Raw genomic sequence first — 72,089 nt, forward strand, 5'->3', positions numbered from 1 at the left:
CAGTTCAATAAAGAGTAAATAGTAGCAGTGTTTATTAAACACTAAGTGGAAAATGAAAGTATGGTCTACAAGTCTGTTTGTTTGGCATCCAGGAGTCCAACCAAAATTTTGTGGATGCAGATCCCTCAGATACAGAGTGTTGAGAGTACTATGTCATTTTATGTAGGGGACTTGAGCATCTGTGGATTTTGATACTAAGGGAAGACTATACTATTTTGTCCCTGAATTGAGAGAATGTGATTTTGTCAAGGAGGGAAAGAATACCATTGTGTTCTTTCTTCTGAGAAGTCGAGTAATATGGCTGAGAAATTTCTGCTATGCATAGGAATTTTACTTTATTGTTAGATTAATAAGTTTTCATTTGGGAAAAGTTGATGCTAGTCATTGAGTAGATTTGTTTGAGAGGTTAGTGAAGATGAGGAAATGGAGACGGCCAGTATAGAAAATTCTCTTAGTAAGTGTGACTATATTTTTATATTCCACATGAACAAAATCATACTGTATTTGCCTTTCTCCGTAGGACTTACTTTTTGGCATAATATGCTCAAGTTCCATCAATGTTGTCACAAATGACAAGATTTCATCTTTTTAAAAAAATGAGTAATATTTCATTTATATGTGTATCTATTTCATTATTTATATATGTATGTGTATATAAATATATGTTTATTGCACATGTATATTTATAATGTATATACATATATATATACTGTTATATACGTGTGTGTGTGTGTGTGTGTGTGTGTGTGTGTGTGTGTATGTCACATCTTTATCTGTTTATCTGTTGGTAGGTACTTGGAATGTTTCCATATCTTGGCTATTATAATGCTGTGATGAATATAAAAATAAAACAAACAAAAGTAAAAGCAAACAAATGAATAAACCAAATCAAATAAACACAAATTTACAAAAAAATGGAATACTTGTTAACAGAGTCTTAGAGGTTGGAAAGAAAAGAATAACTATATGGTGACAAATGGAAACTAAATTTTTGGTGGTGAGCATGCTGTGGTGTTTATAGAAGAAGAAATATAATGCTGTACATGTTAACCAGTGAGTTAAGGATCTGGTGTTGTCATGAGCTATGCTCTAGGTCACAGATGTGGCTTGGATCCTGCATTGCTATGGCTGTGGTATAGGAAAAAAAAAAAAAAAATGGATGCTTTAAACAATAAGCATAACTTCGGCCTTAAACTTCTCAATATTTTTAAGTAAGACATCAATATCACAGAAAAAGTAATATTATTTAATAGATATCTACAAATTTTTAGTGTTTTTAAAATACACGATTGTTTTTTCACTAAAACATTAAATATTTTAAATATTTAGTTAAAATAGTATTTTAATATTTTAACTAAATATTAAAAAGTATTCTACAATTTATTGGGTAAGCATATGGAATTTCTTCTTAAGCCTGACAAAATCTGCAGTGATGATATTTATGGCATGGATTTTAGACTCAGGCAGACTGGATTTAATTCCTCATGGTGCTTAGTAGCTGCATGACCTTGAGGTCTTTGTCTGTGTCTGGTACCATTGAGACTGAACACTTCATTATGAAAGTATTTACTTATTGTTTACCCATGCTCTTTGCCCAATTTTATGTTGTTGTTTTATTATTCTTATCTCCTTGATTAAAAAAAAAATCTGTATTACAGTTTCCCTATCATATTCTACCAGATAGTATTGCATTGTAATTATTTTGTTTGATAACTATAGTAACTTAAGATATTTTAATATATATGTACATTATTCATTATAATTTCTTTGCCTAATTTGGTTCTTATAAAAACTTCCTCATTCAGGTGAATTTATATTTTCTTGAAATATAATTACATTTATTAATTATATATTTTTAATATAAATATATATATAATTTATTTATATTTATTGTTTATATTTATATATTCTTGAAATAAACAGTGACAATTATTCTGACACTGATCTCATGATTAATTTTGCCAGGTATTTGCGATGTGAAAACTCAGGTATTTTTTTAACCTAGAAAAAAATGTTAATTGACTTTGTTCTTGATCCATGTATTTCTGCACATTTTAAAAATTAAAAGGATAATCATAGAATATAGGTAAGGGATAAAGAATGAAAATATAGAGTGCACAGAATGCATGCACAGTACTCAAAATCCAGCTCAAACAAAAACATTTCCATCCTTTATGTCCTTATGTGCCCCTTTTAAATACTATTAAAATCTACTCTTAAAAGTATTTGCTTTCTGCAATTTTGTTTGTAAAATTCACTTGTTGCTCTTGAGAGGTTTATTATGTGAGTTCAAATCCTAAATAAGTGTACTTTTGCATGCTTTTGAATTTTTCAGTTGGCCTTTGTTTTTTATAGATCATATTACTAAAATTCAATTATGTAACTGCATGTAACTACAATTAACTTTTACCAGTATAATATACTGCATTATGACTTTTTTGCATTATGACTGTAGTATAGTTATCCATTGATTATAAAGAAAAATTGGTAGAAATTTGAGCTGTACTTTTTTTCCTCTCTTTCTTGCACACAATTCATGTTTTACATTTGCTTTTACATGCTTATGGGTAAACATGTGTTAGGTATGATAGAAGATATATATCTAGGAATTAATTACTGTATTAGAATTTTCAAATTTATTAGATAAATAAATCCATGTTTCCCCAAAGTTGTGCCCTTTTATATTTTCATCTGAAGGGCTTAACAATGGAAATATAAAGGCAGGTCTTTCAAGAAGTTTTTCTGTTAAAAAAAAAATGGAGCAAAAATTGGGGGGACAAATTGGGAGTTCGGGATTAACATATACACATTATTATACATATTATTATACATGAAATAATCAACTAGGGACTACTGTGTAGTACAGTGAACTCTACTCAATATTCTGTAATAATGTATATAGGAAAAGAATCTGAAAAATAATGACTATATGCATATATATAACTGAATCACTTTGTGTACAATATAAAATAAAAATTAAATTTAAAAAATAAAGTTATGCAAACTTTTATTTTTTTTGTATGTGTGATAGAAGAAATAATGCCAAATACATAAGCTAATTTAACCCTTCCACCCCCATAGAATTTTAAACATGATGATAGAGGAGTAAAGGTAGAAAATTTTCTGGCTATTTTCCTTCTGTAGATGAAAGGGCTATTGTTTCATGACTATCTGCTAGGACTAGCTCTAGATATGGGGTATGGACACCCAGTGTAGTAGGCTGGACAGCAGAGTGTGTGGATTTGGATTCTGGTTATGTGGGCAGAAATCATGGGAGAGGTCTGTAGGATTCAAATGGTTCCTTCTCCTTGGCCCAGTAGGTAGTAAGAAAGATCATTAGCTGAAATTTTACAGATCTCTTTTGTTTAAGTTGTAAAAGAGTACTATTGATTAACCTCCCTAACTTTTAATTTAGCTGTTATTAATTGTATCCCCAAATCTCAGATCCATTTTATTTTTCCAGAGATAATTACAAATGAGTGGTTTTTTTCTTATCATCTAGCAACCATTTTTTTAAGAAAAGTACAAATATGGAAGAATGTATGAATGGGTCTCTCCATATAATATTTTATATACACATTAAAATATTTATAATTGAGATTCTGTAAAATTCTTCTATTTATTAGTGTCGTACAACTGTGTGCAGCTGTGTGTGTGTGAGTGTGTAAACATGTTACTAAGTCCAAGCTCACAGTTCTTGACATGCAACAGGCCAATTAAATGAGAGACAAGTCACTGGGGCAAGAAACAGTGACTTCATTCAGAAAGCCAGCAGAAGGTGGCGGACTAGTATTCCAATAAACCATCTTACCTGGGTTAGAATTGAGCCCTCCTTTATACTGAAATGAGATGGGGTGTGGCTGATTGTTGCAAACTTCTTGGTAGGAAAATCCCTTTGTTCTTGCAGCTGTCAGTGTCTGGTCACAATGTTCCCATAAAACTCTAACAAGATCATTGTTATTTTCTGTTTTGCAACTTTTATTATACCTTTAAAGGTCAAGCCTGAGAGACAGAGGCTTGAGAATGGGCTGTCTTGTGTATTTCAGGCTTTAGGCCACATTGTCTTACAAAGGTGCAGAACCAGCATAGTTAAACACAGACAACAGAGCACAAGAGTTAGAGCTAAGAGAATAGATCCAATATGGAGTAAGGTTCATTCTTCTGTATTACAAAATGGCATAATTGTTGAGAGCAATTAAGATCCAGACTACATGAGTTTGGATTTCACCTCCAAATTTTACTAGTTCTGTGACCCTGAACATACCTCATATACTTTCTCTGATGAAGTTATCTTTAAGTGAGGTTAACTCACAAGATTATCAACATTAAGTTAATCTTTGTAAAGAACTTAGAACAGCGCCTAATAAATATTAAACAGTATTTAAGTAATGGTTAAAAAATATATAAATTATAAATACTGCTGAATGTAATTCCTGGTTATTGATTTTAACCAGAAATTACATTTAGTTGCAATATAGTATTCCATCATAAGTGTGTATTTAATCTTCCCATTTGACCACTATTCTAGTAATTTCTAATCATATTCCTCTGCAAACAAGTGTATGTAAAAATTCCTACATTTGTCCCTTTATGTGCTACTTTTTATTTAGAGTGAATATCAGGAATTGGAACTGCCAAAGCAACAGTATTGTATGAATATTTCTAGTTTTAACAAATATTTGGCCTCAGTATACTTGGTTTAATATATATATTTTCTTGAAGCATGAACACTTTTCATGACACACTCAATAATATTTGATGTGGCCAAGCTTAAATTTTTTTAAATTTTGCCATTTTATGTCAGCACAATTAATAAAATATGTTCTTATCATAACTTACATTCTCCTGATTACCACTTGAACAGATTACTTTATTTAACGAATATCTATGTAGTCTATAATACATGCCAAACATTATTCTAGGTACTATGGTAAAAGAAGTGACAGAACTTCCTCTGAATATTTAGGGGTCAATTTTTACATCTGTTGGTAGTGGTAAGGAGTTGATATTAGCAGTTATCTTATTAGTTTATGGATAACTATTTTATATAGGTATTACCCATTATTTCCTCCTACATGAATTATCTAATTTTGTAATTTACCATTACTACTACTGATTTATTTTTTCTTGTGGATATGTGTGGTTTTATTACTATTATTTTTAAATCTGTAAATTGTGTGCCAATGTCTTTTGCTCATTTTGATTAAATGGTTCTCATTTTGTTGTTTTACTCATTTTCACTTGTACTTTCGCTTTGTTTGTCAGGCTTTTTAAATTTTTTTGTTTTGAGATAGTTGTAGATTCACAAAAAGTTGTAAAATGTAGAGGATATCTTATGTCACCTTCACCTAGTTTCCTCCAAAATTAACAGTGTAGATAACCGTATTTCAGAAAAGTAATATTGATATCATCCAATCATATTCACATACTGCAGGTTTTCTCTCAACTCAGTTGTTTGTATGAGTGTATGTTTAGTTTGGTAAGAATGTTACCACAGTGCACAGTCATGAAGTTACCACTGTAGTGAAAATGCAGAATTGTGCATTTCAGGGATCCATTATGCTGCCATCAGCTGCCTCCCTCCCCTCTTCTCTAATCTCAGTCCACAACTAATCTATTCTCTATCTTTATAATTATGTAATTTCAAAATGTTGCATAAATATAACCATAAGCTATATAAACTTTTGAGATTTTTTTTAACCAATACACTGTCTTACAGATTTTCCCCTTGTTTTTCTTTATAATTGCATTGATTTAAAAATATATATATATATCATTTTTTCCATCTACTTTCCTTACTTTTTTTTTGTTATTCTTCCTTTTATTGTTTTCTGAGGTTGGAAGTTAAATTTGTAATTTGAGAACATTCCTCTTCAGATGTAAGAGTTTAATACTATTGATATCCTCAGCATTACTTTAAGGGTATATCACACATACTTTTGATATATTACATTTTCTTCTTCATTCAAGTTATGAATATTTTGTTTCTTTTCAAACTTTATCTTTGATTCATGGATTACTTAGAAGTGTGGCTTTTAATTACCATATATTTAGGGATTTTGCTCTCTTTCAGTTATTGATTTCTAATTTGATTTCATTAGGAATAAAAAGCACTTTGTGATTTCATTTATTTTTAATTTGTTAAGATTTATATTTTTTCTATGATATGAAGCATTTTAAAAAGTGTTTTATTTTTGTAAAAATTATTCTCTTGTTGGAGAGATTGTCCTATATATGTTAATAAAATCCTATTGGTTGACTGAGATGTTCAGATCTTCTATACCTTTGTTGATTTTCTCATTGCCAAGAGTAGGATATGCAAGTCTACAAATACAATTGTGAATTTGTCTATTTTTTTTTTAAACTCTATCCATTTTCACTTTATATTTTGAGGCTCTGTGTTTTGCTGCTTACCCATTTCAGTTATGTATTCCTGGTGGGTTGATCCTTTAATGATAATGTAATGTCCCTTTTTGCTTATAGCAATTTTCTTTGCTTTGAAGCCTACTTTATCTGATATTAATACAGTCACTTGTGTTTTCCTTTGCAATCAATGTTTTCCTGGTTTATCATTTTCCATCCTTTTGTATTACACCATACATATATTGCTAAATTTGAAGTGATCTTCTCAGTGACAAGATAATATGGGTTTATTGAGCTCCACCAAACAGGCCTGCAAGGCTTGCCCTTACCCAGCTTTAAGACTGAAGAAAGAGACTAGAGTCATCTACAAAGACATCAATGGTTTAATGATGGGGAAGTTTACACATCTGGAGCAAATTTCTGAAGAGACATCTATTGTGTGTGGTGTTTAGTGGGCAGGACATAGTAGAAATCTTCACTCCAGGGTGGAGTGGGGTGGATGAGAGTATTGCTGGTCAGATTGGCTTATTAGTTACCAACTGGGAAATCAACAGAGGGAACACCCACTAATACCCTTTTTAATAAGAGCAATCACTGACTGGGGCCTGGATCCAGTATGTAGGATGGTCAGTCAGGTGAATACAGTATAGGTGAAGCAGGCATATTCAAGCAGGAGATGCACAGAAAGCAAGAGAACAGCTGTCTTGAGTGGCCTGATCATACAGTGTTTTATGTTTGTTCATGTTTTTAAGCCATTCTGTCAGTCTCTGCATTTTAATAGCTATTTGATCCATTTATATTCAGTATAATTTTTAATATGTTAGGACTTCTTATGGATTATTTGGACATTTTAAAGAATCCATCTTGATAAATTTATAGTGTTTTTGAATGTATTTCTTTGTGTAATTTTCTTAATGGTACTTTCATGTCTTAGAATATACACATATGACCTATGGCAGTCTCCTGGAATTAAGATTTTATCATGCTGTGTAAAGCATGGGAACCTTAATTTCATTTAAGTCCCTTTAATTTCCCAAGTTTTTAAATATTATTTTGTGTGACATACAGTGTTATAGTGGCTACTTCAATTATCACCATTTATTTTTAAAAATTATGAGGACAAAGACAGTCCATTGGGGTATCTTAACTACTAGTCCTGTCAGGCTACTCAATAGCTCTAAATGGATGAGAGGATTCTATGGTCCATGAGAATAAGGAACATTTCCCTGGAATGGCCCCTTGTTGTAGTAGATTTCCTCTATTACTTTATTGAAGCTGCCCAACTTCTTTATCTCTAGTTGGAAAAAAAAAAAATGGCTGTTGACTTACAAAGAAGAGCACTTCCTAGCCAGGCACTTATGGTGGTGTGATTTCCCTTGCTGGTGTTTCCTGGTCATCACCATCTGCTTATCTGGGTGGTAGAGTATGTTCGTGGCTTCTTTTTGTCAGCTGGGCTTTTGACTGATACTTCTTAGTGGCACCCCTAAGCTTATGAGAACATCTATTCCACCTGATGGTGGAATGAGTCTAACTAGGCCAACATCAGTTTCTAGGTTTGGAGTCAGGAGACACTGGTCCATCTGCATTTGAATGATTTCTAATATCATTCTCTGATGAAAGGAAACAAGGAGATTATGGCTGATTCTAGGACTGGGTAGCAAATATACAAGATGTGCCTAGAACATCTTGTTCTGGGAAGTAAGGATATGCTCAAATGCAAAAAGATAAGATAATGTTAAATAATGCAGGAGCCAATGTTAGATCTCCCAAAGGCCAAAACTTGAAGTAATTTGAGAACCAAAGTAAATAACATTATATTTTATAACTTAATTATACTACAAATATAAAAACCCACACTAATATAAGTAAATTAATAATTTAATAGAGGTGAAGACACAAATCTTTTGTACAGAAATCCCAATAATTTATGTAGATACTTCCCCAAAAGTTTCTTTCAGGTAAAATAGTGTTTAAAAGATGTTCTGAATTGAAAAGTGGGGTGTAGAGTCATTTTATTCCTCATAAGAAGTCATTGGATATATGGTAGCAACCCCACACTGGGCATGACCTTAGGGAAGGCAGCTCCTAATGAAAGACGGGAATTCTCAGGAAGAGATGTAGCTAGAAGCCATATTCAGACAACATTCTTAGAGTCACACCAAGATAGATTTTTGTTTTCCTGTTTACAGCTATAGGTATCGTCCCTGAATTAGAATTGTAGATGAATATTTAGCTTTTGTCAGAGATTTTGAAGATCCTTATTTCATTCTTTTCCTAGTCAATTATTCATATACATGTGTATATGAATATATGCATGAATATATACACCCATTCATGTATCTTCATATAAACAGGGCCACAATATTGTAAAGTAGTATATATATATATATTCTTGGTAAAATAATACAAATACTACAGCTTCATTTTGTTAGGTTGTGTTTCCAAGTAGTTCATTAAAGTAAGGTATACTTTAAGGAAATCTTAGTCATCTGCAGGGAAGTTCATTGATTTTAGACAATTTTATTTTAAAAGTTCCACTTGTGGATTCTGGTTAGTTAATTTATTAAATCTCTTCTTAGGCTTAAATTTTCCCCTCTGCAAATTCCCTGGCTTATTCATAACCTTTTTGCTTTTTTTTGTCTGTTTTCAGTCAGATCTTGTATTTTTGGCTCCAAAGAAAAAAGGAAATATTTGACAATTCACTCTACACTCCTTTAAAACCCCAAATTGTGACAAGTATGTTTTCCACTGTTCAGCAAAAAGCATGTGTTACATGTCCCTTCTATAGTTGAAGTTTTCTTTTTGAGATGACTTATGAGAAAGCACACTTCTAAGTGTCCATTGCTCTTCCTGAAGTCAATCATAACTCCCGATGCCCTGAGCATCAAAGATTTACATAGCCATCAGGAGAGCAGGAAATATGTTATCAAGTCAATCTCCATATTCTTGTTTCCACCTATAGACCATGCAGTATAAATCATTTGTGCCCAATTACTGATAGGTTTTGCCCTCCACATTTATAATTCATAAGCTATTTCAGAGATTTTAGATAGAAAGAAATATCTTGAAATGAGACAAGACTCAGTATACAGACCAGTGGAAGAGAATAGAGAACCCAGACACCTATGGTCTATTAATCTTTGACAAAGGAGGCAAGAACATAAAATGGGAAAAAGACAGTCTTTTCAGCAAGTATTTCTGGGAAACCTGAACAGCTGCATGCATATCAATGAAAGTAGAACACACCCTTATGCCATGTACAAAAATAAACTCAAAATGGCTTAAAGATTAAACCTACGACAAGACACCATCAAACTCCTAGAAGAGAACCTAGGCAAAACATTCTCTGACATCAACCTTGCAAATGTTTTCTTAGGTCAGTCTCCCAAGGCAACAGAAATAAAAGAAAAAATAAACCAGTGGAACCTAATGAAACTGACAAGCTTTTGCATAGCAAACTAAACCATAAAAAAAAGATAACCTACAGAATGAGATAAAATAGTTTCAAATGGTGCAACTGACAGGGCTTAATATCTAAAATATACAAAAAACTCATACAACTCAACGGCATAAAAACCAACAATGCATTTGAAAAATGGGCAAAAGACCCGTATAGATATTTCTCCAAAGAAGATATACAAATGGCCAACCACAACATTAAAAACTGCTGAACACCACTAATTATTAGAGAAAGGCAAATCAAAACTACTATGAAGTGCTACCTCACATTTGTCAGAATGGCATTTGTTAATAAGCCCACAAATAACAAACGCTGGGGAGGGTGTGGAGAAAAGGGAACCTTCCTACATTGTTGGTGGGAATATAAATTTCTACAACTACTATGGAAAACAGAATGGAAGTACCTCAGAAAACTAAATATAGAACTAACATATTACCCAGAAATCCCACTTTTGGTCATATATCTGGAAAAAAATTTCCTTAAAAATGATACATGCACTCATATGTTCATTGCAGCACTATTCACAATAGCTTAGATATGGCAACAACCTAAATGTACATTGACATATGAATGGATTTTAAAAAATGGGCATAGAGGGAAGCTACCTCAACATAATAAAGGCCATATATGACAAACCCACAGCTAACATCATTCCCAATGGTGAAAACCTGAAAGACTTCCCACTGAGATCAGGAATAAGACAAACAAGGATGTCTGCCCTCTCACTACTCTTCAACATAGTTTTGGAAGTCCTAGCCATAGCAATCAGAGAATGAAAAAATAAATAAATAAAAGGAATCCAAATTGGAAAGGAAGAAGTAAAACTATCACTATTTGAAGAAGACATGATACTATACCTAAAGAATCCTAAAGACCCTACCAGAAAACTGTTAGAGCTCTTCCATGAACTTGGAAAAATGGCAGGATACAAAATTAATACACATAAATCAACTGCATTTCTATATACTAACACAAAAGATCAGAAAGAGAAATTAGGGAAGCCATCCTATTTACCATTGCATCCAAAAGAATAAAATACCTAGGAGTAAACCTACCCAAAGAGACAAAAGACCTGTGCTCTGAAAGCTATAAGACACTGATGAAAGAAATCAAAGATGACACAAACAGATGGAAAGATCTACCATGCTCGTGGATTGGAAGAGTTAATATTATCACAATGACTATACTACCCAAGGCAATATACAGAGTCAACGCAATCCCTATCAAATTACCAGGGATATTTTTTACAGCACTCAAACAAAATATTTTAAAGTTTGTTTGGAAGCACAAAAGACCCAGAATAGCCAAGGACATCCTGAAAAAGAAAAATGGAGCTGGAAGAATCAGGCTCACAGACTTCAGACTATACTACAAAGCAACAGTCATTTAAACCATATAGTACTGGCACAAATACAGAAATATAGTTCAGTGGAACAGGATAGAAAGCCCCGAATTCAACCCAGGCACCTACAGCCAACTCATCTATGACAAAGGAGGCAAGAATATACAATGGAGAAAAGACAGCTTGTTCAATAAGTGGTGCTGGGAAAACTGGACAGCCACATGGAAAAGAATGAAATTAGAACACTCCCTAACACCATACACACAAATAAACTCCAAATGGCTTAAAGACCTAGATATAAGACCAGACACTATCAAACTCTTAGAGGAAAACATAGGCCAAACACTCTGTGACATAAATGACAGCAACATCTTCTCAGATCCACCTCTTAGAGTAATGACACTAAAAACAAAAATAAACAAGTGGGACCTAATCAAACTTTAAAGTTTCTGCACAGAAAAGGAAACCCCAAACAAAACGAAAAGACAACACACAGAATGGGAAAAAATATTTGCAAATGAATCAACTGACAAGGGATTAATCTACAAAATTGATAAACGGCTCCTACAGCTTAATACCAAAAATAACAAACAACCCCATCAAAAAATGGGCAGAAGATCTAAAGAGACAATTCTCCAAATAAGACATACAGATGGCCAAAAAACACTTGAAAAGATGTTCAACATCACTCATTATTAGAGAAACGCAAATCAAAACCACTCTGAGGTACCACCACACACCAGCCAGAATGGCCATCATCAAAAAGTCTACAACCAATACGTGCTGAAGAGGGTGTGGAGAAAAAGGAACCCTAGTACACTGTTGGTGGGATTGGTGCAACCACTGTGGAAAACAGTATGGAGATTCCTCAGAAAACTAAAAATAGAACTACAATTGGATTCAGCAATCCCATTCCTGGGCATCTATCCAGAGAAAACCATGAGTCATAAAGATACATGTGCTCCGATGTTCACTGCAGCACTATTTTCAGCAGCCAAGGCATGGAAACAACCTAAATGTCCATTGACAGAGGGGTGGATCCAGATGTGGTACATATACACAAATGAATATTACTCAGCCATTAAAAGGAATGAAATAATGGCATTTTTAGCACCATGAATGGACCTAGAAATTATCATGCTAAGTGAAGTCAGTCAGACAATGAGACACCTACATCAAATTCTTTCACTGACATGTGGAATCTGAAAAAAGGATACAGTGAACTTTGCAGAATGGATACTGACTCTCAGATTTTGAAAAAATTATGATTTCCAAAGGAGTTAGTTCTGGGGTTGGAGGAATGTGTTGGGGATGTGGGAAGGAAATCCTATAAAATTGGATTGTGATGATCATTGTACAACTATAAATGTAATAGATTCATTGAGTAATAAAAAATGAAAAGAAGATGTGGTATGTATACACAATGGAATACTATTAAGCCATAACAAAGAACAAAATAATGACATTTGCAGCAACATGGATGGAATTAGAGACTCTCATACTAAGCCAAGTACGTCAGAAATAGGAAGACAAATACCTTACGATATCACTTATGTCTGGAATCTAATATATGGCACAAATGACCTTTCCACAGAAAAGAAAATCATGGACATGGAGAATAGACTTTTTGTGGCCAAGGGGTAGGGGTTGGGAGAGAGATGGACCATGAATCTGGGGTTAATAAATGCAAACTATTGAATGTGGAATGGATAAGCAATGAGATACTGCTGTATAATACTGGAAAGAATATCTAGTCAATTGTGTTGGAGCATGATGGAGGATAATATGAGAAAAAGCAAATATATATATATGTGTGACTGGGTCAGTTTGCCGTGCAATAGAAAATCGACAGAACAGTATGAACCATTTATAAAGGAAAAAAAAATCATTAAAAAACCACGATGTTTTAAATATATGGTATGTCCCAAATGAACACCTTTTGAAATTACATTTAACAGATTACATTAGCAAAATGCATAATTTTCAGTATTGAAAATAGCTGCCATCAATTGATACTCAAAAGATTTTTGAAACAATTTTCCTTGATTGATGATATTTGGTTTTTTAAGACTTACTTGAACTAGTTAAACATGGCATGTATCTTATAAAAAGAAATTCAGTTTAGTTGTAGTCATTATTAAGGTTTCAGCTATTTTAAGTTTGAGACTTTGGTTTAGTCTGCAAGTAATAGAATATACAACTTGAATTTACAGTGTGCTATTAAGGTATAAAAAAATCAAATAAACTTTATGAGGAGCCGCAGGGATTTACAATTTGAGACAAAAGAATGGATTTATAAATGTACTTTTAAGAAAAAAAAAGAAAACAATTCTACATAACTGCCTAATGGATTAAAAGGATTTTTAAAATTACTGGAAAATAATCTTGTAAGATTGAGTCATAAAACCTAGTCCTTTAGGATTGGTAAATACTATCCTGTAGGATTTATAAAAGAAGTTAGATTAAAAGCTTTCAAATTATAAGTTCTGACCCATTAGCAATTTACATGACTTTTTTTAGCATCTCCCTAAAATTCATGAAAATTAAAATGATAAATGTTCATCTGGATTTCATTTTAGGACATAAAAATTCTCCCTTATTTAAATGATAAAACTCTCCCTTATTCTCCCTTACTTAAATGACAAAACAAGGAAGTTATAGGACTTACATAAGTATGCATCAGTTTCTATATTAATATGATTACATGTAATAAATTATGCACTCCCATTTATAATAATCTTTATTTCTTAAGATGGAAGCTTAATATAGAAAAACATGCTTAGTAACTATTAAATTTAATACCTACGATTTAAACACTATTTTAATGTGTGATATATTTCACAATATTAAATATTAAAAAGATAAGTAAATGACAAGAATGCAGGAGCATTATAGTGCTTCTTCTACTCCTCTAGTTATTGTTAGAAACATAACGTTTGGTCGAAGTCATTACACTTAGAGTGAATCTGCAATCCTAACGGTGGCGTGGAAGCGTTCAATATTCCTGAGGCTGCACATGGGTTTATTTGTATATCTTCATATTACATAGCTTATCTTTTAACAAAATCTTTGTTCTTCATATTTTTGCTAATATCCTTTACATATGTGATAGGAACTTAACTTCTTGTCATGTTTGGGTAATTTAGGATATTCAAAATTAAAGACTTGGAATTCTCATCGTGGTTCAGCAGAAAGGAACTCGACTAATATCCATGAGGATGTAGGTTCAAACCCTGGCCTCACTCAGTGGGTTAAGGATCCAGCATTGCTGTGAGCTGTGGTGTAGGCTGCACACACAGTTCAGATCTGGTGTATGCTGTGGCTGTAATTGTGGCCAGCAGCTACAGCTCCTATTCGACCCCTAACCTTGGAATATGCTGTGAGTGCAGCCCTAAAAAATAGACAAAAAAATAAAAAATAAAGATTTGGTCATGGTGCCAATAAATACTGTTTTGTTTGTTTGTTTGCTTGTTTTTGAGAGCTGCACATATGGCATATGGAAGTTCTCAGGCTAGAGGTCAAATCAGAGCTAGAGCTGCTTGTCTATGCCATAGCCACAGCAACACAGGAGCTGAGCTGCATCTGTGGCCTACACCACAGCTCACAGCAATGGCTCCAGATCCTTCACCCACTCAGCAAGGCCAGGGATCAAACCTACATCCTCATGAATACTAGCTGGGTTCTTTATCTGCTGTGTGACAAGGGGAACACCAAGAAATATTAAGATTTTTTGATCATAATGACAAAGACATCCAAAAAAATATTAAAATGCCAAACCTTCTTTTCTGCTCCTTGATGTGCATGAAGAGATTGGTTAATGGTAATTTTAAAGTCTAAAATATAACATTTATCATTAAATAATGTTGGATGTATTATTAGCTGCTCTGTTTCAGCCCTTATCTTAAAGTTACTACTGACCAGCTAGGGGTACAGAGATCTCCATTTCTTGGAGGAGGTGAGTAATAACAGTGAGTATAAGATAATATAACAGAGTAATAAGCACAGGTATTATATTGCATAAATATTATATTTTTGAAATGTATATATTTGACAAATACATGGTAGGAGGTGTTTCTCCTACATGGGAGAAAATGTTTCTCTTATAACTCCAAGTCAAATGTTTCTATTTTTGCTCTTACTGGGAACTAATTTTTTCATTCTGTGTTAGAGATTTGAAATCCACATAGTTTTATTTATATATTAAGCAGAATTGTTCAATAGCAGTATACCTTCTGGAAAAATCAGATAATCGCATTTGTTTTCCAATGTTACTTTCCAGGAAGTAACACTGCATCACTTATTTATTGAATGCCAAATTTAGTTTCAAAATTATACATTTAAAATAATTTAGGAGGAAAAGATCAGGCTTAAATATTTATGACAAAAACACATTTTAAAACATGATGAAACAATAGTTCTAAATTCTTGGAAAGGCTCTCCACATTTTATAGTTCATTTCATTCCAATAGTTTTAGAAAATATTATTTTCCTTATAAACAGATAAAATGGTAGAAGTGGTGGCAATTATATTCTATAAAATTACTATGTAACAGGGAGTATGGAATTAGTAATGTTATAAGGGAATAGGCTTGGTTATATCAGGTAGTGAGAGATTTTTAGTGTCTTCAAAATGCTGACAGAAGAAAACATCTTGTCTCTGACCTTCTTTACTCAAGCAGAACAATTAATTGCATTTCTGCATGATAGACTCTTACATTCTCTTTATTTATCTAAACATGAATTTCCTTATAGTTCATTTGACTTTGAAATGTTTTTGACACTTGTATACTGAAAATTTAGTGTCATACTGGTACTTCATTATCAGTCTCAGAGACATAATTAGAACAACAATAGGCAAGATGGAAAGCTTGAATACCTTAGAGGATGAGCTCATTTGCATCAACATATTCAAGACAGATTTTCTGCTTTTTGCTTTTTACATTATCATGTTATTATAGTGTGTGTGTGAGAGAGAGAATGAGAGAAAGAGAGAGAGAGAAACCAAGAGAGTCAGGGACAAAAAGATCAGGAGAGAGGTTTGGGTAGGAAGAGAGTCTATGGGGAAAAGGTAGGAAGAATTTTACTTTTAATTTAGATGTATATAATTTTTTTGGTTCTTGCTTGAACAAATGTTATAACATTTTCTAATGCTCTCTTTAGACTGATGTAATGATGTGATATTTGGTAGAAATTTGGTGCTATATATATATACATATATATATGAAATACTAATACATCATTAATGGGGTATTCCTATTCTGAGAATGCCAACTAAAAATTGTCACTTACCATTTGCCTCTATAAGGATTGTCATTAATCCTGACCTTTGAAACACCCTGAAAGGAATTAATGGATCAGTTCAGGGATGAGGCATTGTGTACTCTGGGAAAAACTAGCAGAATTGGACTTCAGATAGATTTTTTCTAGGAAAAGATTTTATGAGCCCAAATTCTTGCATCTTCTCATATCTAGAAAAGCACTACAATCATTTTACAGTGATATCTACTCCTCCTGACTGGCAGCAAGCCTCTGCCAAAATATGTGCTTAACTGCACATACCTCTCCTTCACTAAAATCATATACAATAATGACCTCTCTCCCTGCTTCAGCACAGGTACCTCAAAGCTATTTGAGATACTGTCACTCAGGCTATAGTCCACGTATTGCCTCAAAAAATGCTTAACTTGCAACTCTCAAATTGCATTTTTTTTTCAGTTGACAAGAGCAATAAACAATAAGAATGGATTTTTTCCCTAAATTTTAGTGAAAAAAATCAGTAGATGTCAATGATAAAAATGTCAGCTAAAGTGGTCAAACACAACAGTTTTCCAATAATTCACTTTAAGACCTAACCAATAAAGTAGAATGCTTAAAATAACAATTTACCTCCAGAAAATATTCTGAAGAAAAATGAGAGTAAAGAGAAAGTTTTAAATTTTTTTACACTAGAGTAAGCTTTGCAAGCTTTCACATTTTAACATTCTCTGGATTTATCCTTGCCTAAATGATAGGTTGCCAGAATCTCCAAATATTTATTAATTTTTAAAAAGAGAGAGAAAGCACTATCGCATATATTTATATAATATATTTGTATTCTCCACATTTTCCTGTAAAGTTTATTTATATTCTTTCACAAAAAAAATTGTTTCAAACTGATTTAGTGGCGAGAGAAAATGTGAAGATAGTTTCTAGAGTGGATGGGATTTCATATCATTTTTCAACAGCATCGAATAAAGTTTCAAGCTTTATATATAACTGTATATATATATGGAAAATATTTCTCAAATTTGTTCTGAAATTTTTTCCTTGAAATGTTTAGAACTTAATTGTTCAAGAATGCCATGTTGCTTTTGTTAAAAAGAAAAGTGGATTTGTAGCTCTACAGTCACAGATGTGTCATCAATTTGCATTTAAAAGATAGTAACAGTGCCTTCAAAAATCTTTGAATACATAATATGTTTTATGCAATGTAAGCTAATCACTGTACATGCCTTCTGTCATTTAGTCCTCTCAACTATTACATGTGAGGAAGCTGAAGTGTCAGAGTTAAGTAATTTAATGGAAGTGTCACAGCTAGCAAATGGTTTATTTGAAAACTGAAACTGATTTATCTGAAATTGAAGTTCATGTTCTTAATTGCTCTGTTTAACAGTTACCCAGCTCTAACTATCTGTTAACAAAAGAAGTATAAAATCACTTCAGGGGGAGTTCAAATAAAGAAAATAATATGTGTTTTGAATAAATGACTTTGCATTAAAAATGCACATCCCTTTGTTTTTCAAAGATACAATTCTGAGCATTATATAAGCACAAATATTTTAATGGGAATGATGTTACATATACTCCAAAATGTGGCAATAAGCGCCTTCTCCTATAAACTATCAACTATCTACATTTTATTTTCAAAGATTATATAATAGCTTTGTTTAAAAGCAGGATAAAAAGCATGTGATACTTTATTTGTAGATGATAAACTTGGGAAATATTGGAAAAAATAAAGTTCATGGAGTACCAAGTAAAAAATGGGGGTATGGGGTGGCTCAGCAAATATCAAATGCATTTTTGCTTGTGGCTTTTTTTATGCAAAAAATACATATCATTCAAATCACTGCAAAAATGCTTTTAAAAGAGCTTCCTGAAGAGTAAGTTGAACAATTTTTAAAACATTTTTCCTGACAATAGCTCAGTGGATGGAAAAGTTGCATTATTTTCAATTATAACCTGTGAACAATTAACTTACTTAGAAATGCCTCTTTTCTTTCTATTTACTTGAGGTCCAAAAGACAAGAACAATCATTTATGGAAGAGGAATGAGGATCAGAAGGAGTAGCTGAAGGTCCATCCAAGAACCCTGGCAACTGGGAGCTCTTTAAAGATCTTTGACAAGTGAGAATTTTAAGTAGCCTTTTTCCCCTCTTGAGATTCTACAAGGCTGGGGCATGAGAGCAATATTTTTTGTTAACAGTGTTATAGAGATTAAATGCACAATGAAAAAATGTTTTATGGGGAGACTATCTGTTAAAAAACAAATTATTCTCCAGTAATTGGATTGTCGGATTTGTGTTTTCTTCTTTCTCTCCATTTCTTTCTCTCTATATTTTCCCCTCTAATTCTTTCACTTCCTTCCTTGCCTCTTTCTCACTCTAATATTGTCTTCATACCTGGCTTTTATAAAAAATATTCACATTTTTAATTTTATGGATTGTGTTCATTTCTGGTCTAGAGAGATTAGACATGAGTGTAAAGTAAGTGTGTTTATGTCAGATGCTCAAAATAATATCAAGATTGCCTCCATTTGAGCAAAAGTTTATCACAGATTTTTTTTTTTTTTTTTTTTTTTTTTTTTGCTTTTAAGAGTTGGACCCATGGCATATGGAAGTTCCCAGGCCAGGGGTTGAATCAGAGCTACAACTACAGACCTACAGCCACAGCAACAGTAACTCAGGATCCGAGCCACATCGGTGACCTATGCCACAGCAATGCAGGAAACCCAACTCATTGTGTGAGGCTAAGGATCAAATCCAAATCTTCATGGATACTGGTTGGATTCTTTTCTGCTGAGCCACAGGGGGAACTCCGTATTATAGATTTGTTTTTTAACATAGTGGACATCACTGAGTTCAATTCTTACCTTTATTCTCCAAAGACATATCAATAATACAGACAATGATGATATTATCGTTCAAAAAACAGCAATATAAATATATCTCTAGGCTTATTTAAATACTTTTTTAATCATGATGTAGAATGCTATGATAATTATTAATATGTACAATAAGTATATAGAAATGTTAAATTTTATGGATGACTTTATACAAAGTTTCTGTATATTATGTTATGACCTATAAACTTAAGTTATAATAAATATTTATAAAGATGATTGCAGACTTCTGTCCATGTCCTACTTACAAAAAACAAGGCCTTTATCGATTCTTTCCTCTCTGTAATAGATACATATGATTTTGTTTATATAGATTTTTTCTCAGTATAATTCTTTTTAATAGATATAAGATGAAAACTATATCTCCAACATTAAAAAATAAGATTTTTAATAACACTTTCAAAATGAAGTTTGTTCATAAGTCAGCAAGAGTAACTATTTAGAATAAAGTTACATAGTCTAAAAATAATTAATTTATGCTTATAATAGAATACTAAAAATATAATTGTAAATGTAATTGTTTTAAAACAGCTTTTATTTAGGAGATAGGAATGAATCTTTATCCCACATCTGCAGAATTTCTAGAAAAAAGATATTAATATTCTCTATAAACAAGGAAACAGAAATTTTTCACTTTTTGCTGATGAAGAGGGATAGAACATGTCATCACAAAATATGCCATTTTGGTATAAAGATTATTTTGATTTAAAGCACTTGAAAAACAGAAAATGCAAGAAAAACATGCTAACCTTCTTTCTCTCTCTCTTAAAAGAAAAATGTCCTCCCTATACCAGAAGAAAAGTAACATTCTTATCATCAAGGACCAGAAGTTGAGACAGAGAGAATTTTATGCAAAAAAATGCTATACAAACAGATCCTGTTAAAATAATTCTCAACTTCTTTTAGGCTCCCCACATTAGAGAGTTTAGTTTCCATAATTCTCTCTTTTTGTTCAACTCATTATAAAAGCAAATTGTTTCCACCATTTCTTTGGTTCTTCATCTTTGTGATGGCTCTTAATCATACAAAACTTATCAATTTCCATGCACCATGCATTTCTCCTGTTAATTGTTTTGTGTCAGTTTAATACCCAAGCCCCATTGAAAAATGCTAAGAGGGTAAAGGTAAAATTTTGCCTCCCCTATAATTATACGCTATTATTTTTTAAATATATTTATTCCAGTCATTAGAATTCCTAGTTTCTTTAAAAATCTTTTAGTATTAATGAAAATGATATTTAAGTGAAATTTACACTGTGCTCACAAACTGGAAGAAATTATTTTTTATACCACCGTGTTTAAAGACTATCTGTAGAAAAATAAGACTTCTCAAAATATGTATGAACATATGGAATAAATAGATAAGGTCTGTACAGCTTTATAGAATATTATCCTCCTCCTTCTGAAGTTAGTTGAAATTAACATGATAAATTCTTTGGAGTAGATAAGGAATGGAGTGGAATCAGACCTTAGTCACCAAGCTAATGGAAGACATTTTGATCTTACCTGGCAAAAATTCTAAAAATATTTTATTTGTAACTTACAATACCATATATTATCATGGATGGGTATGTCACTATTTATATTGATACACCAGTCTAAAAAGAATAATAGTTGTTTTCCCACTAAAAGTAAATGTAAGAGAATGTTACAATTGTAAGGGGCTTCTGAATCTTAGAACTCCTGTGATAAAATTTCTTTCATGATAGAGACAATCAACCAATTATGCTCTTCTGTGAGGTGATACAAATGTTTCTTTTGTTTAAATAAGCAATTTCATTTTTGTCATATTTACATTATCATGAAAGTTAAAGTAAAATAAAATAGAAGAAATAATGTAAAATTATTTTCCACAGAATCATTGCATGTCATTCTACATTACAGAGATAACAGCTCATGATTTGTTTCACTAACACAAATTGCCAACATAACATTTGCATCTAAATATGTGTAGTTATATATGTTGAATGAAATCTATATATTTGATATACTTACTAATGGCTAATGTATTGTTAGGGTGTTTATGTATTTCATACTCCAGATTTTTAATTAAGTGAAAAGTTTAACATTAAAAGAGAGAGAGTATCTAGAAAAATAAGTAAGAAGAACTTATTAATAACACAAAAATATTTTAAGGATGTTCACTGGTACTATCTTTGATCCTTTAGGTAACAAGAGTTCAAATTATTTAAAAAATGTTTTCTGGGATAATATTATTAATGTCCAGTGGAGAGTTAAGATCATTTATTTTCTTTGCTTGAGGATATTGTGAAATGATTTCCTAAACATCTTTTACACAGTTTCCTATAAAGTTATTTTATATAACCTGGATGCAATTATCAAAACAAAGAACAATTGTTTTCCTAATCACAATTTAAAACTCATAGCTTTATTCGCCACATTTTCTCATTATAGTCTTCTATTCTGTTCTATGTTCTCAACAAGTGTTCTATGTTCATTCCTAGGTTTCTCCTCTAAAAGTCACTATTTTTCCATTTCTTTATTCTTTGGAATCCAATAATTAAGTTAACCCTGAATTCAAAGAGAGAGGAGTATCTACCTACATTTCAAATTCTTCTGTAAGTTTTGTCCCATCATTCTCATTTATTTATAAAATACCATATCCATATCAGTATGAAATTTTGCTTATTTTTTAATTTTTTCTTTATAATCCAAGACTATGTTATTTATTGTTTGCTCAAATTCTTTCATGACTGACCACTAGATGCTCTTGAAGTTCAGCTCCTGAACACTTTGACACACCCCACCTTTTTGTATTTTGAGTACTTGATTTTTTTTCACAACTTTATTGAAGTATAATTGACAAATGAAAGTTGTATATAGTTAAAGTGTATAATGTGATGAAAGGATAGCATTTCTTATTTCTGATATTACACGAATCTCCAGGATCATCATGCATTTTCCTTACTCTCCCTTGGCTATTTCACCAACATCAACTTATACATTTTGAGTGTATTCATTTTGAGCACACTTTCTAAAAAATACCAAATATGACATATGGCAAAATCTATGGAGACTAAAAAGTATGTATCAATTTATTTAATATGTAGTGGCTTGAATTTAATTACCTCTAAGTTACTCAAAGTATTTTCCTAAGTTCAGGCTAGAGAACTTGTATTGATTTTTTTGTGACCAAAGCCAGTAGGATTTCCCACATGAATTTCTGCTTCGTAGAGCCATTTGATGATCTCTTTCAGCAGTTTTAATTGCCCAAAGTCATGCATACTTTTTACTTACTCTGTCATATGCATTATTTTATTTTTGTTTAGCAGTTCTTTGAAGTGATATTACTTGGTTTTATGTTTTTTTTTTAAATCACCAGTGTTTCAATGATTCTTTTTGTTTTGAGGGCATATTCATTACTTACAAATTTATTTTTACATTAGTTTTACACATACTTTGAATTTTTTATTCTCTGTATCATTTCATGTATTATTTTAGCTACTTTTTAAGTTTATAAGTTGCTTTAAACATGTCATATTCTTTTAAAAAAATTTTTACCAAAGTGTATTCCAGGAAATTATTTTCTTGAAAGAGTAATAATTTGAAGCAGGCAATAAAGTCTCTTTGATAAACAAAGACTGAAGTAAATATAGTAGGTTTTTTTTGCTGTAAGACTTAACAGAGCCTTCGCTATGTCTGGAAGGCCTAATAGGTTACTCTAAATATGCCCACATTGCAATTCCCAGGGCATTTGAGTATCTTAACTTACCTTACACAACCTAAGGGATTTTGCTGCTATTCTTTATTCTGAAATGAAGAAATTATCTGGTTATTCAGGAGGGCAGAAATGTTATCACAAGTGTACTTATAAGAAGAAGTAAGAGGATTGTAGTCAGAGAATGATAAGTGAAAATGGAAAAGAGGTTGGGATGATGCAGGATCATGAACCAAGAAATGTGGACCATCTTCAGATGCTGGAAAATACAAGTAAACAATTTTGTCCCCCAGAGCCTCCAGAAGAAACACAATCCTGCCAATATATTGATTTAGCCCAGTGATCTCATTTTAAGCATTTTATCTCCAGATTTGTAAGCTAATAAATTCAGGCTATTTCAAGCCACTAAATATGTACTAATTTGTTGTGACAGTGATATGAAAATAATATACTATGTTTATATTCATTTTAAGATTCTAAGTATTAAATGGTATCCCTGAGGAGCGTAGTTAAGGTAATGGTATTAGGTCATTTATATTATGTATTTATTTGTTTCAATATTTCCACTTTTGGAGTTCCCATCATGGCACAGTAGTTAACAAGTCTGACTACGAACCATGAGGTTGCAGGTTTGATCCCTGGCCTTGCTTAGTGGGTTAAGGATCTGGTGTGGCCGTGAGCTGTGGTGTAGGTCATAGATGTGGCTCAGATCCTGCGTTGCTGTGGCTCTGGCATAGGCTGGCATCTACAGCTCCAATTCGACCCCTAGCCTGGGAACCTCCATATGCCATGAATGCAGCCATAGAAAAGACAAATAAATAAATAAATAAATAAAATTTCCACTTTCAATTGTTTAAAAAAATAGAAAATCAAATGAACTTGATGAAAATGCAAGCAATGTATATAGAGTGATGCTCTTCAAGAAATTTCATACAATTGATCTCTTTTGGTACACTTAGATGAATGCTTTCTGCTTATTGAGATAAATAAAAAGTGAGCCTAATGTCACAAGTCATTCACTATAAACCAAACTTCTCTGTTATGAAAGAGAAAATATTATTAGCAGTATAGAAATAGAAATAGAAAGATTCTTTCCATATATGCAAAGACTTTAAAATTTTATAGAAGAAAGCCTCAAATTTAATTTAAGGAAAAATTAATTTTAGGTGATATACAGCATCAATTATATTAAGAGTACTGATTTTTCCATGTTTAATTTTAATTTCTAAATACTTCTTAACTGAGGTATGAAGTTGACAATACTGTATTACACAGCCAAAAGATTTCTAAGGGGTAGAACTTATAAGTGGTTTTATCACATACACAGACTAATTTCTTTTTAAAAATAAAATAATCATACTTTTGTATTTGTACAAAAATAAAATGTTAATATGTGTAGAATTTTAAACAAGTTTATTTTGGTTCAAATAACTGTGGCCAATCAAAATATCCTTAATATACACTCTTCTTTATATATTCTGTCTCGATTATTCTGAGGATAAGTTCATGAACATTGTTTTTATTGTGGTATAGTTGATTTATGACACTATATTAGTTTCAGATGTACAACATATTTTTATAGATTATACTCCATTTAAATTTATTACAAAATAATGGCTATATTTCCTTGTGCTGTAAAATAGATTCTTGTTACTTACGTATTTCATACACAGTTGTTTACGTTCCTTAATCTCTTTTCCCTATGTCATCCTTTCTCCCTTCATTCTCCCTACTGATAATCCTTAGTTTGTTCTCTGTATCTATGTATTTATTTAACAATTTTTTTAATGAATATAGTCTAAGGAATATTTGTGACAATATTGAGTACAACAACATTCACATTATAGGATCCCAGAAGAAGAAGAGACAGAGAAGGGGTTAAAATGTGGTTAATGAAACTATGGCTGTAAACTTCTCAAGCCTCAAGATGAAAATGGACATCCAAATATAGGAATCACAAAGAGTCCTAAATGAGACGAACCCAGGAAGAACCACTGCAAGATTTATAATACTTAAAATGGCAAAAGTTAAAGAGAGAATTCTAATGAATGCAAGATAAGAAAAAAAAGATTCTTAAAGAAAGGAACCCCCATAAGTCTATCAGTTGATTTTTCTGCAGAAACTTGGCAGGTCAGAAATGAGTGGTATGATATATTTAAAGTGATAAAAGGGAAAAACCTGCAACCTGGGATACTCTACCCAAAAGAATTGCAGAGATAAAGGACTTCTCAGTTAAGGAAAAACTAAAATTGTCCATGAAAAAATTTAAATTTATATAGCATAACTGAGTCAAGCCAGATATACTGAGTATCTAATATTTATCCACCCCAACCATAAAATGAGGGGTTTATGTAGTAACATTAGAAAGAGAGGATATATTTTATAAGATACTAACTTTGTTTCAATATTTACAGATTTACTAAACCTTTAAAAATTTGAGACTATTACTTATTTTTAATATTTTAATTTGAAATAAGTATGAAATGTTATATTCGTTAATCAAACACAAATCCACATAAATAAGCATATAGCCTCTGATATTTATTACAGTTCTATCTTTTCTGGTTAATGAGCACTGAGTTAATTGTAAAATAGGAGAATATCTTCTGTAACATGGAGAAATTATGAAGATACTTTGATTTTTATTAAAAAGAATATAAATAAATGAGAAAATTATTAATGAAGTTTAGTTATTGATCAGAATTTTGCTAAACATTTTTAAAATAAGAAATTATAAACCAAATTAGCATTTGAAGAATAGAAGTATTACTGATAACAATAATATTGATGATGATACATAATGTAACAGAATGACAATTAATGATATTGAAAGTTGAAAAGTTCAGTTTGGCAAAATAGATAAATATTACGTTAGTATGTCAATGGTTTATTTAAAGTATAGGGTCAGATAATACACCTTTTAATGAGATAATATTTCTAAGAGGATAGATATTTTCCATTGATATGTATCCCTTTATTATTTTATTTATGCAATAAATATAAGGTAAGATTATTCTGCAAGCTGAGGATCTTATTATGAATGGACATACAAGCTATGAACCCCTTTCACATTGCATTTAAGTTGAGGAGTCAGAAAGTAATAACTCAAATGAATTAGTGGATATATATATATATATATATATATATATATATATATATATTTTCTGATCAGCAATGACAATGGTTTACCTAATATATGATGGTGGAGAATTATTAACCCAACTTCACATGAAAAATTTCCCACAGGCAAAGTTATGAAGGTCCAGGAGGGGCATGGGACAAGGTACTGTAAACTTTATAGTTGAAAGAAATTAGAATATTTGGAGAATGAAGACATATGGTGCTGGATAAACAGGGGAGAAGGAGGTTGGGTTTGTGCAGGACTACTTGACATTCATCTTAAAAACATTTGGCTTTTTTTTATTCATTTTAATCTGGAAGGGCATACTACCAATTGTTTTGAAATAGTAATTCATTATGTAGGTGACTAGCAGAGTCCCAAAATTCTGTTCACTTCTGGCAAGACACCCCACACTTTTCTCTCTGCAACATTCAAATTCTTTCCTCTAATATAGGCTGTGATTAGCTAAAAACTAATGTAGCCTTTCCTTTTACAACATTCTATCAGTTTCTGATAAACTTTTCTAGAATACCTTAACCAGTTATGTACACTTGACAAAGTTCTGTTACATCTAGGAAGCCATGACCTCACTTAAACCCATTTCCCAAGTAATATTATTAGAAGAATTAGAACAAGCAATGCAAAGTGTCTATTCTTATGCTGTTTTTATAGTATAAAGTTATTAAAATATTCCTATAATCTTGACATGATTGATATATTTCAGTGTGTGTTGCATGCATATGTTGTGTATTATGGCTGTTGATTAAATTGAATCAGATCAACTGATTTGAATCTTAATTCTACTATTTTCCATGTGTGTGACCTAAACCCAGTCTGCCTCAATGGGTTTAGGTTACACACCTAAAAATGAACTAGATACAAAATTGTTCCCACCAATGATTATTGGAAGAATTTACAGTGTTAATGAATGATAGAAAATTTACTTGATAAGGAGTAATTTAAATATATGAGAAGTGATATTTCAGTGCCTTAGGACCAGGAAGAGCAGTGATGCTGACACTCCACATAAGTAAGGTAGTGTTACTTTAGTAACTAGAACCTTTACAAAGAGTTGTTCAGATAGTCAGTCAAGACCAGAACTGTGAATTCGAGGACCCAACCACTCCAAAGTGATCATACTGAAATGAAGCTATTGAAATCAATATTTTTTCCTTACTCTCTTCACTCCTTTTTTTTTTTTTTTTTTTTTTTTTTTTTTTGTCTTTTTAGGGTCACACCCACAGCATATGGAAGTTCCCAGGCTAGGGGTCTAATTGGAGCTGCAGCTGCCAGGCCACATCACAGGCACAGCAATGCCAGATCTGAGCCTACACCACAGTTCTCAGCCATGCAGGATTCTTTAACCCACTCAGTGAGGCTAGGGATGGAACCCACATCCTCACAGATGCCAGCTGGATTTTAACCCACTGAGCCACAATGGGAACTCTTTTTTCTTTTTTTTTTTTTTTTTTTTTGTCATTTTTTACTGTTTCTTGGGCCGCTCCTGTGGCATATGGAGGTTCCCAGCCTAGGGGTTGAATCGGAGCTGTAGCCACTGGCCTACGCCAGAGCCACAGCAACGCAGGATCCGAGCCGCGTCTGCAACCTACACCACAGCTCACGGCAATGCCGGATCGTTAACCCACTGAGCAAGGGCAGGGACCGAACCCGCAACCTCATGGTTCCTAGTCAGATTCGTTAACCACTGCGCTTAACCACTGCGCCACGACGGGAACTCCGGGAACTCTTTTTTCATTCCTTATCATGCTGTACCATACTTCTCCTTTGACTGAGTCTAGCTGGAAATCAAATATAACTAAACCCATGGGTAGAGTCCAAGAAACTTGGGTTCTGAGGTAATGAAGATATTGGAGAATCTCTCTGATTAATAAGAATTACGTAATAACTGGTATATAAGCACTGAGAATCATGTGTGCTTTATGGTAAGTGATATGTATTAACTATTTTTTGTAACATCTTGCACTGAAATTATAGACTTTTATAACTGCTCTGCCATTTTTCACTCTACCTCTACTTAAATATACAGAAACATTCAGAGCAGGCATGATTCACTATATTATTGCATTTCATAACCATCTTTGATAATAATATGGATCCCAAGTAAAATAGTTTTCCTCTAGATGCTACTAATTTAAAAATAATTAGCAATAAAAGTGATGTAAGGTTTCATTTCTGAGAAAGTCTACACATTTTCAGTTCAAAGAAAATGAGAATTTATTAAATTTCCACTTTTCTCTTCAGAAGTTATTACTTAAAATAGTTATTACACTATAGAGAAATAAAATAAAACGAACTGTCTATTAATTTAGTGGGCTTTTTTGCTAATTATCTATGACTACATTTTTAGTTTATAGTCTTTGGTGTTATAAATCTAATATTTCAGATAATGGCAAGGAAATAGATACTCAGTTCAGAAAATGGACATCTAGCTAGGAAATTCTTTAAATGAAAAGTCTGCTTCTATTGTTTTAATCAGAATGGCAATTAACTATTTTTATAACTGGCTAAGATAATAATTTGGATTCTAACTGATGTATTTTAATATCAAGATAAGTAACTTAATATAATTAGTATTAAACTACTTCTGATTTTCAAAATTGTACAGGCAGATGTATTGGATTCTCAAGGAAAACACCAAGCACTACATGCAAATTGCTATTAGGAGAACCATTACCTTATAATTTTTTTTTTTTGTCTTTTTCTAGGGCCACACCCACAACATATGGAGGTTCCCAGGCTAGGGGTCTAATCAGAGCTGTAGCGGCCGGCCAAAGCCAGAGCCACAGCAAGGCCAGATCCAAGCTGCATCCAAGACCTACACCACAGCTCATGGCAACCAGGAATCAAACCCACAACCTCTGGTTACTAGTTGGATTCGTTAACCACTGACCCACGATGGGAACTCCAACATTACTTTATAATTTTATGAGGAAAGTTTAACTTTTCTTCTTTAATTATTTTGTTTTATTTTAGTGCATGTGAATGTATTTGCTATAATTGTATGTGTATATGATGTGATTTCACTGTATATATTTGAGAAGGTTCAGATCACAGGTGGCATTTACATCCATAGGAAGTGAGAGAGAGAACATATGAACTTAAAGTGCTGAACCTTAAAACATCCCGAATTTTAGGGTGGGTGATAAAGGAGGAAGAGCCAAAGTATGCTGTGGAGGCTGGACTATTTATTTATGGAAAACAAAACAACAAACCACACATGCTAAAGTGTCATCAGAGTTGAAAAAAAAAAAAAAAAGTGTGGTTCATAAAAGATGGTGTTATAACTACATTTAAAAACACTGGCAGCTGAGTAAGAGATGACAGAGAGGGTTCACTGATTTTAAAACCTAAAGATTGATAAAAAAAGAACTTTGATAGATCAGTGGGTACAAATCCAGGTTATATTATATTGTATGATGATTTGGAGTTGGCCAAAAAGAAACACTCCACAAACCATTAAAAAATAAATAAAACAAGTTGTAGCTATTCAGAGATGTGGAGATAAAATTTAAAACATATGCATTTTGTCCTACCTATATCATTGTACTAAGTGAATAATACAATAGAAAAAGAAAATATATTACAGAGAACACTGAAAAAATTAAAAAAAACAACAGATCCAAGTCCTTCAGAAGACAGAGCATAAGTCCCTGAGAATGATGATTAGGTATGCTCTTTTCTCCCCTTTGTTGGAAACAGAAATATGTCTCTCCTTGAAATAGGGAAGGAAAAAAATAGGAATATAGTCAGTCAGTGTGTTCTTGAGCTTTTTGGGAAAAAGGTGGGAATAGTCTGTTAATGTTAAATTTTTAAATTTTTTTATTGTTATTTACCCAATACAAATTTTTTTTCTGCTGTACAGCATGGTGACCCAGTCACACATACATGTATACATTCTTTTTTCTCACATTATCAGTCCCCATCGTAAGTGACTAGACAGACTTCTCAGGCTACACAGCAGGATCTCATTGCTAATCCATTACAAAAGCAATAGTTTGCATCTATTAACCCCAAACTCCTAATACATCCCACTCCCTCCCTCTCCCCCTTGGCAATGACAAGTCTATTCTCCAAGTCCATGATTTTCTTTTCTGTGGAAAGGTCCATTTGGGCTGTATATTAGATCCAGATATAAGTGATATCATGTGGTATTTCTCTTTCTCTTTCTGACTTACTTCACCCAGTATGAGAGTCTCTAGTTCTACTCATGTTGCTGCAAATGGCATTATTTCATTCTTTTTTATGGCTGAGTAGTATTACATTGTGTATATATACCACATCATCTTTTTTTTTTTTTGGTCTTTTTACCTTTTCTAGGGCTACTCCCACAGCATATGAAGGTTCCCAGGATAGGGGTCTAATCAGAGCTGTAGCCACCAGCCTATGCCAGAGCCACAGCAATGCAGGATACAAGAGCCATGTCTGCAACCTACAACACAGCTCACGGCAATGCCGGATCCTTAACCCACTGAGCAAGGCCAGGGATGGAACTCACAACCTCATGGTTCCTAGTCAGATTTGTTAACCACTGCTCCTATACCACATCATCTTAATCCAATTATCTGTTGATAGGCATTTGGGTTGTTTCCATGTCTTGGCTATTGAGAATAGTGCTGCAATGAACATGCGGGTGCATGTGTCTTTTTTAAAGAAAGATATATGCCCAAGAGTGGGGTTGCTGGATTATATGGTAGTTCTATGTATAGTTTTCTAAGGTGTCATGAGACACGTTTCTACAATATTTTCTTAGCCTCTTTGCTGAAAACTCCATCTTATCCTACTTTACTTAATCCCATCTTTGTGCTTGAAAAACAGTCACAGTGATGGTAAATGACTTAAGCTATTCATAGGGTCAGCTGAATGAGGACATAATGCATTGGTCTAGGCATGCCAGACCTGCGCAGATTGGCACACCATTTGCACAAGCATGATATGTCCTCTAAAGAATAAGAGAAAGAGGAACCTCATGGCCAAGTGGTTTATGAGTGGACGTTAGCAGAATATGCATTAACAAAGAGAACCAAGGTGCAAACCTAGGCACACAGAGTTGCTGAAAATGGGCATGCCCTTTGTGGAAGTACAGTGAGGATTCTCTGGAATGCTATGCATAGATAGCTTACTCAAATGCTAATAATTGTTATGTGTCTAAAGTTCAGAGTAAAAGCTTAACCTTCTACCAGCTAAGTGACTTTTAAAATAATAAAAGAACTCATAAAATAATAAACAAACCCTATATCCTCCACCAATAGCCTCCTCCTCACTTGATGTCATCCTAAAGAGCACAATAAAAGCCGTGTGGTTTCTTGAGGCAGTGCTCTTTGTCCCTGAGACCTTGAGTCCCCCTGTTCCCACCTTTACTTAAGACTCTGTGTCTTGTTTTATGTTAACTTTTTTCCTTAAGTTTCATAGCACGCATTCTTCAGCCTCATCCTGCATGATGTTCTCCATAGTGGTTGTACCAGATTACATTTCCACCAACAGTGCAGGAGGGTTCCCCATTTTCTCCACCCCCCCTCCAACACTTGTTATTTGTGGACTTCTTAATGATGGCCATTCTGACTGGTGTGAGGTGTTATCTTGCGGAAGTTTTGATCTGCATTTCTCTAGTAATCAGGGATGTTGAACATTTTTTTCCTGTGCTTGGTGGCCACCTGTACATTTTCCTTGGAAAAATGTCTATTCAGGTCTTCTGCCCATTTTTCCATTGGGGTGTTGTCTTTTTTTGCTGTTGAGTTGTATAAATTGCTTGTATATTCTAGAGATTAAGCCCTTGTCAGTTGCATCATTTGAAACTATTTTCTCCCTCCCATTCTGTAAGTTGTCTTTTTGCTTTCTTTTGGGTTTCCTTTGCTGTGCAAAAGCTTGTCAGTATGACTAGGTCCATTGGTTTACTTTTGCTTTTATTTCTGTTGCTTTGGGAGACTGACCTGAGAAAACATTTGTACAGTTGATGTCAGAGAATGTTTTGCTTATGTTCTCTTCCAGGAGTTTGATGGTGTCTTGTCTTATATTCACATCTTTCAGCCAATTTGTGTTTATTTAGGTGCATGGTGTGTGGGTGTGTTCTAGTTTCACTGATTTGCATCATGCAGCTGTTCAGGTTTCCCAGCAATACTTGCTGAAAAGACTCTCTTTTTCCCATTTTATATTCTTGCCTCCTTTGTCAAATGTTAATTGACTGTAGGTGTCTGGGTTTATTTCTGGGTTCTCTATTCTGTTCCATTGGTCTGTATGTTTGTTTTGTTACCAGTACTACACTGCCTTGATGACTGTGGCTTTTTAATATTGCCTGAAGTCTGGGAGAGTGATGCCTCCTGCTTGGTTTTTGTTTTTCAGAATTGCTTTGACAATTCTGGGTTTTTTGTGGTTCCATATAAATTTTTGGATTGTTTGTTCTAGTTCTGTGAAAAATGTCATGGGTAATTTGATAAGGATTGCATTAAGTTTGTAGATTTCCTTTGGTATTATGGCCATTTTTACAACTTTAATTTTTCCAATGCAGGCACATGGAATGTCTTTCCATTTCTTTACATCTTTAATTTCCTTGATTAATGTTTTATAGTTCTTGACATATAAGTCCTTTACCTCCTTGGCTAGGTGTATAACCAGGTGTTTGATTTTTGGGGGTGCAATTTTAAAAGGTACTGTATTTTTGTATTCCTTTTCTAATATTTCATTGTTATTATACAGAAACGTGACTGATTTCTGAATGTTAATTTTATATCCTGCTATTTTGCTGAATTTGTGATCAGTTCAAGAAGTTTTTGGGTTGAATCCTTAGAGTTTTCTATATATAGTATCATGTCATCTGCATACGGGGACAGTTTTATCTCTTCTCTTCCTATTTGGATGCCTTTAATTTCTTTTGTTTGTCTGATTGCTGTGGCTAGGACTTCCTTTAATATGTTGAATAACAGTGGTGAGAGTGGGCATCTCTATCTTGTTCCAGATTTTGGTCAGAAGGCTTTCAGCTTTCCTTCATTGAGTATTATATTTGCTGTGGGTTTGTCATCAGTATCTTTTATTATGCTAAGTTATGTTCCCTCTATACCCACTTTGGTGAGAGTTTTGATCAAGAATGGATGTTGGACTTTGTCAAATGCTTTTTCTGCATCTATTGAGATGATCATGTGGTTTTTGATTTTTCTTTTGTTAATGTGGTGTGTGATATTGATTGATTTTTGTATGTTGAACCATCCTTGTGAACCTATGATGAATCCCACCTGTTTGTGGTGTACAATCTTTTTTATATATTGTTGGATTCAGATGGCTAAAATTTTGTTGAGAATTTTTGTACCTATATTCATAAAAGATATTTGCCTATAGTTTTCATTTTTGGGTGGTATCTTTGGTATTGGAATTAGGGTGAAGGTAGCATCATAGAATGTCTTTGGGAGTGTTCCTTCTTCCTACACCTTTTGAAAAAATTGAAGGAGAATGGGCACCAGTTCCTCTTTGTATGTTTGGTAGAATTCACCTGTGAAGCCATCTGGTCCTGGACTTTTATTTGTAGGGAGAGTTTTTAATGACATTTTCAATTTCATTTCTAGTGATCAGTATCTTCAGTTGGTCTATTTCTTCTTGATTCAGTTTTGGCAGGCTGTAAGATTCTAGAAAGTTGTCCATTTCCTATAGGTTGTCAAATTTGTTGGCATACAATTGTTCATAGTATTCTGTCATGGTTTTTTGTATTGCTGTAGGATCAATTGTGACTTCTCCTTTTTCATTTCTAATTTTGTTTATTTGGGTTTTTTACTCTCCTCTTCTTGGTGAGTCTAGCCAGAGGTTTGTCAATTTTGTTTACCTTTTCAAGGAACCAGCTCTTGATTTGATTGATATTGTCTATTCTTTTAATCTCTACTTTATTGATTTCCTCTTTGATCTTTATGATTTCCTTCCTTTGCTGACTTTAGGTTTTGTTTTTTCTTCTTTTTCTAATTCATTTAGGCAGTGGGTTAAGTTGTCAATTTGAGAATTTTCTTCTTTTTTGAGGAAGGCCTGTATTGCTATGGATATCCCTCTGAGCACTGCTTTTGTGGCATTACATAGATTCTGAGTGTTTGTGTGTTCATTATCATTTGTCTCCAGGTATTTTTTAATGTCCTTCTTGATTTCCTCATTGACCCATTAGTTTTTTAAGCATGTTGTTTAGTCTCCATGCAGTCAGTTTTTTCTCACTTCTTTTCCTGTGGTTGATTTCTAGTTTCATGCCATTGTGATCAGAGAAGATACTTGAAGTAATTTCTATACTCTTAAATTTGTTGAGGGTAGCTTTGTGCCCCAGGATGTGATCAATTCTTGAGAATGGTCCATGCTCACTTGAGAAGAATGTGTATTCTGTTTTTTTTGGATGTAGTATCCTAAAAATGTCAATTAAGTCTAAATTTTCTATTGTGTCCTTTAAGATCTCTGTTGCCTTATTGATTTTCTGTCTAGAGGATCTGTTCTTGGATGTGAGTGGGTGTTAAAATCTCCTATTGTTATTGTATTCCCATCAATTTCTCCTATTATGTCTATTAGTATTTGTTGTAGGTATCTGGGTGCTCCTATATTAGGGGCATATATATATTGACAATTGTAATACCCTCTTCTTGAATGGATCCTTTAACCATTAGATAGTGTCCTTCTGTGTCTTTCTTTATGGCCTTCTTTTTAAAGTCTATTTTGTCTGAGATGAGTATTGCAACTCCTGCTTTCCTGTCTCGCAGGAAAATATCTTTTCCCATCCTCTCACTTTCAATCTACATGTGTCCTTTGCCCTAAGGTGAATTTCTTGTAGACAGCAGATTGAAGGTTTTTGCTTTTTTACCCAATCTGCCTCTATGTGTCTTTTTTTTTTTTTTTTTTTTTTTTTTTGTCTTTTTGTCTTTTTGCCATTTCTTGGGCCGCTCCCGCGACATATGGAGGTTCCCAGGTTAGGGGTCTAATCGGAGCTGTAGCTGCCAGCCTATGTCAAAGCCACAGCAACGGGGGATTCGAGCCACGTCTGCGACCTACACTACAGCTCATGGAAACGCTGGATCGTTAACCCACTGAGCAAGGCCAGGGACCGAACCCGCAACCTCATGGTTCCTAGTCAGATTCATTAACCACTGTGCCACCATGGGAACTCCTCTATGTGTCTTTTGATTGGAGCATTCAGTCCATTGACGTTTAAGGCGATTAGTGATAGATACGTATTTATTGCCATTTTAAACCTTGTTTTCCAGTTGATCCTATGTTTTTCTTTTCTCCCTTTCTTTTTTTGGTTGGATGGTTTCCATTTATTTTATGCTTGATTACTTTTCTTTTCAGTTTTTGTGAATGTAATCTTCAGTTTTGATTTGTGATTGCCCTGTTTTTTATGTTAATTAACCACTTCCTTTATCTGCTTGCTTTAGCCAGATAGTCACATAGACTCAAACACATCATTAAAATAAAAAAAGAATCTATATTTTCTTACTTTCCTTCCCCACATCAGAGTTTGTTTGTTTGTTTGTTTTTTCAACATCTTCATGCTGGCTTATTTAAGCGATTGCATTCCAAATGTGGTTTCCTCCATCCTAGTTCTTCCTTTTTTATTTATTTTTTTTAATTTAGAGAAGCCCTTTCAGTATTTCTTTCAGAATGGGTTTAGTATTGCTGTACTCTTTTAGCTTTTGTTTGTTGGGGAAATTCATTTTTAAATATTAAATGATATTCTTGCTAGATAGAGTATTCCAGCTTGCAAATTTTTTTCCTTTCAGCACTTTAAATATATTTTGCCACTCCCTTATGGCCTGTAGTGTTTCTGTAGAGAAATCAGCTGATAGTCTTGTGGGAGTTCCCTTATAATTAATGTTTTGCTATTCTCTTGCTGCCTTTAGAACCCTCTCTTTAACTTTTGCCATTTTTAGTATAATATGTCTTGGTGTGGGCCAGGTTGGGCTCAACTTGTTTAGGGCCCTCTGTGTTTCCTGTGTCTTGATATCGGTATACTTTATATTCAGAAAGTTTTCAGCCATAATTTCTTCAAATATATTTACAACCCCCTTTTCTTTTTCTTTACCTACTAGAATTCCTATTATGCATAGATTTTTGTCCCTTTATATTCCCATATGTCTCTTCTATTGTATTCATGTTTTTTCATTTTGTTTTCTGTCTGCTGTCCTGATTGGGTGATTTCTATTATTCTCTCTTCCATGGCACTAATTTGTTCCTCTGCAGTATACATTCTGGTCTTTATTGCCTTGAGCTTAGTTTGTATCTCTGCAAATGAATTTTTTAGTTTTTCTTGGCTCCTCCTTTTTTTTTTTCTAGCTCCTTTCTAAAGGAATGTGAAATACTGTTCATATCCTATCTTAATTCCTTCAGTATTTTCACTATATCCCTTTTTAACTCAATGTCTGTCAGACTGCATTGGTCTGTTTCATTGCTGATTGCTTTAGGTGAATTTTCCTGGCCCTTTAACCGAGAATGGTCTCTGTACTTCTTCACCTTATTTGCATTTTTCTTTTTCTGTGAGTTTGGAGAAGCCGAACTGTAGTCTTATAAGTCTACTTCTATGCAAGAATACCCCTTTGAATTTTTTTGGGGGGTTACTATTTATTTGGGGGATGGGAGTTTAAATATTTGCTGTCTCTTTCTTTGGTGTGAGAAGGCTGTTATTCCCAGGATGCTCAGTGTGTTTTTAGGGAGGAGGCAATGGGTAGGGCCAGCACTCCATGCCTGTTTGTTGGGCTCTTAACAGTAACAAGGACCTGCAAGAAGGTGGCACAGGCTGCTCCTAGTTGCAGGGCTCTGGGAAGTGGTAATAAGTTCTAGGCAGATCTTCAAGGTGACCAGAGCACGTGACAGGAGAAGCAGCAGGAAGTGTGAGTTCCCAGGGGAGTGAGAGCAACAACAGCCTGTGTTCAGTTGCAATGCCCTCCTCTGAGGTGTTTGGAACCACAGGAAGTGCCTATTCAGGGACCCCTAGTGGGAGCAGGCCATGACCATCTCTAGAACCAACCATATGTGTGGTGGTTTGCTCCCGCCACCTGTAGACCATGCATGAAGCAACCCATCTCACTTAGCCCACATAGGAGGTGCTGTACAGGTTGCTCCTAGTTGCAGGATCCTGGGAAGTGATAGAGATCAGACATGTGGGTATTGCCTGAAACATTTGGCAGTGGCACAAACAGGGCGGGTGTGTTCCCAAGGGTGCAAGAGTACCAACAGGTGGTGTTTAGTCACAGCACTTTCCTCTGTGGTGCCCTTGAGGTGAATGGGACTGCAAGTGGTGTCTGTTCACAGACCCCTAGTGTTGGCAAGCCACTCCCACCTCTGTAGCCAGAGATAACTGTGGTGGTTTGCCTCCACCTCCTGTAAACCACACCAGAAGCACCTTGTCCTGCTTAGCCCCCACAGGAGGTGCTGTACAAGCTGTTCCTAGTTGCAATTTCCCGGGAAGGGACAGTGATCAAGCATCTGGGCATTGCCCAGAGTGTTTGGCAGTGGCAGCAGCAGGGCAGGTGTTCTCCCAGGGGAGCAAGAGCAACACAGGTGGTATTCTGTTGCAATGTCCTTCTCTGTGGTGCCCTCTGAGGTGGTTGGGGATGCAAGTGATTTTTGTTCAGGTATCCCCAGTGGTGGATAACTGCAATGGTTTGCTCCCACTTCCTGCAGATCACACAAGAAACACGCTGTCCCACTTAGCCCAAGAAGAAAGTGCTGCACTAGCTGCTCCTAGTTGTAGGGTCTTAGGAAGGGACAGTGGCCAAGTGTCTGGGCCCATTCCAGAGTGTTTGGCAGTGGCAGCTGCAGGGTGGGTGTGTTCCCAGGGGATTGAGAGCAACAGCATATGGCATTTAGTTGCAGTGCCCTCTTTTTTTCTTTTCTGCCAACCCCTAAGGTGACTGGGGTTGCAGGTGGAGCCCACTCATAGGCCCCCAATGGTGGTAAGCCATATATCCCTCTGGCCTCTGATGACTGCTGCAGTCTGTCCTGCCACCTGTATATTGTGCAAGAGGCACCACATTGCACTTAGCCCCTTTATGCCCTTAGCCCACATAAGAGGTGCCTGGCCACCTGTATCCTGCACAAGAAGTGACCACTCTCCCCTAAATGAGCAAGAGGCTTCTCACCACCTGTAGCCTGTGCCAGAGCCACCCCACCCTCTGAGAGCCTGTGGGCATGAGCATGCTCCAATGCAAAGAGTTTCCTATGGTGTCTGCCCCTCTTCCTCTCACCCTCCCCAACAATGGCAACTTGCCTCTTCTGTGGGTCCGGATCTTCTCCTGGATTCCTTCTGTGGTGGTGTTCCCCTCCTCAGCCCATGGTGTACTTCTCCACTTCCCATGGCACCCTGCTCCTTAGCCCCTCATGCCATCCCCAGTCCTCTCCCTGGGATGGACCTCCAGAGCCTGAGTCTCAGCACCCAGATCCTGCCCACATGCCTCAGACTGTAGTGTCTGGGCCAGTGGTTCAGATGATCTGTGAGCCTCTCACTGTGTTTTGCTCTTCTCAGTCCACCTGCTGTGATTTTCTGAGAGACTTTGAGGTCCCACTGATTTGGCTGACATTTCTGTCAGGTGGCGTCCCAGGATGTGGGTTCCTTTTCTCCTTCACTGTTCCCTCTAGGGAATGTAGTCCTGTCCTGATTCCTTTTCTCTCTCTCTCTTTTTTTTCCTTTTGTTCTACCCAGTTATGTTAAGAGTTTCTTGCCCTTTTTGGAGGTTTAGGTTCTTCTGCCAGCATTCATTTGATGTTCTGTGTGAGTCATTTACATGTAGCTGTGTCTTTTTGATGTGTTTGTGGGAGAAGGTGAATGCAACCTCTTCCTCCTCTGTCATCTTGCTCCATCTCTAATCTTAACTTTTTAATTAATTTTAAATGCTAATAAACATCTCAAATATTTAGAGATTTAAGGGATGTGGGTAAGTATAAAATTCTCTTGCTCAGATGTGAAAAACAGGAGCTATACTTAATTTATTGAATATATCTGAGACAATTTAAATTCCAAGATCATGCATTTACATAAAATCAGTCTGCTTAATATGGAATTTTTCAATAATTTAACAATAATTAACTACTTAGGTGTCAGGAAAATTTGGCATTAGGTATTCAGGTTAAAAACCAAATGGTTTCTCTAATAATTACTTATATTAAGCATATTTTCATGGGTTTTTTTTGGCCATCTGTTTTTCTTCTTTGGATAAATGTTTATTTAGATCTTCTCACAATTTTTTCATTGGCTTGTTTGTTTTTCTATATAAAGCTGTATGAGATGTTTGCATATTTTGGAGATTAATCCTTTGTCAGTCACTTCATTTGCAAAGATTTTCTCCCATTCCACAGGTTGAATTTTTTAATGGTTTCCTTCGCTGTGCAGAAGCTTGCAAGTTTAATTAGGTCCCATTTGTTTATTTTTGTTCCTATTTTCATTACCCTAGGAGGTATGTCAAAGCAGATATTGCTGCAATTTACGTCAGAGTGTGTTCTACCTATGGTTTTCTCTCAAAGTTTTATAGAATCTGGTTTTATCTTTAGGTCCCCAATCCATTTTAATTTTACTTTTGTGTAAGGAGTTAGAGAAAGTTCTAATTTCATTCTTTTACATATAGCTGTCCACTTTTCCCAGCACCACTTATTGAAGAGACTATCTGTTCTCCACTGTATATTCTTTCCTCTTTTGTCAAATATTAGTTGACCATAGGACATTCAGTATATCACTGGGCTTTTTATCCTGTTCCCCTGATCTATATTTCTGTTTATATACCAGTACTGTTTTGATGACTGTAGTTTCATAGTGTAGTCTGAAGTCAGGGAGCCTTACTCCTCCAGTTTGTTTTCATTTTCAAATGTGCTTTAGCTATTTGGGATCTTTTGTGTTTACATACAAATTTTTTTTTTTAAATTTGTTTTAGTTCTGTGAAAAATGCCATTGGTAAGTTGATGAGAATTTCATTGAATCTGTATATTGCAAATCAAAGCTATAATAAGATATCACCTCACACCAGTCAGAATGACCATCATCAAAGTGTACAAACAATAAATGCTGGGGAATATGTGGAGAAAAGTAAACCCTTCTGCGCTGTTGGTAGGAATGTGAGCTGGTGCAACTACTATCTAGAACAGTATAGATGTTCCTTAAAAATTAATATAGAACTACCATAATTTGAAAAGGTATACACACCCTGATATTCGTTGAAGCAGTATTTACAACATTCAAGATATGGAAGCACTCTAAATGCCATTGACAGAGTAGTGGATAAAGAAGTTGTGGTACATATATACAATGGAATATTACTCAGCCATAAAAAATGATGCAATGCCATTTGCAACAACCAGGATGTACCTGCAGATTATCATGCTAAATGAAATAAGTTAGAAAGAGAAAGACAAATATCACATGATATCACTTATATGTTGATTATAATAAAAATATTACCAGCAGAACTTATTTATGAAACAGAAACTCACAGATTTTGTAATCAAACTTTTAGCTACCAAATCAGAAATTGTGGGAGAGAGATAAATTGGAAGGATAGAATTAACACATATACACAGCTATATATAAAATAGATTAACAAGCACCTACTGTACAGCACAGGGAGGTATACTCAAAGTCCTCTAATTACCTACATGGGAAACAAAAAAAAAAATGGATTTATATATATGTCTAACTGATTCACTTTGCTGTAAACCTGAAACTAATACAATATTGTAAATCAACTATACTACAATAACATTTTCAAAGAAATGGATGCTAGACTGAATAAGGATTATGCTTACAGATAGAAAGAGATATAATGGATTAATAGAAAGATTGATTTTGTTGAAAAGTACACCCACGTGCTCATTTGAACAAGAGAAAATATTAGTAGACTCTCAAATATGAGACATTACAATTTAACACTTGAGAAGTATTCAAGTTACTGCTGATGGCCAAAGTCAGCTGTGCTCATGAGATGTGTGGCTTATACATATGCCTCAAAAAGTAGTAGTTCCTATACAAGAAATTCAAGGATTTGATATGTGGTTATATCAGAGAGACTAAAAGATCCTAAGTAAAATATTCTATTCTGATTTGGAAAGGAAATAAATGTTTTACAATTCATCTATTTGTAATCTATACCCTAGGAAGACACAGTTGCTTTTGTAATCTGTCAATTTCTTCTTTGGTAGAATGAATCATTATTCCAAATTATTTACTCTTTCCCTCTGGCACATGATTTTTCAGTGAATAGAATTAGGTTTAGATTTATTTTGACCAGTGAAATATTAGTAGATGTGAAGCAAGCAAAGGCTTAAAATATACATTCACAATTTGATTAGACTTCTTCTACTCTTGTGATTTAGCTATGTGAACCCACATACATATCTTTAATTTCTGAGTCTTAGTTTTCTCCACCATGAAACATGGCTAATTTTATCAGCTTCACAAGATTATGGTTTTAAAATATAATTTATATAACACAATGTCTGAAAGAGTAGTGAGTAAAGTAATAGTCATGATATTTATTTATTTATTTGTTTGTTTATTTTTGGGGGCTGCACCTGTGGCATATGGAAGTTCCCAGCTAGGGGTTGAATCATAACTATAGATGTTGGTCTACATCACAACCACAGCAATTCAGGATCAGAGCCACATCTGTGACGTATACCATAGCTCACAGCAACACCGAATCCTTAATGCACTGATTTGGTCCAAGGATAAAACCCAGGTCTTCATGGATACTAGTCAAATTCTTTACCACTGAGACACAACAGGAAGTCCTACTCTTGATAATTAAAGAGCATTTTCAACGAACCATAAGACTTTCATTGTACATTAAGTTCTTTCATTTAGATACAGCTTGCACTAGAAGTGATGTTTTCCCTTTCTACTGATTGGCTTTATGGAAGAAATCTGTCTAAATTTAAGGTACAATACACTATTGGGTATATTTGCCCCACAGACTAAGCCAAAGATTTTGACTTATTTATATGTTAAATAAGTCAGAATCTTTATTTCCAACTTATTTTTCTTCATGAAGTATCTCAGTGATTGGTATCATCACACAAACAATTGCCTAAGTCAGAAATCTAAGAGTTCTCCTTGACATTCTCCAAGGAACCTCCAAATAATCACCAAATCCTACATGTGTATACCTTGCAAAGAGTTGTATCACCTAAATTCTATACAGCTCCCTTCCAATCTTTTTGAATTCACCCATTTTTCTCATAAAGATTTTAGCAATGACCTAATTTTTCTAAGCTTCCATTATTTTTCTATTCCCATTTATTCCTTAATTTTAGCTTTTGTAATCCAATCCTTATCATGACATCTGATGTACATTAATGTGTAACTAATCCATTGAAATAATGTTATCATTTGCTAAGCATGAATTCAAAAGCAATTTTTCCAAGTAAATTTTTCAAGTCACTTTCTACATAAATTTTTTCATAATTAAAATGTTACTTCCCAGAATTACAAAAGAACTATATGATGTAATCCGTTGTCCAACCTCATCTTTCAATATTATATTCCTCTACTGCTGCTAAATCATAAGAAAATATTTTCTCTTTGCTGAGTTTAACTCTCTAGTGTTTCTCTTTTTTACTAATTAATTCCCTACAAAACATTACCCTCTATCCTGGGCTTCCAGAATTCAATGTATGTCCTAACCAATAAGCAAGTCATTTCTCAAATTCAAAATTTTCCATTTTCTTTACTCAAATATTTTAAGTTATTTTTCATTGTTCCTGTTGGAACAATATTTTTCACATGACTTATTAATATCTATGTAATCTGTCTCCGGCAAACTTCCCAAATCTTCATCACTTTTCCGAGGTTTCTAAAATTCTTCTGTAATATCGTGTTTTAACTGTGCAAAATTCCATATTCCTTGCTGATTCTGAGCTTTCTCTTTTCTACTTCAATCTTATATGTCTTTGCAACCTCAGTAAAAATGTCAATTTCTAATAGAAATCTTTCTGGAAGTTGTCATGTTTTTATAGAATAGAATGATATTGACAATAATGAAAAGAATATTTGTATATCACTAACTGTAAGTACTTATACATGCTCCAAGTTCTTTACACATGCTGTTTAATCCTCACAACAACTCTACTGACTATAAAAATTGAGGTAAGGGTGTCTCCTCATGAACTAGCGAGACTCAGCATGGCCACTGCTCTGGCTTGAATTACTGTTGTAACCAGATTCAATACCTGACTTGGAAATATCTTTATGCCATGGGCATGGCCTAAACAATAGAGGTAAAATAATAAAAATAAGAAAATCAGGACACTGAACGATGCATTTACTTATGCATTGTCTCTCTTTAGTAAGTGAAAAAGCCTGGATTAAAACCAGGCAAGCTATATCCAGGTAAGCTATTTGTACAAGCTATTTTTTTGTATACTATATGTTTATATAATAAACTTATAATACATTTATATAGATTTTAAGATTCATGAGAGGAAAAAAAAGATTCATGAGGGAATGTATCCAAATTAACGTAACTACTGATACTAAAGTCACACAAGAATATGAAAACAAAATTATAATATATCTGATAAAAAAAAAAGTCTTCAACAAATAATAGCCAACTGAATTCAGAAGTACATTAAAAGTATCTTACACCATGATCAAGTGAGGTTTATCCCCAGGGACAAAAAAAAAAAAAATGGCTTAACATGCAAATCAATCAGTACAATACACAATATTAACTAAGGAAGGGATAAAGTCCTACCATCATCTCAATAGACACAGAAAAAGTGTTTAACATAAATTGACATTCTTTCCTGATAAAAATTCTCAATATACTTGGTACAGAGTGAAAATACCTTAATATAATAAAGGATATATATGGAAAGCCAACATGTGATACTCAATGATGAAGAGCTGAAATGTTTTCTTCTAAACTCAGAAACAAAGTAAGGATGCCCATTCTTACCACTTTTTGTTCAGCAAAGCATTGCAAGTCCTAGTCAGATAAATTTGCAGGAAAGTGAAAAAAAAAAAAGGCACCCAAATCAGAAAGGAAGTGCTAATATTCTCTTTGTTTACAGATGACATGTTTTATGCATAGAGAACCCTAATACTCCATTCAAAAACCTCTTGGAATTAATAAGCAAATTCAGTAAAACTGTAGAATACATTATCAATATGCACAATTATTTTCATTTCTATAACCTGACAAGAAAAAAACACTATTAGAGAAATTTTAAAACAGTCCTATTTACAATAACATAGAAAACAAAACAAACAAAAAAATTATGAATAAATTTAACTGAGGAAGTGAAAGATTTGTAAATTGAAAACTATAAAGCATTAAACATAAAAGAAATTGAATAAGAAACAAATAAATGGAAAGATATCCTGTGCTCATGGATGGGAAGAATTGATACTCTTAAAATGTGAACATGACTCAAAGACTTCTATGGATTTGATACAATCTTTATCAAAATTCAAATGGAATTTTTCATCAAAGTAGAACAAATAGCCCTGAAATTCATATGGAATCACAAAAGACTCTCAATAAGCAAAATTATCTTGAAAATGAAGAACAAACTTGTAGGCATCACACTTCTTGATTTCAAACTATATTACAAAGCTATCATAAACAAATAAGTATGTTATCAGTATAAAAACAGACACATAGATTAATGGAGGAGAAAAGGAACCCAAGACATGTATGGTTAATTATTTTTTAACAAAGGAACCAAAGAATATACAATGAGGGAAATTAGTCTTTTCCATACATAGAGTTCAGAAAACTGCAGCATTTCATAGAAAAAATAAAACTGGATTCTTATCATTCATAAAAATAAACTCAAAACTGATTAAAGACTTGCACATAAGACATGAAATTATAAAATTCCTAGAAGACACCATAGATGGTAAATGTCTTAGCATGGGTCTTGATAATGTATTTTGGCTTTTAAACCAAAAGCAAAGTAAGAAAATTTGAAATAAACAAATGGACTCCATCAAACTAGAAAGCTTCCACAAACAAAGGAAACCATCAACAAAATTAAAAGGCAACTACCAGAACAGAAAAAAAAAATATTTGCAAGTCGTGTATTTTATAAATGGTTGATGGCCACAATAAATGAGGAAGTCATATGACTTAACAATTAAAAACAAAGCAATTTTTTTTTAAAGTAGAGAAAATGAATAGACATATTTTTTTCCAGAGAAGAAATAGAGATGGCCAACAGGTATATGAAAAGCTGCAAATCAAAACAATTGTGAAATGTCACCTTACACTTATTTGACAGTTATCACCAGAAAGATGAATGATGACAAATGCTGTTAATACTGTAGAGAAAAAGGACTCCTTGGACACTTTTGATGGGGATATAAAATTGGTACTTCTACAATGGAAAACAATATAGAAAAGTTCAAAAAACACAAAAATAGAAATTCTTTATGATCCAGCACCCCCATACTTAAGGATGCATCAAAGGAAAATAAAACCACTATCACAAAATCTATCTCCTGTCCCAAATTCATTTCAGCATTATTAGCAATAGCCAATACAAAGATATAACCTAACTCTCCATTGATGGATGAATGGATAAAGAAAATATCACACACACACTCTCTCTCTCTGGAATATTAGCCTTAAAAACGAAAGAAATTCTACCTTTGTGACAATATTGATGAATCTAAAGGAAATTATGCTAAGCAAAATAAGACAAAGACAAACACTACATGGTATCACATGTATGTGGAATCTAAGAAAAAAAAATAGAAATCTAAACTCATAGAAAGTTGAATAGAATGGTGATTGCCAAGGACCAACAATGAGGGCTGAGGTTGAGAGAGGTGGGGAATGGGGAGACGTTAGTAAAAGGATACACATTTTCAGTTATAATAGGAATAAAATCTGAGGTTCTAATGTGCAGCATGGTGACTATAACTGATCACGCTGTATGTATAACCAGAATTTACTGAAAGAATAGAATTAGAGTGTTCTCACTAGAAAGAAATCAGGAAAAAGAAAGCAAGGAAAAAGAAAGCAAGAAAGAAAGAAAGAGAGAGAGAGAGAAAGAAAGAAAAAAGAAAAACACATCATGTGATAGATGAGTTAAATAATTTGTTTGTGGGGATCTTTTCATCATGTATATGTATATTGAATCATCTTGTCTTACACTTTAAATTTCTTACAACTTTATTTATCAATTATAACTCAATAAAAATGAAAACAATTAGGGTAACTGCCAAGTTCATATAATTTCTTAATCATGTTGTCACTGCTATTCTTTTTTCTTGTTAAAAAAATTTCAATACCCCAAGACAGGGTTTTGACACATGACCTAAACTGGGCCAATCACAACTTCCTACTTCTTGACTTAGTGAGTAAATAAGGCATGTGTATGTGACTCAAGTTTTAACAGTCTAAAAGTTTTCCTGAAATTCTACATTTTAGAGTGGAAAATTATTTCATTTTAACTTCCTCCTTATTTCTCTCTTTATCAAAGAAGATATGTTGTGTGTAAACTTGAAGATTCCAGAAGTTACATATATTTTCATGATTCCACCTGGTTTGAGAAAATTAAGGTAAAAGGCAGAGAGAAGCAGAGAAGATGGTACTTCAGATTTTGATTCAAATCATTCAGAATCCAGTGACAGTATGCCTGTCTTCAATGCAAAGGGCAGAAAAATTACATGATCAATAAATTACCTGAAACTTTGTTTTAATTTTATTTGATTAAACTCCATTTCCAACTTTTGAAAAGATTCTTAATACAGATGCTTGTATCTGGTGTGTAGTATTGTGGAAAATAAAACTAAAATATGATACTACCTCTCTCAAGGTGGAATTGGAATGGTCAAAGATCTCTCTGTGCCAGAACAAGTGAACCTTACCTGTTAGGTCACAGTAAAGCATATTTTTCCATTATTACCCATTTTCTGAGGATTCTGACCATGTTCCTACAATAGAAATGGCTACATACATAGGAGGATATTGCTTAGTTCTTACAAACATTAAGATGTAGTACTGGGGGAAAAAAAAAAATCTGTTTGTCCAATGTGGCCTCTTGGAATAAAAAAGCTTGTATCATTGTTAGGAGAGGACTTTTCTGAATATAAACTGTTGTCCAAGACTAATGAGATGCAAGAAAACATGTACTGTGCTAACTTGCAAAAGGAAATTTTCTATCCTTTGTCAAGGTATTATGCAGACTTATAGTGGGGAGAGTCTAAAATAACAAGAGAAATGGAACCCCAAATTGCCCCTCCCATCCAGGTCCCTCTTGTGTGTTTTAGTTTGGCATCCTATTCCTGATGTAACCCATCCTCAGGATCTGAGGCCAAAATTAGATATTGATAAAGATATAAAGCAGAAATATATACAATGAGGGCTGACATAACTGTGGTAAGTCTCTCACAACTGAGCATAATAAGAAATGATCTCCAAGGCCCACATTCTTATTCAAAGGAAAAAAGTTCCTAATACATAAGATACTGACATGGGTACTACTTAAAAAATAATCTTCAAAACTAAAATGAAAGATCAGCTAAGAATATTAATGTAACTATAATCCCCCCAAATACCTCAAATTACTGAAAATTACTATACTGCTAATGTAATTTCTAAGATGTTGTAAAGCAAAACTTCTAAGGGACTGTTAAAACTTCTACAAAGTTTTCCCATGGTCCCTAATCTCAGGTAACATCATGCAGAGACACAAACAAAAAAAGGCTTTTGGACATAATCAGGATCAGTCAGATTTGCAGGCTAAGTGGTCTCCTCCACCTTCCAGGAAACATTTGTGTTTTTGTCCCATTTAATAGGTTATCATAGATTTATTTGGTGTCTATTATTTGATACTTGTATTTTATTTACTTTTCTTACATTTCTAAGTATCAACTTTTTTCCTATTATTTAATTTCCATTTACCATTGTGTGTGTGTGTGTACACATATATACATATATATATGTTTTTCTTTTTATGGCACACTTGCAGCATTTGAAATTCCCAAACTAGGGGTCAAATCATATCCACAGCTGGGGGTACATCACAGCAATGCCAGATCTGAGCCACGTTTGCAACCTACATTCCAGCATGCTGCAATGACAGATCCCTAACCCATTGAGTGAAGCGAGGGATCGAACTGGCATCCTCACGAATACTACATCAGGTCCTTTAAAGGGGCATATGTAGATACAATGCAAGTAATAATTTATGAAAACAGATACAAAAATTGTTTACATATATATGTATAGCTATTTATACTCATTGTATTGCTTTATTCAAAAAGCATAGCTCACCAAAATTTACTAGCTCATAGGACTTATTATTTCAAGAATGCAATATTCTGAGGAAAATATTAGGTAAAATATAAAACATTTTCACTAAAATGTTAATTATTTTTGTTCTTTTCAAAGTAAGAAATTTGAGGGAGTTCCCATTGTGACTCAGCAGTAAGGAACCTGACTAGTATCCATTAATATGTGTGTTCAATCTCTGGCCTTGCTCAGTGTGTTAAGGATCTGGCATTGCTGTGAGCTGCTGGTGTAGGTTGCTTATGTGGCTCTGATCTGGCATTGCTGTGGCTGTGGTATAGGCCAGCAGCTGCAGCTCCAATTTGACCTCTATCCTGGGAACTTCCCTATGCCATGTGTATGGCCCTAAAAAGACAAAACAAAAAACAAAAAACAAAAAGTTGAAAATATAGAAACACACAATTCTAAGAAAAATTTTAAAAATATATTAAAATATCACTTAGGTATAATATCATTTTAGTTCTACTCCAGGCTATAGATTTAAGGGTGTGGGGTGGAGGGAGGCTTAACTACTGCTTTTGAAGCTTATTTGCAATGAATCATTCCTTCTAATGTGAATAGATTCTAATTACTTATGACTTGTGTCAATAATTCCAATGCTTTAAATAGTATTTTTTTAATCTAAATGTAGTCTCTTTAGTATTTTCCTAGCATGAGGCTACTAGCTATAAACTATATTTTTGAAATTTATACATATTTCTTAGAGAAAACATACCATTCTCAGACACATCCAAAAGATGTTTGTTGTATTACTTGTTGCCACATTATATATAGGCACTTCTAATGCTAAAGGCTTCTACTATGATAGGACAATTGCAGTGCATTAAATTTGATATATATGCTGATAAAATAAAGAACAAAATGTATAAAATAATTTACATAGCAAGCTAAGATATGCATAAATAAATACCTAAAATACTGCATTTAAAGCACTTACTATAAATTGATTCTATGTTCTGACAAACATGGCATCCACAAAGATAAAGAAGTTACATCATCACATTAATCACCTAAATAAAATACCCCTATTAAATGAGACAAATCCTTTAAAATGCATGCCATAAAATTTCAAACCCTTAAATTCTAGTATTATATATATTAACCATGTATACATATAACTTCAATATAAAATGCTTCTTAGGAAGATTTGATTTTTTAAAAATAGTGTGTTCTTATTAAATCAGAGTTGTTATAGCTTAAAATTCATTTCTTACTTAAAAAATATTTATTGAACCACTATTACATGAATGCATTGTCCTAGATTTTGTAGATGTTTTACTATATTCCCTTTATTTTCATGTTAGTATGTTGCCTATCAATATTCATTCTTCAGCATACACAAATCAGAATATTTTTTGCATTAATATTTATAAGCAATGTAATATGAGGATCTTTAAATACACATTAGTTATAAGGAATCCCATTTCAACTAATGCTTTCAGTGCACTGGTTCATTTTAGAAATATGTTGTAGCTTCCTCAAATTTTCTGACATACTGGACTTTTAAAAATGTAAATATCTAAGTGCTATCAGTAATTAGTATATAACATTATAGAAACATCAAATTGACCAAATAGTTGAATGTTTTAATTTATTATATACATTATATAGTAGCAAAACAGTGAACATATTTTGAAAACCTCATATAGTATTCTATATTTTATTAAACAATAAAACTTTCCTAAAATAAATTGCAATACTGTATTTATTGCTATGTTGAATCACTAAATGTTGAATGATCTTAAAAATTTAACGCAACTGAATTAATTTGTTATTTATGTACTTAGAGTATAATCTAAGTGATTAAAACTAATTTCATTATTATTTGCAATATACTTATTGTCAATTGCTTGATATTGATAAGATGTAAAAAAACACTGTGGAGAAAACTGACTGTAAATATAATGGTGATAATGACAATCCCTTGGACAACAATGAATTAATATTTAGATATTAACCTATGAATAAGAAATTAATATTACAAATCTAAAACATGATGTCAAATTTGTCAGTCAGCATAAAGCTGTAATATCTCTTGGTTTATTATTTGGTAACAAATAAATAATTTCCTTTCTGGTACACTCTAAATGGCTTTAAAATGATCAATTTTTTTATGCAGTTTAACACAAACACAATGTAATTAAAGTAACAGATGAGTACTAAATATTAAAACATGAGAAATTTTTCAGTTTCTAAACATTGTTTTTTTCTTTCTTTTATGTTGTAGTGTTTAAAGAATTTGCAGCTGAGTATAGTGATTGTAAGTCAATGATCTATCTATAATGTAGTGCATGAACAATATATGTAATTAATTAGGCATAATTAAAATCATGTGTTTTCATTATATAAGTTTTTCATGTTTAAATATTTTTATTGTAAAACAATGTTAAACATTATTGGAATTTGAATTTCATTCTGGTTCTCCCTTATAATCAAATTTCTAATGGGAATCATTTTGCAGGAAGCAGTTAGAACAAAGTCCCAAGGGCCTGTTTCACTAAATATTTATTCATAGTCATGAATAATCAAAATTGCTCACATTATTATGGTTTTATGGAGAACAAGGACATTAAATGACTGATTCATGGAACTTAAAATCCTCATTTGCTTTTGAGAGTACCAGAATTATTACCTATAGGAAACCTATTTTAAATACTAGTGGAGACATGTAAGCCTCAAATTTCATTATTTTTCAAGTAAATGTCAAAATAGTAAGGCTATCACACCAAATTAGTAGTCAGTTAAATCTTTTAAAAGGTATCAATAGGGATGTCTATGTGTGTGTGTGTGTGTGCGTGTGTATGCATATTGGGATTCTTCTAATAAAAATATATGTTTGGGGATTATTTCAAAAACAATTAGTAAAGTCAACTATAAAAAAGACTGTAAATAATAAACAAACTACTAATTTGCTCATCATTTATGGCTATAAATATATTTGAATGGTTGATGTTCTATTATAAGACTTCACAATAATGATAACCCTCTAGGATATCACAAAGACTAAACATTACTGTGGTTTTAAAGTTTGTTATTTATTTTTAAATAATTACTTTTATATAGAAACATTTTAAAATCAGAAAATTATTTAGTGATATTGTTAATTTATTTATATAGTTATTCATATTGTTACTTATGGAAACTTTTAAAATTTAAAGTTTTCCTTCTGTTTTTATCCTTCAAATACCTATGTATCTTGCCTGTAAGAAAATAATATAATCAGAGAATAAGTATCAGATCCTGAGTCGAATGAACCTATAATATGTGGAATTGGATAGAGATCACTATATTATGTCCATAATTAAAATATTAACTAAATTTTGCTTATTATGTTGTGTGGGCCAGTCATTTTATCATGTAGTTTAGAGGTCATTTCTTATTCATTTCTCACCAACAGTTTGCATGGTATTTTCTTTAATTTTAGTCCACAACCAAGGAAACTTAGAGCACAGGGTGTCTAATCAAATTTCTGATTACACAGGCCATGTGATCAAGAAGTGACAAGTTAGTGTCTTCATCTACTTAGCCCCACTCCATAGTCCATGTTCTTAACCATTGTGATAAACTCCCTCCCCTAGGCTATAATGGTTAAAAGCAAGATATTGACAGATAATAAGCATTAAAGATGTACTCTCTCTAAACTATGTGCATGTATTTAGATGTGTTGAGGAAAATAATTCAGAAAAGAGATTAGCCTTAGAAAGTCAATCAAAGCCTAAACAGGAAAGTTAGAAAATAGTGCCAAGATGGAAAGAACAGACTGGAACTTGATATATATTATTCTTATAATTCTACTTCTCAGGGATCTACTCACATGCATAAAAGTTTTACACAGCATAAAAAAGATACTACTCCCACAAGCATATCCTGTTTTACTGTGTTTTTCTTTATTTCAGATACTGAGTTTATTTTTTAGTAAACTCAAGGTTTGTGGTAACCCTAAATCAAGCAAGTCTTTGGGCACAAAATTCAACAGCATCTGCTCACTTGGAGTCTCTGTGTCATATTTTGATAATTCTCATAATATTTCAAAATTTTCATTATTATTATTTTTGTTATGTTAATCTGTGGTCAGTGACCTGTGATGTTACTAATGAAATTGTTTTGGGGAGCCATGGATCATGCCCATATAAAATAATGAACTTAATAAACGTGTGTGATCTGACTGCTCCAATGACTGGGCATACCCGCATCTCCCCTCTTCCCATAGCTCTCCCATTCCTGATGTGGAAAGTAAAATAATGTCTTTTCTATCAAAGGAAATCTTGGTTACTCCATTTTGCTCTGGTTTTGGCTGAAACACCCCCTGCAACCTCCTTCCTCTTTACCTCTTTTCCCAGCAACAATTTATTTCAATTACCCAACTGGGAAGAAAATGGCCCTGACCTGGCCAACAGGAAGGGGACAGGTAAATTACCTGCATTAGGGATAAATAAGAGAGTGTACTTTGTTCATCGTGCACACTTTTTGGAGTACCTGTGCCCTTCTGCAGAAGTAAAGAACCTTGTTGAGGTGTCCCTTTGTCCACATGTCTCACTTTTTGATAGTGATGACTCAAGCCAGAATTATCTTAATTCCCAACAGGTTTAGGGGCTTGTCTGGGATTTGGGGTCCACTGAACCATGGACTCTTAGGAGGGGAGATGCCTCCAATGGCCCTGTTGCAGTGGCCCTGATTTGAGAAGTCCACCCCTGTGAACATCAAACCCATGGAGGGTTCCCGACAATGTGGGAAATCATGTGATAAACAGGCAATTTCCATTAACTGGAAAATGGAGGGGGGACAAATTCCTTCAGACAGTCCTCTGAGATTACTGTTAAAGTATTGGGATGACAATCCATGGATGAAGGCCAAAAAGAAGGGAAAAATGATTAAGTATTGCTCTTTAATCTGGACACGGACACCTGTTCTCACCCCATCCATCTTATGGCCAAAGTTCAGATCTGACTAGGATTGGGTCTCTCAGCTGCTTATTCAGTTTGTCCAGAACAAGACACTGGGGTCTCAGGAGGAAACTGATTATGCTCTCTGTTGGTGATGGGGACTGTGGTCTTATTTCCCCTCAGAGCATGGATAAGAAGGGAAAAAAGGAGGAAACCCAAGAACATTCTGGGACCTCCTCCCTTCCATGGGATACCCTTGGCTCACTGCCACCACCTTACAATCACCAGAATGGCGCTGGCTTTCCTCCAGCCACAGCTGTTGCTGCTGTCTCTGCCAGAGGAGTATGAGAGGGGAGGGGTGCAGAGCCCACCTCCCAGGCTCAAGGGCACTGCCTCCAGTCATGGAGTTAACAGGGGAGGTGGAGGGGCACAGAACCCACCATGCAAGTGCAAGCTCACTGCCACTGTTTGCAGAGTCAGAACAGGAGGGTGCACTGTAGGCCTAGGCACACTGCCCAGATGGTGGGATCAAAGCCCACTGCCTCAACAAAACCAGAGAATATAGCAGGGCCTTATTCCAGACTTAAGAGCAAGTTAAAACAATGACAGGAAGATATTAAAAATTTTCCTTTTCCAGCTGCTACCCCTGGGGTTAGACAAGAAGGCCACAAATGCTCTTCCCACTAAGGGGGAGGAATGGGATATGTAAATGCCCCATTAACCAGCACTGAGGTCCAAAATTTTAGGAGAGCATTATGACCATTTCTGGAAGACCCCTATGGGGTAGCGAATCAACTAGATCAATTCTTTGGACCACAAGTCTATACAAGGTCCAAATTCATTTCTGTTTTGAGCATTATGTTCTCTGGGGAAGAAAGGGGGATGATTCAAAGGGCAGCCATGGCCTTGTGGGAGTGAAACCACCCTCCCCAGCTGGGGGAAGTTAGGGAAGAAACAAAATTTCCCAAAGAGGACCCCGGATGGAACAATAACATTGTAGTCCACTGGGGGCACATGATGGACTTGAGAAATCTAATAATTCAGGGAATTAGAGATGCTGTACCTCAGACTCAAAATATATCTATGACATTTGAAGTATGGCAAGGTAAAGAGGAGGGACCAACTGAATTTTTGGAAAGAGTCAGAATTCAGATGAGGCGATATGGCGGAATAGATTCCACTGACCCTCTGGGACAGGGCATGCTCAAACTTCTCTTTGTAACTAATAGTTGGCCAGATATTTCCAATAAGTTAAAAAAATAAAGGATTGGAAAGATAAACCATTACCGGACCTATTAAAAGAGATACAAACAGTTTATGTGAGAAGGGATGAGGAAAAGCAAAAACAAAGGGCCAAGATCATGTTTGCATATCAACAAAAACAAGACAGATCAAATCAAAGGGGTCCTAAGGACAAAAGTAAGAGAGGGTCACAATATCAACCTCACCGTTATCCAGAAACAGGACATAAGGGAAAGAGGACTAGATGGCAAGGTGAAAAAAAATGCCTTAGTTGTGGCTAATTGGGACATTTCAAAAGGGAATGCCCTGGATGGAAAAAGGAGGAGAAAACAATCCCTCTCATGTTATTTGAGGAAGATGAGGACTAGCGGTGTCAGGGGCTCTCAATAGTGATTGACCATCTTAACAATCCACAGGTGCCCTACCCAGAGCCCTCGATAAATTTAGAGGTAGGGCCATACCATGAAACTATGATTTATCTTATTGACTCAGGGGCGTCTCACTCCTCCCTTTGTTATTTGCTTTCTCCTTCTCATGAACAGATACTAGTATCTGGGGTAAAAGGGGAGGGATTTACATCAAAAAATTTAGAAGAAACCAAAAATAAATTTGCAAAACAGATGTGCCAATATATGTTTTCTTTTTGTTCCAGAGGCTGGCACAAACCTGTGCAGAAGAGACCTAATGGCCAAATTTGGACTAGGCTTGTAGGTTACCCAAGACCTTTACAAGTAAAATTGAATCTTTTAACCCCAACAGTGGAGGGACAATTTCAACCTCAAATGTGGCAGCAAAGGGAAATCATGGGGGACTTAAAGTGACCCCAGTTAAAATATAGTTAAAAATCCCTGGAGAAGTAGTCTGGAGAAAAAAATACCCTATCCCCTTACAAGGAAGGATGGGACTTAAACAAATTATAGAGGGACTACTTCAAGAGGGTCTCTTGGAACCCTGCATGTCTTCCTATAATACCCCTATTCTCCCTGTGAGTAAGGCGGATCGGTCCTATTGCTCAGTCCAGGATTTATGGGCAATTAACCAGATTGTTAAGACTAGACATCCAGTGGTCCCAAACCCTTATACCCTCCTGAGTAAAATTTCATTTGACCACCAATGGTTCAGTGTAATTGAATTGAAGGATACCTTTTGGGTATTCCCCCTGGACTCAGACATTTGGGGCCTATTTGCCTTCCAATGGACCCAGTAACTGGCAGAAGAAACAATATAGATGGACAGTCCTCCCCCAGGGGTTTACAGACTCCCCACATCTTTTGGGGGCAAATTTTAGAACAGGTGTTGGGAGACTTTATACTCCCTCATAGGACCTGTCTACTCCAATATGCAGATGATTTGTTACTCTCAAACACTGATCAAAAGAAACTTATAGCAGCTACAGATTCCCATCTCAATTTTCTTGGGGAAAAAGACCTTAGGGTCTCTAAGAAGAAGTTACAATTTGTTGAAAGGGAGGTAAAATATTTACAACATCTAACAAGTGGGGGTAAAAGAAAATTCAGCCCAAAAAGAATAGAGGGGATCATAGGCCTTCCTCTACCAACTACCAAATGTGAACTAAGAAAATTTTGGGCTTGATTGGGTATTGTCACCTTTGGATTGATTCTTATGCATTAAAAACAAAAATCTATATTCTAAGCTTGTGGAGGAAGGCCCTGATCCCCTACTATGGAGCCAGGAGTAAATACAATAATTCAGGGATCTGAGGGAGGTGCTGACTGGTGCCTCTGTTCTGCCTCTACCATCCTTTGAAAAACCTTTTCATTTATTTGTAAGTGTGAACAGGGGAATGGCTCTAGGGGTCCTCACACAGGAACATGGGGGAAGTTGCCAGCCAGTGGCCTTTCTTTCCCACCTCCTTGAACCTGCCACCAAAGGATGGCCTGAGTGCATACAGTTGGTAGCCACCATTGCCGTCTTAACTGAAGCGAGCAGGAAACTCGCCTTTGGGGGAAGGGTAACTGTTACTACTCCACACCAGGTATGCCATAGTAAACAAAAGGGTAGGGAGATGGCTCACTCACTCCTGAATTTTAAAATATGAGATAATCTTATTGGAAAGGGATGACTTAACTTTAACCACTGATGAGGCCTTAAAGCCTGCCTCTTTTCTCACTCAAAGGGAGCCCTCAACTCCCATCAAATGTTATTGTTAAAATTTAATAGACTATCAGACCAAAACTTGACCTGATCTCTGGGAAACTCCCTTCCATTCAGATATTTATTCATTGAGGGATCTTCTCAAGTCATACAGGGAAAATGACACAATGGTTACTCAGTCATTGATGGAGAGATTCAATTGATACCTGAGTCAGGAAGACTCCCAAATGCATGGTCAGCTCAAACTTGTGAATGCTTTGCCCTTAACCAAGCCTTAAAATGTTAAAAAAAAAAAAAAAAAAAGGAGGGCACAATCTATACTGACTCTAAATATGCCTTTGGAGTCATCCATAACTTTGGAAAAGATTGGATGAAGAGGGGAATTATTAACAGTAAAGGATATGGAGAATTAATTAAATGAGTACTCAATAATCTCCAACACCCAGAAGAGATAGCACAAGAAGGGGGACTCATTTGATGCCCAAGGAAATTCCTTAGCAGATGAGGAAGCCAAGAGAGTGGCATGAGAGTCAGAGGTTCCTATCTTCCTTCTTACTTTCCCCCCTTCCCAAAATAATGATCTCTCCCTTCTTTTTGGAAAAAGAGAAAGAACAGCTACATCAGCTGGGGGCCCAACCTGACACTCAGGGAAGATGGTTCCTCCCAGACTGTAGGGAAATGCTATCCAAACCCCTTAGGAGAGAAATTCTGACATACCTACACCAAGGGAGCCATTGGGGGCCTCAAGCCATGTGTGACACAGTCTTAAGGGTCTATGAGTGTGCCAGTATTTGCACAATAGGCAAACAGGTAATAGAAGGTTGCTTAACATGCAAAAAGACCAATAAAAGGACTTTATGAAAAACAGCAATGGGAGGAACATCTCCTGGTTTAAGGCCTTTCCATAGTATCCAAATTGATTACACTGAAATGCCCAAAGTAAGACCACTTAAATACTTCTTAGTCAGCATAGACCATCTAACTCATTGGGTGGAAGCCACCCCATTACCCAGTGACACTGCCAATTATGTGACAAAGGCCCTATTAGAGCAAATTATTGCCAGATTTGGGATGGTTGAAAACATAGATTTGGATAATGGAAGTCATTTTACAGCTCAGATAATAAAGAATTAGAATATTAAATGGGAATTCCTAACTCTCCAAAGAATTAGATATTAAATGGGAATACTATACTCTGTGGCAGCCTCCCTCTTCTGGTTGAATTGAGAGACTGAACCAAACTCTCAAAATTTACTTAACTAAATTAATGCTAGAAACCTGGCTACCCTGGACAAAATGTCTCCCTATTGCTTTACTCAGAATTGGAACTGCTCCCCAAAAGGATGTCTGTCTATCTCCATACAAAATGTTATATGGACTTCTTTACCTGGGTAGATCATCTGACTTGCCTACCTTTGAAACCAAAGATCAACTTTTAAGGAGTTATGTATTTGGTTTATCCTCTTCATCTTCTCAGACAGAAGGGATTACTAGCCCAGGTGCCACTGCTTGATTTCCCAGTCAATTCACATCAGCCCAGAGACTATGTGTTAATCAAATCATGGAAAGAAGACAAACTCCAGCCAAACTGGGAGGGACCTTTCCTCATGTTACTGACCACCCAAACTGCAGTTCAAATGGCCAAGCAAGGATGGACTCACCACACCTGGGTGAAAAAAGGGGTGGGCATAACAGACAAAGAACAATGGGTGGATTCTGCAGTGATCACCAAAACCCAGTTGGTCTTAAAAAGAGCTTGAAATTATTCCTGTTATGGGTGATTATTTGGAGATCATTATTATTTGGTAGTCAAGGTGAATCATGGGACCCTCTAACTCTGAGATATTATCAAGGCCTGGAATTATGGGCAGGTTATCCACCTAAATTAGTTATTAACTTAATCCAGACTCCTAACGCAATAGTCATAAAATTTGATGCTTGCCAGGTTCTAGATTGTGGGACTCTAGAAAGTCAAAGAAAACTTTCATCTGTAGGTAAATACCTTTGTCCAGAACTCAGCCCACAAGAACTATATAGACAAGGGGGGAAATGGGACTATAAGTACCCATGTGCAAGTTAGAATGACGTTTGGTGTACCACCCAATACAAGGGGTGGACTTTACCCCATGCTGGTAATTTATGAGCATCAAGGGACAAATTCACACCTCAAAGGGAAAGCCCCCAATTAGTAGTACCCACTTAACATGTAATCCAATCTTGTTGACTATCAACAACCCAGCCACCGTAGATAGCAACTTGAATATATGGTTTAGGAGCTGATATTTCTGGGACAGACCTAGTGGGATGAATGGCTCTTAGGTTAGTGCCTTCAACCCACCCAAATATTCTTTCTTTCCAATCTCTAAGATCCATTCCTCCTCTTAGACCCACACCTCTTCCCAATTCATGCCCCAAAGTAACCCTAATATAGCTGAAATAGTCGAAGTTGCCAGTCTCAAACAAACAATTCAGATAGAAACAGGATATGGGGAAACAAATGCCTGGTTGGAATGGATAAAATATTCTGTGGGCACATTACATAAGAGCAATTGTTACACCTGTGCCACAGGGAGACTGGAGGCCCAAGTAGTTCCCTTTCCTCTGGTATGGTTGTCAGACCCATGGGGTCTTGAATGTATGATGTCCCTCTTCCAGGACAAAACAACTTGGAATAATGAGTCCTTTTGGACTTTGTCACTGCTATTTCCTGAAATCAAAAGTTCTGTGAATCAGCTCCAGAGAGCTGTTCAGCCACCAAATAAAAAGCATCAACTTCTCCTCCTGTCTAAAATGACAGGGTACAGAGGTGACTTTCTTAGGCAACCTGACCAGGTGCAGTGAAAGCTGGTCTTACAATACCCTCCACAATAAATTCCAGTTCTGAGTGCCCCAGGCAGATGTCTGGTGGTATTGCGGGGGGTCCACTAGTGGGCAGTCTTCCAGAAAATTGGAGTGGCACCTGTGCTTTGGTGCAATTGACCATCCCTTTCACCCTGGCATTTAGACCCAATCTCAAACTCAGCCAATCTGAAAGGAACAAGACACCACTCCAGGGGGGTCCTTTGACCCCCAGGTCTATGCTGACTCAATAGGTGTTCCATAGTGTGTCCCAAATGAATTTAAGGCAAGAAATCAAATAGCTGTTGGATTTGAATCTGTTCTCTTTTGGTGGTCAACCATAAACAAAAACGTCGATTGGATAACTACATCTATTACAATCAGCCAAGATTTGTTAATTACAGGGATGCCATTAAAGTAATAGCCAAACAGCTAGGGCCAACTAGTCAAAAGGCATAGGAAAACAGATTTGCTTCAGACATGATGCTGGCAGAAAAGTGTGTAATCTTTGTAATGATTGGTATCCACTGCTGTACATTCATTCCCAATAACCCTGCCCCAGATGGCACCATCACTAAGGCCCTACATGGATTAACAACCTTAGCAAATGAGCTTTCAGAGAATTCTGGTATTAATAATCCCTTCACAGACCTTTTAGAAAATTGGTTTGGAAAATGGAAGGGACTTATAGCTTCAATCTTTACCCTTCTAATTGTCATAGTTAGTGTCCTTATCTTAGTTGCATGTTGTATAATTCCTTGTGCCAAGGGACTTATTCAAAGATTAACAAAGCAACTGGGACTCCTTCCCCATCAAGCTAATATCCTCCTGATGGACACAATAGATCATGAGAGCCAAACCATGCTCAAAGAGTTTGAAGAAAAGAATATTTGTTTAAAAAAAATGAAAGGGGGGAATTGTGGAAAGTAACAATGTCTTTTCTATCAAAGGAAATCTTGGTTACTCCATTTTGCTTCAGTTTCCGCTGAAACAGCCCCTGCAAACCTCTTCTCTCTTTACCTCTTCTCCCAGCAACAATTTGTTTCAATTAGCCAACCGGGAAGAATGTGTGCCATACCTCACCAATGGGAAGGGGACAGTCATCTGCATCAGGGATAAATAGGGGAGGGTCCTTTGTTCAGTGTGTGCATTTTTTGAGTACCCATGACCTTCTGCAGAAGTAAAGAGCCTTCTCGAGATCTCCTCTTGTACACATGTCTCACTTTCTGATACTGATGATCCAGCCAGAGCTATTTTAATTCCCAACACTGAGACATAATACTATTGAAATTATATCAATTAATAACTCTACAAAGGCCTCTAATTGTCCAGTAAAAAAAAAAGAGTCACATGCTGGCATAGGCCAGAGGCTGTAGCCCTAGCCTGCAAACTCCCTATGCCATGGGTGGGGCCTAAAAAGCCAAAAAAAAAAAAAAAAAAAAAAGAAGAAGAAAAAGAATCACATGTCTCTCATTCTAAAGAAAAAGCTGGAAAAAATCAAGTCACTGAGGAAAGTGTGTTAAAGCTGAGATGGGCTGAAAGGTAGATTACTTGTGGCAATCAGCCAAATTGTGAATATATGAAAGAGTTCTTGAAGGAAGTTAAAAGTGCTACTCCAGTAAACATGCTAATGATAAGAAAACAAAATGGACTTCTTGTTGATATGGAGAAAGATTAGTGGTCTGAGTAGATTAAACCAACCCACAGAACTCCCTTAAGCCAAAGCCTAATACAGAGAAATGCCCTCACTCTCTTCAATTCTATGAAGGCTGAGAGAAATGAGAAAACTTCAGAAGAAAAGTTTGAAGCTAGCATAGTTTGGTTCATGAGGTTGGAGGAAATAAATTATACATAAAATTGCAAGGTGAAGCAGGAAATGCTGATATAGAAATTGCAAAAGTTTACCCAGAAGATCTAGCTAAGATAATGAATGAAAGTGGCTACATTAAACAAGAGATTCTCTATGTAGATGAACTAGGCTTACATTGGAAGAAGACACTATCCAGGACTTTCATAGCTAGAGAAGAGAAGTCAATGCCTGGATTCCAAGCTTTGAAGGAGAAGCTTACTCTATGGTAGGTGCTAATGTAGCTAATAACTTGAAGATGAAGTCATTTACCAGTCATTTACCTAGAGCTCTTTAGAAATACTATAAAATTCTACTCTGCCTATATTTTACAAGTGAAACAACAAATCTTGGATCATAGCACATCTGTTAACAACATGGTGTTCTTAATTCTTGAAGCCCACTGTGTAAATTTACTGTTCAGAAAATTCATTTAATATTATTGCTCACTAACAAAGTACCTGGTCACTCAAGAACTCTGGTGGAGATGGATACCAAGACTCATGTTGTCTTTATGTCTGCTAAGACAATGCAACATTTGATCAAGTAATAACTTTGACTTTAAAGTCTTAAGAAATGTACTTTGTAAGAAATACATATATAGCTGACAAAGAGAGTGATTCTTCTGATAGTTCTGGGCAAAGTTAAGTGAAAACCCTCTGGAAAGGATTCACCATTTTAGATGCCACAAAGAACATTCTTGATTTAAGAGAAGAGGTCAAAATATCACATTAATATGAATTTGGAAGAAGTTGATTTCAACCCTCATGAATGACTATGAGGGGTTTAAAATTTCAGTGAAGGAAATACTGAAGATATTGTGGAAATGGCAAGAGAATTAGAAATAAAAGTGGAGGCTGAAAATGTGACTGAATTGCTGCAATGTCTTGATAAAACTTTAATGTATGAATAGTTGGTTCCTATGGGTGAGTAAAAAAAGGGGTTTCTTGAGATGGATTTACTCTTGCTTAAAATGTTGTGAAGTTTGTTGAAATGACAACAAAGAATTTAGAATATTGCATAAATTTAGTTGATAAAGCAGCAAGTTTTCAGAGAATTGACTTCAATATTGAAAGAAATTCTACTGTTGGTAAAATGCTATCAAACAGCATTGAGTGCTACATAAAAAAACACTTGTGGAAGGAAAAGTCAATCTCAGTGGCAAACTTTTTTCTCTAGTAAGAAGTAACTTAAAGTAAGTTAAGAAATTAAGAAATTGACACAGCCAACCCAACAGCTTCAGCAACCACTGTCCTGATCAGTCAGCAGCCATCAGCATGTGGGCAAAACACTTCACTAACAAAAAGATTACAAGTTATTGATGACTCTAGTGTTAGTTAGTGTTTTTTTAGGAATAAACAATTTTTAAATTAAGATATGTACATTTTTATAATGTTACTGAACATTTAATAACTATAATATAATGTAAATATAACTTTTATATGCACCAGGAAACCAAAAATTTCATGTGACTTCTTTTATTATGATATTAGCTTTGTTGCAGTGACCTAGAGCAGAACTCACAATATCTTCAAGATATGCCTGTATAGCTATATGTTCAGGAATGCCAACATAACTGGAATATTCACTGATCCTCATGGTAGTCTTCAAGAATGGAAATATGTACAGTATAACGAATGAGTAAAACTAATCTTTTTAATGTGTCTATAAAGTACAATGATATGAAAACACCTTAATTATAGTACTTTGACTATGTATAATAGAGTGATATCATTAGATTAGTAAAATTATTTAATAATTTAACATGCTTAAAAAAATTTTAAGGGATTATCACCTTTGGCATTCATAGAGTACGAGGGACTGGATTTTTCATCTCAATATAAACAATGAGAAAAACAGAAAAAATACATTGAACAGCTGTTTATAGGTATTGAAAACCATAACATCTGGTTTGTTGTCACTAAATGAGGGGAAATAAATGAAGTAAGCTCCATAATGATTTTTTGCTTGGGTCTTATTTTGGAACCATGATAAGACATTAAAGGAACTCAACATAATATTTGCATTACACAGAATATGATCTGAATTTAGAATATATTCAAAGACATAGGGATATGAAACTCAAAATCAACAATTAATAGTATCATACTAAATAGTGACAGATATAATGCAATTGACACATAAAACATAAGACAGATATTTTAAGTCAGGTATTTAATAAAAAATAGCATAATGAGGAAAATGGAAAAACGTTAAAAAATTAAATGAAACATTTTAAGTTGAAGAGTATCCTAAATAGAAAATACTTAAATGAAATTAATAGCAGAAAAGATGCTTCAGACCCTTCTTTAAAGAACTTTCATAATACAAATTATAAAAAAGGAAGCATAGAATATAAAAGAGAAAAAATGAAAAGAAACACAGTTACATATAGGAGAATATCAGGTGTTCTCATATCCATGTGTATTCGTCTAGTGTTGCCATAACGAATCACCACAAACTAGATGACTTGAAACAACAAGAAAGTATTCTCTAAAAGTTCTATATTCCAGAATTCTAAAGACAAGGTATCAGGAAATTTGTCTCCTTTGAGAGGCTCTGAGAAAGGATATGTCAACCAGATACTTAACTCCAATCTCCATCTTGGTCTTCAATGGCCTTCTTTGTGTGTTTTTGTATTTGCTCCTCTTTTTCCCCTTAAATGTAAACTTCTCATTGGAGTTAGAGAAGACCCTAAATTTAGTATGACTTTATCTTGAGATCCTTAATTATACTTGAAAATATCCTTATTCCAAATAAGGTCACTTTCTAAGGCTCTGGGTTAAAAACATATTTTGAGATTTACAGTTCAATCCACTGCCCCATGTAATTTGAGTCCTAAATAAATGAAGATTGGAGGGAAAAGGACTCATAATATATAAAAATAATGTACCTTGGAATTTCAAACTTAAACCCATTCAACAAAGCAGCTCAAAATACTTGACACAGAATAAACACACACAAAAATCTGTACACATGTACACATCATAATCATGTTTCAGAATTATTTAGATCTAACATTGAAAAAATAAAATTGTAAACATTAGAAAGGAGAGATAAAGAAGTTTCTCTAAGTTCTTTTCATATTATTATATGGATTTCATGGCTGTTTCCTCCACTCTGAGATACAAGCATTTTTCAAAAATGAGTAAATAGAGTTCAATAAAAACAACAGGTGGTTTATGAGAAATATAAAGAGAGAAGCAAAAAAATATGGAAAGTTTAAAGCAGGGGAGTGTGAGGTATAATTTTGGAGTCACCATACTTCCTTATGCTACATGACACAAATTTACTGGGACAGACAGTTAGTTTGGGAGAAGCCAGGTTTCACTATAGGTAGGGTATAGGTCTAAATAGAAACATATGAGTTCCTGTCGTGACAAATCCAACTAGGAACCATGGAGTTGCGAGTTCAATCCCTGGCCTTGCTCAGTGGGTTGAAGATACGTCATTGCTGCAAGCTGTGGTGTAGGTTGCAGATGTGGCTCGGATCCAGCATTGCTGTGGCTGTGGCATAGGCCGGCAGCTACAGCTCCAATTAGACCCCTAGCCTGGCAACCTCAAAATGCCTCAGGAGCATCCCTCGCAAAGCCAAAAAGACAAAAAGAAAAAAAGAAATCTTTTAGACAATAATATTGAAAATGTATTCATTACCTAGAGGTAGGAAACATTATTTTCTAAGTGATTAAGAAAAATACTAAATGCTGATTAAAATGTGGAAAATTATATTTTTATTTATGGAGTCCCTCAAATATTTTTCTTTTCTTTTCTTTTTTTTTTTTTTTTTTGTCTATTGTCTTTTTAGGGCCACACCCAAAACATATGGAGATTCAAAAGCTATGGGTCAAATCAAAGCGACAGCTGCCAGCCTACACCAGAGCCACAGCAATGCCAGATCCGAGGCATGTCTGCAAACTACACCACAGCTCACAGCAACACCAGATCCTTAACCCACAGAGTGAGGCCAGGGATCGAACTCACAACTTCATGGTTCCTAGTCGGATTCCTTTATACTGTGTCATTATGGGAACTACCCACTCAAATATTTCAGTAACAGACTCTTCAAAAGACTCTAGTAAGAAAATTAAAGGAAAATCATAGGATGGGAAAAGATCATTGCAATATATATTGTCATTAAACTCTCATATCCAAAGATTATAAGAAATATACAAATTAATAAAAATGGGAGTTCCCATCGTGGCTTAGTGGTTAATGAATCTGACTAGGAACCGTGAGGTTGTGGGTCAATCCTTGGCCTTGCTCAGTGGGTTAAGGGTCCGGCATTGCCATAAGCTTTGGTGTAGGTCACAGACTCAGCTCGGATCCCGTGTTGCTGTGTCTCTGGCATAGGCCAGCGGCTGTGGCTCCCATTAAACCCCTAGCCTGGAAACCTCCATATGCCATGGCTGCAGCCCTATAAAAACAAAAGACAAATAATAATAATAATAATAATAATAATAATGAAAATGAAAATCCAGTTATTTTAAATGGACAAAAAACTTGAGTCAGCAATTTAAAAAGAGTAATTTTTAAGTGACCAATATGGTAGTGAAGCATCCAAACTTATTTGTCATGGAAAAAATGAAATTAGTACAATAGTAACATACCTTCATAGATATACTAGCATTTAGTTAAAAATAAAAGAGAGAAACCATTAAGAGTTAGCAATGTTATGGGGCTTTAGATTTTTATTCACTGCTGGAGGTATTGTAAATTCATTGGAAATAGTTGGACAGGATTTGCATACTGAAAATAAGCATATTTTATGAATCTTTAATGCCACTACAAGGTGTATAACATACAGAAATGTAATCATATGTTCACTTAAATACATGTATAAGAATGTTCACATAATGTTCCTAGTATTTGCCCCACACTGGTAACAGCAGAAACTAGAAATGACACCAATAAATCATAAAATTATTGACTAAATTGATATATTCATGCAATGGATATCAATGAAAATTATGCCTATTATTCCATGCACCAATATGAATGAATATAGCAACTATAATATTGAGCAAATGAAGCAAGCAGAAAAGAAAGCACAATTTATGATTCTATATGTATAAAGTCCAAAAATAGACTATGATAATAAAAGTTAGACTAATGGTGAACTTTGGAGAAAAATAGTGTTAACTGGGAGGGGAACAAGGGCTTTGAACGTATTCTTAATGTTTTATTTCCTGATCAAAATGGTGCTTATGTAGATGCATCATTCTGTGAATATTCATTATTTGTATGCTTATATACTTTTCTCTATGTATATTGTGCTATAACAAAAAGATTTACCAAATCTCATGGATATTAGGAACATTTGAATTTGGAATAAAGACACAAAATTCATAAATGTTCCTGTTATATTAAAGGCATATAAAATTAAAAGAGATGATAAAATTCAGAGAAAATATAATTTATAAAATACTAAAATAAAAAAATTAGTATAGATATATAATTCCAAGAGCTTTCTTTTTTATTTTTAGGGCCACAACTCTGGTGTATCAAAGTTCTCTGGCTAAGGGTCAAATCAGAAACACCAAATTTAAGCCACATCTGTGACTTTTGATGCATCTCATGGCAATGCCAGATCCATAATCTAATGAGCAAGGCCAGAGAATGAACCCACATCCTCATGGATACTAGTCAATTTCTTAACCAGCTGAAACACAACAGGAATTCTCCAAGACCTTTTTTGAATTAACTATAACAAAGATGATGATAAAGCCCCATGAGACAGAATAAGGAGTTATAAAGTGGGATTCAAAACAAGAAGATAAAAGAGATTTAAGGTGGAGCTGGAGGAATCAGGCTCCCGGACTTCAGACTATACTACAAAGCAACAGTCATCAAAACTGCATGGTACTGGCACAAAGACAGAAATATAGATTAGTGGAAGGGGATAGAAAGCCCCAAATTAAACCCACACACCTACAGCCAACTCATCTATGACAAAGGAGGCAAGAATATACAATGGAGAAAAGACAGCTTGTTCAATAAGTGGTGCTGGGAAAACTGGACAGCCACATGGAAAAGAATGGAATTAGAACACTCCCTAACACCATACACACAAATAAACTCCAAATGGATTAAAGACCTAGATATAAGACCAGACACTATCAAACTCCTAGAGGAAAGCATAGGCACTCTCTGACATAAATGACAGCAACATCTTCTCAGATCCACCTATCAGAGTATTGACAATAAAAACAAAAAATGGGACCTACCCAAACTTCAAAGTTTCTGCACAGCAAAGGAAACCCTAAACAACACAAAAAGACAACCCACAGAATCGGAGAAAATCTTTGCAAGTGAATCGACTGACAAGGGATTAATCTCCAAAATTTATAAACACCTTCTGCAGCTCCATACCAAAAAAACAAACAACCCCATCACAAAACGGGCAGGAGATCTAAACAGACAGTTCTCCAAAGAAGACATACAGATGGCCAAGAAACACATGAAAAGATGTTCAACGTCACTTGTTATTGGAGAGATGCAAATCAAATCCACTCTGAGGTACCACCTACACCAGCCAGAATGGCCATCATCCAAAAGTCTACAAACAATACATGCTGGAGAGGGTGTGGAGAAAAAGGAACCCTAGTACACTGTTGGTGGGATTGTAAATGGGTGCAACCACTCTGGAAAGCAGTATGGAGAGTCCCCAGAAAACTAAACATAGAACTACCATTGGATCCAGCAATCCTACTCCTGGGCATCTATCCAGAGAAAACCATGACTCGCAAAGACACATGTACTCCAGTGTTCATTGCAGCACTATTTTCAGCAGCCAAGGCATGGAAACAACCTAAATGTCCATTGACAGAGGAGTGGATCCAGAAGAAGTGCTAAATATACACAATGGAATATTACTCAGCCATTAAAAAGAATGAAATACCAGCATTTTTAGCAACATGAATGGACCTAGAAATTATCATGCTAAGTGAAGTCAGCCATACAATGAGACACCAACATCCAATGCTTTCACTGACATGTGGAATCTGAAAAAAGGACAGACAGAGCTTCTTTGCGGAACAGATGCTGACTCACAGACATTGAAAAACTTATGGTCTCTGGAGGAGACAGTTTGGGGGATGGGAGGATGTGCCTGGGCTGTGGGATGGAAATCCTGTGAAATCAGATTTTTATGATCATTATACAACTACAGATGTGATAAATTCATTTGAGTAATAACAAAAAGAAAAAACAAGTAAAAAATAAAAAAGAGTTAAAATAATATAATATTGGGAGTTCCCGTCGTGGCGCAGTGCTTAACGAATCCGACTAGGAACCTTGAGGTTGCGGGTTCAGTCCCTGCCCTTGCTCAGTGGGTTAACGATCCGGCGTTGCCGTGAGCTGTGGTGTAGGTTGCAGACGCGGCTCGGATCCCGCATTGCTGTGGCTCTGGCGTAGGCCGGTGGCTGTGGCTCCGATTCAACCCCTAGCCTGGGAACCTCCATATGCCGCAGGGGAGGCCCAAGAAATAGCAAAAAGACAAAAAAACAAAAACAAACAAAAAATAATATAATATTAATATCAATACAATTTAAATTATTGACTATAAATAGTACTATAAATTGTCAAAATTTGACTCAAGAAGAGATATAAAACTACAATAAAAAATAGTGTGCAAGAAAAGGGTCACAGAATAAGCCTCTGCATTGGCAAAGGGCCTTTAAAGCATTATTTACACAGCATTAATCCTAGGGTTAATGCTATTAGGCAATAGAAAAAAATAAGGTTTTGCCAAATTATCTTGTACAGCTATAATAAACTTAATGCCAAAAGCTAAAATAAAGAATCACATGATTTATTTAATCTATAATATATTTCATACGAGAAAATTAAATCTAGCACTAGATAACAAATAGATTTCACAGTCTGTAAGAAGTGTTCCCCCTTTAGAATCCTACTACTAAAAATTATCACATAGTGAGGTCAATTGAGAAAAATATAGATTAAATTGTATAAGAATATATTATATAATTCTAAAATTAAAAATTAAAAATAATAAAAAGAAGTTGTTTCTGTTTCCAGTAATAATACATATTATAAGATCTTAAAATAATGATTTTATCAAATGATTTTTCAGGATATAGTAAGATGACCATGTGGTTTTTGACTTTTCTTTTGCTAATGCGTTGTATAATATTTATTGATTTGCATTATATTGAACCTCAATGTGAAATTGGGATGAATCCCAATTGGTCATGGTGTACTATATTTTTTTATTATTATTTTCTTGGATTTGGTTAGCAAAAATTTTTTTGAGAATTCCTGCATCTATATTCATTAAAATTATTGGCCTATAATTTTCTTTATTGGCAGTATCTTTGTCTAGTTTTGATATTAGGATGATGGTTTCATATAAGTATTTGACACAAAACCCAAAAATCATTCATGATAAAAACTTTTACCAAAGTGGATATAGAGAGAACATACATTAATAAAATTAAAGTCATTAATGACAAACCCACAGCAAGTATAATACTCAATGGAGAAAAGCTGAAAGCATTCCTGGTTAAAATCTGGAACAAGACAATATTTCCCACTCTCACCACTGTTATTCAACATAGTATTGGAAGTCTTAGCCACAACAATCAGACAAACAAATGAATTAAAAATATCCAAATTGGAAGAGAAGAGGTAAAACTGTCACTGTATGCAGATGACATGATTCTATATATAGAAAACCCTAAGGACTCCACACAAAAACTATTCAAACTGATCAACAAATTCAGCACAGTAGCAGGATACAAGATTTACATTCAGAAATTGGTTGCATTTCTGTATACTAAAAAGGAAATATTAGAAAAGGAATACAAAAACATAATATAATACCTTTTAAAATTGCACCCCAAAAAATTAAATTCCTAGGTAAACCTAATCAAGGGGGTTAAAGACTTATATGCTGAGAACTATAAAATATTAATGAGGGAACTAAGGATGATTCAAAAAATTGGAAAGATATTCCATGCTCCAGGGTTGGAAGAATTAATATTGTTAAAATGGCCATACTATCCAAAGCAATCTACAGATTCATTGTGATCCCTATCAAATTACCCGTGACATTTTTCACAGAATTAGAACAAGCAATCCAAATTTTTATATGGAACCATAAAAGAGAGAATTCCCAAAGCAATCCTGAGTGGAGGGAAACAATCAGGAAGCATAACTCTCCCAGACTTCAGACAATATTACAAAGCTATAGTAATGAAAATAGAGTGGTACTGGTACAAAAACAGTATGCAGACAAATGGAACAGAAAAGAGAACCCAGAAATAAACCCAGACACACATAATCAATTAATTTTCGACAAAGAGGGCAAGAATACAAAATGGGAAAAAGTCCCTTCAGCAAGTGGTACTGGGAAAACTGGACAGCTGCAGGGAAATCGATGAAATTAGAACACACCCTGACACCAAGCACAAAAAATAAACTCAAAATGGCTTAAAGACTAAAACATAAGACAAGACACCATCAAACTCCTAGAAGAGAGCATAGGCAAAACATTCTCTGACATCAACCTTACAAATGTTTTCTTAGGTGAGTTTCCCAAGGCAATAGAAATAAAAACAAAAATAAGCCAATGGGACCTAATCAAAGTGACAGGATTTGGCACAGCAAAGGAAACTATATATATATATACACACACACACACACACACACACACATATATATATATATACACACACACATATACATATATATATATATGACATATATATATATATATATGACACCCTATGGAATGGGAGAAAATAGTTGCAAATGATGCAGCAAAAAAGGGCTTAATCTTCAAAATATACAAACATCTTTTATAACTCAACATCAAAAAACCCAAAGACCCAATTGAAAAATGGGCAGAAGCCTTAAATGGACATTACTACAAAGAAGACATACAGATGGCCAACAGGCACATGAAAAAGTGCTCAACATCGCTAATTATTAAAGAAATCCAAATCAAAACTCCTATGAGGTATCATCTTACACTGATCAGAGTGGCTATTATTAATAAGTGCACAAATAACAAATGCTGGAGAGGGTGTGGAGAAAAGAGTACCTTCCTACACTGTTAGTGGGATAGTAAATTTATAAAACTGCCATGGAAAACGGTATGGAGTTACCTCAGAAAACTAAATATAGAACTATCATATGATCCATCATTCCCACTCCTGGGGATATATCCAGGCAAACCTTTCATTAAAAAATATACATGCATTCCTATGTTCTTTATTTTGCAGCACTATTCAGAATAGCCAAAACAAGGAAACAACTTAAATGTCCATCAACAGAAGAATGGATTAAGAAGATGTGGTACACATACATAATGGCATGCTACTCGGCCATAAAAAGAACAAAATAATGCCATTTGCAGCTACATGGATGGAACTAGAGACTCATACCAAGTGAAATAAGTCAGAAAGAAAAAGACAGATACCATATGTGGTATTCCATATTTATAGGTGGAACTTAAACTATGGCACAAATGAACCTACAGAGCAGAAGCTAACTCAAAGACATAGAGAACAGACTTGTGGTTGTCAAGAGTAAGGGGGGCAATCAGCTGGACAGGGAGTTTTGGGTTAGTAGATGTAAACTCTTGTATTTGGAGTGAATAAGCAATGAGGTTCTGCTGTTTAGCTCAGGAAATTATATCCAATCACCTGTGACGGAACATGATGGATGATAATAGAAAATTAATGTATATCAATGTATAACTGGGTCACTTTGTTGTATGGCAGAAATTGATAGAATGTTGCAAATCAACTATAAAACAATTTTGAACTGAA

Source organism: Sus scrofa, chromosome 11, assembly GCF_054392235.1.
Source record: "Sus scrofa isolate SSC_HxYL_T2T_F1_AM1 chromosome 11, Sscrofa_HxYL_maternal_Yorkshire_Landrace_v2.0, whole genome shotgun sequence".
In the NCBI taxonomy this organism is placed as follows: Eukaryota; Metazoa; Chordata; class Mammalia; order Artiodactyla; family Suidae; genus Sus; species Sus scrofa.